Source organism: Phascolarctos cinereus, unplaced genomic scaffold (genome assembly GCF_003287225.1).
Source record: "Phascolarctos cinereus isolate Bilbo 61053 unplaced genomic scaffold, phaCin_HiC Scaffold_4;HRSCAF=312, whole genome shotgun sequence".
NCBI classification, from domain to species: Eukaryota; Metazoa; Chordata; class Mammalia; order Diprotodontia; family Phascolarctidae; genus Phascolarctos; species Phascolarctos cinereus.
This window is the reverse complement of record NW_027555847.1, coordinates 723,510,342-723,574,122: the sequence shown is the minus strand read 5'-3', so window position 1 is coordinate 723,574,122 and position 63,781 is coordinate 723,510,342. Positions and strand designations below refer to the sequence as shown.

Here is a 63,781-nt window from a genome sequence, read left to right as displayed (position 1 = left end):
AGCCTATATCAGATTGCATGCCATCTTGGAGAGGGGGAAGGGGAGGGTGGGGAAAGGGGAGGGAGGGGAAAATTTGGAACAGAAAATCTTATAAAAATGAAAACTATCTTTACATGTAATTGGAAAAAATAAAATGCTATTAAGTGGAAAAAAAAGTTCCGCCAAACTAATTCCCAGTTTTCCCAGCAGTTTTTTATTTTATCAAATGAAGCGTTTCCTCCTCTGTTTTTTGTGTTCCTGCATTTATTAAACACTAGGCTACTATATTTAATATGTTTTTAATTACTTCATTAAATATTTCCCAATTACATGTAAAAAATACTATTTAACATTCATTTTGTAAAAATTTTGAGTTTCAAATTCTCTTTACCTTTCCTCCTCCACATGTTGAGAAGGCAAGCATAATGATATCAATTATAACATATTTCCATATTAGTCATGTTGTGAAAGAAAATACAGACCAAAAAAAAAAACACAAGAAAAATAAGTTTAAAAAAAGTATGCTTAGATCTGCATTCAGACTCCATCATTTCTTCCTCTGGAGACAGAAAGCATTTTTCATCCTGAGTCCTTTGGGATTGTCTTGGATCATAGTATTACTGAAAAGAGCTGAGTCATTCCCAGTTAATCATTGCACGGTGCTGGGCAGAGTTCTGGTTCTGCTCACTGCCATTTGCATCAATTCTTGTTAATCTTCCTGGGTTTTAGTGAAACCATCTCCTTCATCATTTCTTATAGCATTAGGCTACTATGTTTAATAGCTTCTGGGTTTCGCTTACCTAGTTTGCTCCATTGTTCAAATTTTCTATTTTTTTAATCCATACTGAATAGTTTGATGAATACTGCTTTGTAAGACAGCTGGAGATTTAATGATTCTAGGATTTCCACTTTTAAAAAACTATTACCTTATGGATATTTGATATGTTGCTCCTCCAGATGAATTTGGTCATTATCCTGTTTAGTTCTATAAAATAACTCTTTGGCAGTTTGATTGGTATGGCACTGTCTATAAACTAACTTAGGTCCTTTTTTATTAAATAGGCACAAGACAACCATAAGCAATGAATATTCCTCCATTTGTTTTAAGTCTTGCTTGACTTCTGTAAAGAGTATTTTTAGGGCAGCTAGCTGGTGCAGTAGATAGAGCACCGGCCCGGATTCAGGAGAATCTGAGTTCAAATCCGGCCTCAGACACATAACACTTACTAGCTGTGTGACCCTGGGCAAGTCACTTTACCCTATTGCCTAGTCAAAAAAAAAGAGTATTTTAAATCATATTTATTTATATAAGTACAGAGCTGGTCCTGATAAGTTTACACTTAGATATTTTATGCATTTTGTAGTTATTTCAAATGGAATTTCTTTTTATATTTCCTCCTGGTTTTTGTTAATATATAGAAAGCTAGTAATCTTGGCAGATTTCTTTTATAACTCGTTGCTTTACTAAAGTTATTAATTGCTTTAATTTTTTTCATTGAATCTCTTGGATTCTCTACATAAAACATTATATCCACAAATAGAGGTTATTCTGCCTTCTCTGAGCATGACTTTTTTCTCTTTCTTTCTTTCTCTTTCTTTCTTTCTTTCTTTCTTTCTTTCTTTCTTTCTTTCTTTCTTTCTTTCTTTCTTTCTTTCTTTTTCTTTCTTTTTCTTTCCTTTCTCTTTCTCTCTCTCTCTTTCTTTCTTCTCTTTGTTATTTTGTTTTCTTTATCTTATCACTATGCCTAGTTTAGCACAGGCTCTGGGGCTAATGTCCCAAACCTCTGTTCATACTGGCAGACTGGGTCCTCAGAGGGTGTCTGGCTACTTTTCTCCTCAGGGCTCCATGGGCACCTTGGAGAGGATGAATGTGTCTTTCTAATTGCTCATGAACCTCCATTGGTGTGCTCCCTCAGTGATTATCAGTTGACATCAATTAGCCAGCCTGACCCCCACCCATTGAGAAGCCAAGCAATATGGTACCCATTAAACATGTGAAGTCATGCAAAATGTATCTATTGGATATTTTGAACTGGATGTCCTATAGTTACCTTAAACTCAAAATGTCCAACAACGAGCTCATCTTTCTCCCTAAACCCTCCTCCTTCCAAATTTCCTCACTTCTGTTGACACCACTATCCTTCCAGTTGCCCAGGCTTACTACCTAGATGTTATGCTGAACTGTGCCCTGCTTACCCCACCTATCCCCATTGAATAACTTGCCAAGTCCTGTTGATGTTGCCTTCATAATATCTTTCATGTGCAACCCTTTCCCTCATGATGCTGCCAGCACCACTGGCCTCATTACCTCACACCTGGATTATCTGCTGGTTGGCCTCTCTGCTTCAAGCGTCTTCCACTGGGCCATGGAATTGATCTTCCTGAAGCCCAGGTCTGACCATGTCACTTGCCCGCTGAAGAAATTCAGGTGGCTCATCACCTCCCAGCTCAAACAGAAAATCTCTGTCTCATAAGGCCCTTCAGTCCTGACCCCCTTCCTACCTTTCCAGTCTTTTTTTTTTAAAGGCAATTGGGGTTAAGTGACTTGCCCAGGGTCACACAGCTAGTAAGTGTCAAGTGTTTGGTCTGAGACTGGATTTGAACTCAGGTCCTCCTGACTTCAGGGCCAGTGCTCTATCCACTGCGCTACCAGCTGCCCCCTTTCCAGTCTTTTTTACACCTTACTCTCAGCTAAATTGTCATTTCTTGCAAGGAGCCTTTCCCAGTCCTTGTCAATCTTTTTTTTTTAATTAATGAAAAATCATTTACTGAATTCCTATTCCTACTAAGTTCCAAGTGCTATGCTCAATACTGGGGATGGATGACAACTACAGAAAGACAGTCTATGGTCAAGATCACACTTGGGTGGGTGAGGAGGGGAAGACAATATATTAGAGAGCTCAACTGCTGGGTAAATGAAAAGACTCTTAAAAGTTCTAAGTCCTAAAAGTCATAAGGATGCTCTAGAGGGGCAGATTACATGGCCCAGACAGGCATCTTTAGATTGTCAGGTCAAATGATATTGGGAGACTGTAAGGCATACAAGCAGGGCAAATGGTAAAGCCAGTAAGTCCTTAGAAAGCACAGATGGCAAGGTTTGTTTCCCAGTCCATTTTACCTGAAGGAAAAGTTGGTGACTCCCATTACCCCATGTCACGTGAGCAGTCAAGCCGTCTGGACTGGTTTCTAGGTGATCTGGAGCAAGAGTTGAGTAAGTCAGAGTTCAGATGGATATGACAGAGATGAGGATATCTGCCTTTCTCTTATTGTTAGTACATGTGAATAATTTCTATGGTTGTTTATAGTATAGCATATAGGGGTTTTTTTGGTTTGTTTATAGTATTGAAGATAGCACATAGAAAAATTGAGAAAGGATATGAAGAAAAAAATTACCAAGGATAGCCATGGAAGATAGCTCCAACACAAGGGAGGGGGGTGGGAGAAGGGTCAAGAGGAAATAATTTGAAGATTATATTGCAGGGTTAAAGAGAATGACACTTTAACGCCATCTCCAAGTACTGAGTTGAGTCTTCTCACTTCCTTCTAGTCGCTTCTCTGGCCAATCTTTGAGCTTCAGCACTGCCTTCAACTTTTGGCAGAGCAGGTACGTACTCCCACTCAACATCCATGTCCTGAGTCATATTATCCAGCTTAGTGAATTGGTCTCTGTGGACAACATCTTTATTTTTACTTGTTTTCCAGCCATTTTCTTTCCAGTTGTCAATCCATTCATTCATACCTGGTGATAAGTTGGTTATCTGTGCACACAGTATGTCTGCCCCTTATTTTGGGCCTTTGCTTGATCAATCCCTTTGGCAGCTGCTTCTAATGATGCTCTTTGGTTTGTCTGTCATCCAGAATGTGTACCACTTGTGTTTAGATCATGGCCTGGTCCCCAGTAGACACCAATACCTCCTTGTGCCCCTTCTCTTCCATTATTTTTGCAGGCATCCTTGACATACACAGTGTTAGGGTCTGATCCCTGGTGTGGTTGCTCATATGGACTTTCAGAGCCTCTAGTCTGCCAAGCATAGTCATAGCTCCTTGGACTGTGTTTCCAACTCATCTCCAGTCTTTCCAAAGGCTAGGTGAAAAAATAAAGTAAGTCAGACCTTCAGAGACTGTGGAGTCAAAAACTTCAAACCCAGCTGTTTCAAAAACCAAGAAAGACAGTGGGTGGGGCTCCAAACTACTGCCCAGACTCCACCCTTCTCCCCCTTTAGTCCTTGTCAATCTTAGCGTCTTCCCCTTCCATATTTTTTGCTTGTTTTAGCTATCTGGGCAAAATTTGTCTCATAGGAAGAGTTTGGTAGAGGGGTTTCTACATGTGCTTTTACAAAGAATTTATATATATGTAGAGGCTAATTGTTCTTCAAATGCTTGTTTGAATTCACTCGTAAGTCCACGCAGGCCCAGGGTTTCTCATTTGTTTTTCCCTTTTTGGAGTTCGATTATGATCAGTTTCATTTTCTGAAACCATTCCATCAATTCGGAAATTTTATACTTGGTAAATATTCCTCCACTTTACTTAAATTTTATATCTTGTTGGCATATCATTGGGTATGATATTTTGGGGGAAATTCCTTTATTTCCTCTTTAGGTGTGATTTTCATAATTTTTTATTTTGCTAAGTTTTTCTGTTGCTCTCCCTGTCACATCAAATTAGCTAATGGTTTGTTTTTACTGATCTAAAAAAATGTTTTATTTGTCATCACCTTATTTTTTTTTCCATTTAAGCTCTATCTTGATTTTTCTATTTCATGATTGTTTGTTGATTTTCTGTTCTTTATAGTTGCATGGCAAGCCATTGATCTCTTTCCTCTCTTTCATGGATGTATTTAGAAAGAGAAAATTTCCCCTAAGGACTGCACGGGCTGAATCTCATAGGTCCTGGCATCTTCTTTCAATGTCATCACTTTTTTTGGATAGAATTATTTCTCTGATTTGTTCTTTGATCTACTTATTAATGTCACTTTGTTTAGTTTCTATTTGTCTGAATCTTTTTAAAAATTCTTTTTAGACACAATTTTCATCATATTATCATCTGTCAAAACTATGTGGCTATGTCTGCCTTTCAGCCTGTTTTTGAGGTCCTTATTACCCTAACACAGGGTCAATTTTTGCAACAGTGCCATGGGAAAAATAAAAACTAGCTATGCACTTTGCATTTCCCATTCAGTAATCATGAAAAATCTACCCTAATGGTTGATTTTGTTCAGATCCTTAACTTCTTTTTTGTAAACATTTCTCTTAGATTTGCTTAGATCTGATCTTATTGTTTTAGAACTGGAAGAGGCCTCAGTCCAGCCTCATCATTTTCCAAGAAAACTGGGTCTCAAGAAAATTAAGAGACTTATCCATCAGACAGGTATTAAACTTCAAAGGTAGGATATGAAGCCAGATTCTCTGGCTCCAAAAACCAGTGTTTTGCTCTTCTCCGTGTGCTGCTTCCTGTAAGTACAATGCTTTCCAGTATATTTAACATGAAATAATATATTATTTCAGCCTTTATGGTGTTTTTACATAAAATGTACCTCAACTGCTTATCTCTCTCAACCATGTATATTTTATTTTTTTTTAGTAAATAGTATCTTTTTCAATTACATGTAAAGATAGTTTTCAACATTCATTTTTTAAATAAGATTTCAAGCTCCAAATTTTTCTTCCTCCCTCCCATTCCCCCTCCCCAAGACGGCAAGCAATCTGATATAGGTTATACATGTGCAAAAGGTTAAGCATGTCCTCATTAGTCATATTGTGAAAAAAGAAACAGAACAAAAGGGAAAACCATGAAAAACAAAAAAACAAAAGTAAGTGAAAATAATATACATCCATCTGCATTCAGACTCTATAGTTCTTTCTCTGGATGTGGACAGCATTTTCCATCACGGATCTTCTGAAGTTGTCTTTGGTCATTGTATTGCTGAGAAGATTTAAGTCATAGTCGGTCATCATACAATGTTGCTGTTACTACATACAATGTTCTCCTGGTTCTGCTCACTTCATTCAGCATCAGTTCATGTAAATCATGAATGTTTTTATATTTCAGGGGAAATTTATTTTAATAATATATATTTTAATGTTATCATGACTGCCATCTGTTTTTCTTAAAATCTAGCTGAAGTATAAGGTTCTGCCTTTATGTTAACCCTGTAGGACATAACAATATTTATATATGCTTACTATGTGCCAGGTACTGTACTAATTGCTTTATAAGGTGCAATTATTATCTCATTTGATCCTCACAACAGCCCTGGAAAGTAGGTGCTATTACTGCCCTTATTTTATCGAGGCAAAGTAGAAGTGAACTGACTTGCTTGCCTAACTAAGGTGACCCAGCTAGTAAATGTCTGAGGCTGGATTGGAACTCAGGTCTCCCTGACTCCAGGCCCAGCACTCTAACCACCATCGAAGTGCGTGTGTTTCTTCTGAACAACAAATTAAGTTTTGCTCTCTGATCTATTCTAAAACTCCCTCCATTTTATGGGCAAGTTCATCCCATTTACATTCATGGTCTGCTCACCTCCATCATTATGCATTTCTGCCCCTTAATCCCTCTTTAACAACGTGTGTGTGTGTGTGTGTGTGTGTGTGTGTGTGTAGACTGGAATGAAACAAATAAGACTCTTCCCTCTGGGTTCAGCCCACACCCAGATTACTGGGTTCTGCCCTCTCTCCCTTCTTGCCAGCTAATTTAACTCCTTTTTGTAAGGAGATCCACCTAGTTAAAATTTCCTTGTGTTTGTCTCTCCTCCCTCTCCTCTCTGTTAAGCCACCATCTTCCTCTCCCAATCTTGACCTGCTACAAATAAAAGGGAGGTTTGTGAGAATCCTCACTCCCAGTTCCCCTCCTCCATGCTTCTTTTCTCATGATGCATCCATTACTAAAACCAGAATGATTTATTTCTAGGATATCCTTTGTCCTCCTTTCCCTCTTGCTTCATTCCTCCCTACATCCTTTATCCTTCCCTCTTGGCTTCTTTCTCTCCCTTCCCTAGACCCCTAGCATGTCTTTATTCCCTCACTGACTCTTGGAGATTGTGGATTTCTAAAGGACCAGTGTTTCCATCACACTCCCAGCACCCACTCCAGCCTCCTACATTTCCTCGTGCGAAGAATGGTGAAGGATCTTGCCTAAGCTACCCATCCCATTGCACTTCTGGCACCATCTCAGACCTCTGAGAAGTCCACATCAGTTACCTGGCCCACTCCACACACTTATTAATACCAATTTCCAAGAATGACTCACCGTTATCAGCAGACGGCCACGAGCACAAAGATGGTAACGGTGACGGGCAAGCCTAATTGGACTATCTGCTACTTCTCTTTCCTAGGAGTTCCTGTCCTTGACACATCTGTCTTAGCCTTCACCTCCATGCTAGTGCGCCCTGCTCTTGCTTTCAATGATGTCAGTGGGTTCCTTCAAGCCAGCCACATTTCAATGTTGTTAACTTCTTACAAAACTACAATACTTTCCCCCCAATTTCTCAACTGATTTTTCTTGGGATTTGGAATTCATAAAACAGATAATTTCCCAAGAAATGCTACTAAGAATCCCATGGAAGGTGTGGAAGTTGGAGTGGGGAGAGCCTTGAGGCAAGGAGACCAATTACAATGTCATCCTAATAGTACTAGCTAGATTTAGTCCTGAACCAAGATGGCAGCTGTACGACTAGAGAAGGGGACATGAGAGGGTGTCAAGACTTACTGGATTGGATATGCAGAGTAAGACAGCAATCCTGGGAGACACTGAAGACCCAAACCTGGGGACACTAGTAATAAGGAAGCTTAGAAGCCCACCTCTCCCTCTCCTCCCCCTGTGGAGGTGGGGCACGAACTGGATATGCTGCATCTGAGGAAGCTGTTGAAAAACCAGTTCAGGATCAGACCAGTTAGGGTCAACCTGAGGACACCTGAAAAATGTTAGTGCGCCTGCTTAATGAACTTCATTACTATTATCTGACACACCCTGCATAAAATTAGAGCCTCATTAACAAGTCATGGGATGTATGACCAAGGGAGGGGGAACATACTTGAGTATATCAAAGGGAAACATGTAAGGAAAGGTGTAACCTGGGAAGGGTTGGACCAATCCCGGCCTGGGAGGTTTCACGCCAAATTCAACTGCATAAAAGCACACTTTCCCTTGCACTCAGGGCCCACCCCTCCTGAAGAGGGGTGGAGCCCGCTTCTGGCCAGAAACTTCTAAATCCTCTGGACTTTCTTTATAATAAATTCTCTTAAAGAAAAAAAAAAAAGAAAGAAAAACCAGTTCAGGGAGAGAGACTAAGGCTGGATATGTAACCTAGTAATCTTCTGCATAAAGATAACCACGGAGGAGACTGAAGAGATCACTGAGAGCTAGCATAGAGAACAGAAATCAAGACAATGTTACAGGCCACCAAGCTAGTATGGGGTGTGATAAAGATAAGGATTCCATAAAGGAGACTGAATGCCAGCTAGGAAGGGCAGTGTTAAGTGGCGGGTATCCGGAGGTCAGTTAGGATTGAACTTGTGTCTGAAGGCAGGAGGCAGTATGGAGCCCCTCCAGAGCCCTGAGACACTTTACAATAGCCAGCATAGAATAACAGCCGGCACTCCTAAGGCTCCTTTAGGTTTGTAAGTCTTCACAAACAGGATCTCATTGATCCTCAAAACAGCCTTGGATCATCCTCTTTTACAGATGCAGAAACTGAGGCTGGCAGCAGTGAAGTGACTTACAGTCACACAGGTTGGATTTGAACTTGGGTCTTCCTGACTATGGGCCCAGAATCCAGTGCACCAAAACCAGACAATCCGCTTCTTGTGTAAAACAAAGGCAACGTGATCCCTTCGATCCTAGGAGGCGTGTGAAGGGCTGTTGCGCTGAAGCTTGGCCCTTGAGGGCCACCTAGCATCTGCTGGTTTAACAGAAAGACAAAGACAGTTCCTTTCTGACAAGCTCCCCAAATGAGAAGTCAGGCCTCAAGCCCCGCTCTGGCACCGCACCCCGCACATAAAACACAGAAGGAAAGCGAGTCAGACTCTTTGTGCTGATGCAGGCTTCTCTGGGTTCACCCCTCTGCACAGCTCAGATCACAACTCCTCAGGCAGGGCTTTGCTAGGCTGAGGTAGGAGGCCACGACTAGATGACCTGGACAAATCCCTTAAACCTCTTGGGTGATGAGGGAGATGACCACAGCAGCCGAGCTAAGAAGGGGCCTTTATGGCAAGTCTGCAGTTGAGGGGGTCCCATCACCCCCACTTCTCTCACGTTGAGCACCACCAGCCCCTTGGTTGGTCTCTTGACTCTTCCCCCCAGAACTCCAAGCGTTCTCCAACTAGCAGCCAGAACGAACTGACTCGACCCCCACACTGGCAATGAACGCAACCTGAAACTGAGCTAACTTGTGGGGTACCTGGCATCTTCGAGTGTCTGCTGAACCTCTGAGGACCAGAGCTACAGGGGTGGATCTCTGAGAATACCCTCATTTCACAGCTGAAGGAATGAAGGCTCAGAGTCCAGCCTGAGCACTGAGCTTGTGTTTTGAGCCCAGCCGGGCACGAACGCTCCCCATCCTCCACTTGCACCCGTGCTCATCCCCGCTGGCCCGGTGTCCTCCAGCGTTCCTATTTCTTTCCTGCCCTTCGTATTAGAAAGACGTCACAGGCAGGATCTGCAGTCAGCCCCAATGCAGGCACCGGGACAGGGACTGCTTGTTTCCCCAGTGCCAACCTGTGGGCACTTGGTGTTATGTCTGCCAAACGAGTGCCGACCAAGTGCCCGATGGCTAGACCACCCTTGGTATATGGCGAGATGTGCAGCCCCGTGGCAGGTGTTCACTGCCCACAGAACCAACAAAGTTACATAAACGTGGAGGCATCTGTTCATTTTCCCAGTCATCTCAGGCCCTCCAATGACAAGATAATTGGAGTAACACTGCTCTTCCACGTCCTGTCCCTAACTGACTAAGCTCCAGGAGGACAGGAATTTGTGTTTCACCACTAAGCTGAAGAGTACAAAGGCAAATGAGCAAAGAGGATGGTCCCACTTTATTATTGACAGTACCTTGAGAAGCCCACCACCCAGAACACACACCCAACCCAGAGCAAGGACAAGGAGGGGGCAGCCACAGCTTCCTCTGGACAGTTCTGCTTGAGGCAGTGAGCCCACGGCTGGCTCCCGGCACGCATTTCCACTTCATGGCCCATGGCCAAGCATTTATCACGCAGATGGCAATGTTCACTCAAGGACCGTTTGACCGGTCCCAGCCTCGCTACAAGCCCAGCAGCCCCACTCCTGTCTAAAGGTGAGACTCCAACCCCAAGCATGAGAGGCTACATGTGGTCTGCAGAGTAGAGTCCACAGTCAAAGGATGCACACGCGGCAACGCCAAATATGGATGGAACTTTGGGTCATGGGTCTCTGCCTGTTCTTGCTGAGGGCAAAGGTCACCTTCACACGATTCAGAGCTAGGAGCTGAGGGATGGCTAAAGCAACATGCCAGCTAGAGCAACAAGGTGGTGCCTGTGGTTTTCACCTGTGTCCAAGCCAACAGCATCAGGTCTGTGTGAGATCTCTGGGGCAGGGTCTGAGTCTGCTCTGGGCCCTGGCAACAAATGGGATAGGGGTGGGCAAATCTTCTACTGGGGTGTTTGGCCCAGGTGGGCTGGGGGTGGACAGTGCTGCCTAAAGGTAAAGAAGGTCAGCCCCATCTTTCCAAGAAGATAGCAAAGATCTCTGCCAAGACCTGTGGCTGCTCGATACATCACCAAGCAAGCCACTCCCAAAGACTGCTGCCATCTCCAGCATTAAAGCTCTATTAAAATGAGAAGCCATTTTAGAGAAGGACTGAGAAACCTAATCTTCCCTTCTCTACACTGAAAATCGACTGCAAAGATCGCAGCCTGTCCACTAGTGAAGATCGAGGCAACCCCCAGAGCCTCCCCAAACAAGGACCATGTATAGCCCGGTGCTGTATGTCTGCAGGGAAGAGAGTCTGGAAACTGGAGCAAGCCAGCCTTTCTCAGAGGGAGACGACAGGCTGCTACCTTTGTCTGTCCCCAGCTCTTGAAAAGAGGGAGTCCTGCTCAGATAAGCACCACGACTGAGGACTTTTGGGGGTACAGAGGACGTGGGTAACACTTCCATTGTTTGACAAAGAAGCCAACAGACCCCCTGAAGGCAGGCGCGCGTTCAGGAGGCTGGCCACAAAGGCCCACTGCCTCAGGAGGCACAGCACCCCCGGGCTCTTGTCAAAGCAGACTGGACTACCTCTGGCTACTCTTCACCAGGCCAACACCCCCCCAAACGTCTTAATTCACTGTCATCAACACACTCCACACATCAAGGCCAAAGTTGCTTTTCAAGAATGCTACAAAAATCTCACCAAAGCGTTACAGCACAGCTCCACAGCCAGCCACACACTGAGAAAAATCAATTCCCTAAACACTTTTGCTGGGTGCCAAGAAGGAAAAGAGGGAGAGAAGGGGGAGTCTTGATATTTAAAAAAAGGTCTCTTTTTAAGGGTTTTAAGACTTGGGTAGAAAAACTAATAAAAACGCTCAAGGCAGTAAACCCATTAAAATCAGCCAATCATGGCATCAGTTTGTAACTGCTGTGCACTAGCAGAGGATTTCAGTTAAAAGAATAACTGTCATCAGTTAATGTTTATCTTCCAAAATCCAAAAAGTAGCTTTGATGCCCAAAGAGAGAAAGAGCTTCACCGCTACAATGAATTCCTCATCATATTTTTTCCCAATTGTTTTTTGTTTTTTTTAAGGAAGGGTCAGGGTGGGGGAGAATCAAACCTGTCCCCCACTCCTCCTAGGAGTCATTCTGGTTTGGGATGTAAAGAAGTGAGCTTGTCCTGCTCCCCAGGCCAGGCCTCCAGCAGGCCGAGCTCTCTAATGGGCTCAAGCCTCCACGTAGAACGTGACTCCATGCTTATTCCCAGTCCTCTTGTCTGGCACCAAAGGCTCTCTGCCAGTGCACACTGTTACAAGCTGAGATGCAACAAAACCTGCCATAAAAACAGCTTGAGGCACATACACAGAAGCCAGCGTTTCTTCATATATCTCTCATATATCTGCTCCAAACTGTACATACTCTGAATCTGATCCGGAAACACCCATCCAATGCAGACACTATGGATGACTGTCAAGGACAAAGTGCTTGCTTTTACAAGGTCTGTAGTGAAGGGTGGTTTGTTAGCATCTCTGCTTGGTGGCCCCCCAAAGAGCCTTTTTTTCCTTTTTGATCAATCATTTAAACATGACCCCTAAGAGGTAACAAGTTGGGGGTGAATGACAGGGCCCAACGGGGCAGAAACAGAAGGACGTGTCTCTGAAGAGCAGCCTGCCGTGCACACAGCACCGGGGGCCGCAGGCCGCGTGTCTCACTGCTCCCCACTTGGGCTGCTGGTTGGCTACACATCGACTGTGCACAGAGGCTCACTGCCGGGCTGAGCTGACTCAACAATGGTCATCTTGGGCTTCTTCCGGGTTTCTTCCTACAAACAGAAGGTCAAGTAGAGGAGATTTTCAACCAAAAGCTGTGTAACTCACCTGACAGTTCAAAGCTGCCTAAAACCACCTACAGACACAGAGACTCTCACAAAAGTCAGGCTGCTCCCTCCCAAGCTTAGTCTAGGAGAAGCCACATCTTCAGGGCTGATAAAGAGCCAGTCTGGCTCTGATGTGGCTAGAACGCACAGAACACCTTAAGGGAATCCAGGAGAGAAACACCAAAACCCAGAAAAAAATCAAATAAGAAAGTGTGACATGGCAGCACCATCATCACCTGGCACCTGGAATCCAGAAAGTCGGACTCTTGTGTGGCCCTGCTACTGGAAAGCCCCCTGTAACTTCCATCAGTCTGTTTCTAGACCACCCTAAACCTCAAAAAAAGTGTTAATGCCCCCCAAGAATGAGAAATGACAGGCTGGGGGAAGTAACAGGGGTCCTGGGGAGATTTTGCTGATCTCTGCACACTTTCAACTAAGGATTTAGGGTTTCTTCTTTTCTGCATACATATTACTTAAATCTGCTCTGATACAAAGCAAGAAGGAAAAGGCAAAGTCCATGTTTTGGCCAACAAATGAGTGAAGAGACTTGGAAGAAAGAAGGCAAAGAAAAGGGGTGGTGTGGGTGAGTCAAGAGGACTGCATGTGTGGGTATGGAAGCATCCCCGTGCCTTAGGGTGGCTTATGTGATCTCGTGGCTAAGGCTCTGGGGTCACCCTATAGATGGTGCCTGAACTGGAATGAATGGATCTGGGAAGAGTGGGTGGGGCTGGGCTAAGGTTAGTTCCTATGGGTGAGCCCCTTTAGCTAGCTCTGTGGGATTCACTCTCCTTCATTCAAAAGGAGCTCTTGTGATGAGGTGACTACTGTCCCTTCTCTTACGATGCTGGCTTTTGGGTAGGTCTCTGGAAGACGCCCTTTGCTACTGGGTAAGGGGGACTGGAAACAAAACATAGCCAGGAAGCAGCTCACCAGGAGGTGACCCCCACCCAAGGCGGCCTCCAGCACTTTTGTTTCCTCCCCTCTGGAGGACTAGGGAAGGTCATGCACAAAGACCGCGTGCTCCGCACCCCTCCCCCCAGCCCTGCCCCTTCGCTCACCCTCTCCTGCGCCAGCTTCTTCATCTCTTCCTGCAGTTTGTTCAGAATGTGTAGATTTGGCTTGTTCTTTTTGGCATACTGCTGAAGTTCAATCACACTTTTATCCGACATTTCCTGTTGAACAACATGACAGTGACAGGCAATGTCAAAAGCCAGCCTTCCCTTCCTGGTCAAAGAATGGCTGAGGACAGAGTCCAGAAAAACATATTTGCCCAACTGAGGCAGGGGCGGCTGTGGGTGCTCTCAGTGTGCGGGGACTGCTAAAGGGATTATCCCCTATTTGCAGATGAGGAAACTGAGCTTCAGCAAAGTTACGAGCTTTCTGCATCGAAGGACTTAAAGAAATGTGGGTCATGAGCAGCCTCTACCTTCCTGTAGCCCCAGCTGACACTTTTAGCCTAGGTTCCTTCCCTGATTGATCTGTCATCTCTTAATTCCCCACGTCAGGCCCCAAGACGGTGTTGGCCTAACAGGACCAATGCTAAGAGCATAGCTGGACAGAGGGGTCATATCGGCCATGTGCCCAGACAAACTCTTAAATGCTGCTGCCGCCTGGCACCGTGACAAATCCCAGGCACTGCAGAACGGTCTCAAACTTTCTAGTGGACTAATGGGAAGAGAAGCTCCGAATGTGGGAGGGGAAGGGAGGCAGGGTGTGAAAGGCCAAGCAGTTGAATTCGGACAAGGAAAGGAACAAAGGGGACAACAAAGGAGGCGATGGTAGAGGGAAGCAAACGGCAAAGCACTTGGTAAGAACATCACGGAATATGGAGGCGGAAGCCTACTCCTTATTAGCTGTTCCCTGAGTCCACATGGTCTCACTGGTAAATCAAGAAGACTTATGCTGTCTAAACCTCCATCAGGGGTTATGGAGAGTTCAAGGATTCTCTCTAATTAGGTTGTGTGTCAGCACACATGGACTCCACCAGAATCTCAGTATTGAAAAGGAGCTCAATAGTTGAGTCTATCCCCTTTTGGAAGGGAAGTGGGACTCCTCCCCACAACCTCCCTCCTCAACAGCTGTGAAGAGAGCGAGCTCCCCTCCCTTCCACTCCAAGGTAGCAGCCACCTTAAGATGAGAAAATACCAGCAAAGCCGAACACCTACCCAACACAGGGCAGCTCCCTTCCCAAAAGGAGGGAAGAAGGAATTCTACAACTGACAACTCGTCCCAATGGCTGTCTTCCAACACTAGAAATACGGGGACACACGACCTTGTTTTTGCCCTTGAATAGGAGCAGACAAAGTTAACTGGGGACACAGCAGAGAGAAAATGCCTAAGGAGATCAGGCACTAAAGGTTATTATACCAAAAGGCTCATTTCCTATAACAGAGCTAGAACGGATTTTAATGGATCTATCCCAAATTCTCATGTTTTTGAATGAAAATTTGTTCCAATTACATCTTCAGCAGAGATGCAGAGACTCTCTTATTTATTGGCAAACTCACATGAAAACCTCCTGCCTTTATCCCAGATTAATCAGTCTGATTACAAACAATTTAGGAAACTTTCCCTCATTGTCCGGAATGATTTTCTCTGCCTACCTTCCCTTCATATTCAGCCAGTTCTACCTGGTGCCATCCCCAGAGGACGGCAGTCAAAGAAAGACCACAAGTCCTGGAGAAAGTTCTACAGAAAGCCTTTTCTAAAACTCAACAACATCTTCTCATCTAAAGCCCCCTTTGGTGGAGCCCTACAATACTGGATCCGGCAAAGAAAGCCTGCCCGAGGCGGGCTCACAAACTCCCTCTCCCCTGAGCACCATGTACCAACACTCCCTTGCAGGGACCATCTGAATCCCTGCCCTGGTGTCTGTCAAGCATGAGAGGATCCCCCAAGGAAGCTGAGCAACATTCAAAGATTGCTCAGCTACAAAAAGTCAGGCAAGTCTCTGCTGCAGGACATCGCCAATCCCGAACGGCTTTGGTTTGGCTCATCGAACTGGGGACTGCGGGCTGGAGACAACAGCAAACCTAGACAGGCCCTTCGCGGGCCAGAGACAATGTGTGCTTGATGGGTTCCGTTTCCATGGCTACCGTGAGGCAGGTTCACTCCGTCCACAGCTGTTAGGAGATTGTAGGAAGGATTCCTGCTGCCAGAAGAGGCTGGACTGAACCACTAAGATCCTTCCTTTCAACACTGAGATTCTGATGAACCTATTTGGCCTGAGACATTCGACTAATTCCCAGTCAAGTCTCTTGACTTACTTGGCATCACAGGGGTACAGGTAACTCTCGGCCTAGGAGGAGCAGGAAAGGATTTGGACAGAAGAATGTGCTTTCACTGAGGGGAGGGGCACAGGTTTTCAGCTGGGGCCACAAAAATGAAACCTGATGACCCAGAAGTAAACAGAGAGCTCCCAATTACCTGTTTCACCATCTTGTTGCTCTCCCGGCCATACATGCGCAATAAAGAGCCCCAATTTTTGACATGCGGGTGCAGAAGTTGAAGGATTTTCTGAGAGGCTAATTGCTTCCCAACTCTCTTGTTTTTACCTATTAAAAAAGGGAAGGAGAAAATGGGAAGGAACATTAGCAGACACAAGAGTGTGGAACTCCAGCAGAGGTTAAGCTCCTTAAACAGGAAATCACTTAATGTAACAGCACAAAGAGGGAAACCATAAGACAGCCTAAGAGAAGTATGCTCTCCTTACACCAGCCCCGGACAGTGTGCTTCCCACACGTCATCACATATTCGCTCTTCTGGTTTTTCCCAGGGATTACTTCAAACTTGATGGTAGTGTCACCCATTCCATGGTTTCTTGAAGAGAAAGACAAACTTCTGTCAAGTGGGGACGGGCTCCAGAGACTAAGATGCAGCAGCCCCAGCAGCCCCGAGCACACAGCCCCCAGGATGCTCCTCTTACCTTTTAAGGCACTCGTGGAGAATCTGATATGGTGACAAAAGTCCCGCCTTACTGGTCAATTCATACACCCGAGAATCTTCAATACTGATATGGTTAAAATACTACAAAAACAATTTAAAGCCATTCTTCAATTTGGAATTCAGCGCAAATGAATAACTATACACCTGCTCCTTCTCAGGTAAAGACACGAGGCTTTAAGAAAACACTGACCAGAGGAGGAAACCACAAGCACTGCTCTTGGGTTTCCTAGAATTTCGAATCAGAACTCCCTTTGTCCATTGTGAAGCATCTGTGCTAAGAGATCCTGACACAAGGAGGCAAATTTGGTCTTACGAGTCACTGTGACTTAATGGGATGAAACTCCCAACTAGACTGCGGTTCAGGACAGAATTTACCTTATCCGAAAGAAACAGGATAAGTAAAGGGACATGGGGTGGGGGCAGGGAGGAAGCTCTGCCTCTTGAGATGACTCACCTTGGCAATACATCCTATCAGTTGCCAAATCGTTCCATTTCTACCCCTGCCACCTCTTGTATGAGATCCTCTCCCCCAGTCACAGCTGCTGACATGGTTCAGATCCTCATCCCCTCTTTCCTCTGGACTAGACTACAAGAGGCTTCTGATTGGTCTCCCTGACTCAAGTCTCTAGCCAGGACAGACCATCCTTCCCAATGCTGCAAGTGACCTTCCCACAGTGTGGGTCTGACCCCATCACTGACCCCGCCCCCCACCTTCCACCACACTCCCTCTCACTTCTCACATAAAACAAAATCCTGTGTGGCTTGAAAGCCTTTCTCAACCTGCCCCTGACCTGCTTCCAGCTTCGTCACCACCTCTGCCCCTTGTGTACTTGTGTCCAGCTAAAATGGCCTTCTCTCTTCCTCTCCATCTCCTGTCTCTGTTTGCTGCTGACCTTGGAGAATCCCCCCTTTCCTTCAAGCCCCATGTGAAGCCTGCGCCCTGATCCCCATAGCTGCCTAGAAGGTGCCTAACACCCTCACCCCAAGCTCCTGGAACCAAAGTGGAAGGTATCATAAGGATGAGAGAAGAAGGAAGATGTGTGTTTAGGCCGGCCCCAGAGAGGGACACAAGAGCTGGATCTAAGCCGTGGAAGGGCTTGGCCCCCGAACAAAGAACCAGGAGCAGTGGGTGGAAGGTCCCACAAAGCTACTTTAGTCTGGATGTCAGCAAAGAGCCCCTGACATTTAAAGCTGCCTGCAAGGGAGCTGCAGTGGGCAATGGACTGGCCCTTGCTGGAGGCCTGTAGGCAGAGCTGGATGATGGGGACTTCGTGTTCTAGTGGAGACTGAGGGTCCCACATGTGGAGTCCAAGGACCTGGGCCAAAATCTGGCCTGTCATTTTACTGTGGTCTGGACAGTGGCCTCCAGGTCACTTCCTCATCTGTAAAAGGAGGAGGCTGCACTCAAGGACTCCTTTATTCCTCTGGTTTAGGGGTTGAACTAGAGGGGCATCGAGGTCCTGTCCAACCCTCAAGTTCTGAGATTCTGAAAAAGGCCAAAAGGGCTGGGAAATCTCCATATCAGAAATCTCTAAAAGTGAGGGCTTTTCTTGTTTAATTCACCACAGTCAGTGCAGGGATCAAAGATTTTCATTAGCAAGGAAAAAACAATCTGGCAAGCTACAGTTTCTGGACCACCAAGGAATAAAAGGGACCATGAAGATGAACTAATTCAGCCCCCTCTGTTTTACAGAACAGGAAACTGAGGCCCAGGCCAAAATGGTAGGTAAAGCTATGACAAGTGAGCCCAGGTCCTCCGAATCCAAACTGTCCAAACCTCTCCTTCCTGCAGACAGCAGAGGAATAAAGATAGGGAGGAACTCTTTCTGTGCAGGAGTTTCACAAATACTTGTCCATTCAATGATTTCCCCACTGAGAAGGAAAGGGCACCTTTGAAGAAAGCATCCACAGGAGGATCACATTTGGAACCCTAAGGAGGGAGGGAGGGAGGTTTGCCAATAAAATAAGAGATTTCATTATCATCATCAAGAAGGCTAATGGGATCAAGAGGCCTAAACCCACAGCTGCAGAGGTGAAGGACAAAAGAGAAGGCTACAAAAACCACAAATTAAGCCAGACCACTAAAGATAGGTATCAAAAAACCCGAGCACAGTTTGGTAGGAACTCAATGAGAGAGGCTAAAGCAGGGCAAAATGATATGCTTTAAATCCCTTGCCAATTGTAACAAAAGTCTCCAATGAGGTAAAAGAACCACTGAAACAGAGCAAGTCCTAACAAGCTCCCAATATTTCAAATGACACACTTAAATTCAGATCTTTTCAGGAATACGTCTACTCTATGATGTGAGTTTAAACCTGGACTGATTAAAAAAAACCAACTCAACTTGATGCTTTTCATTCAAAGCACAAGAGTGGCACCTTCAGGTGGCTGAGGCCCTCACAACCACACCACTGTGAGAATCACCAACCTGGGGATGGGAAAGAGGTGTCATGTCAAGAAGCATTTCTGGAGCACCTACTCTGTGTCAGAGCCTTGCTAGGTGCTGGGAATATAACCACAAGCCAAAAGAGAGACAATGACTGTCCTCAAGAAGCTTATATTCTAACCAGGGAAGACACCACACAAAAGGGCGTTGACAAACTAGGGAGGGAAGTGCCCATGTGGGAGCATGGCCCAGTCTGGAGGATGAAGATGGCTGGTTTGATGAACTGAATTTAGCACCTGTATTTACAAACAGACCCTCGTATGGATCACAGAAATTCAAACATGATAACTAGACAATCTTCCCTACTGAAAGTCATCATCTACTTTCCCTAAGATCTGCTACAAAGCACCACAACTTGAGCTAAAGAGAGAAAAACGCAAACAAAAAGGACCCCACGAAGAGGGCTGGAAAACATGGCCTGAACATCAGAAGGTGTCACTCACAGAGTGAGGCTGCTCCAAAGGCTCCTATGAGCCTGCACTAGGGGACCACAACATCTCCAGGTGCGAAGCAGTCAACCTCAGTGTTGTCACTGATTCCTCCCTCCCCCCTCTCATCCAATCAGATGCCTAGGCATGTCAGATCTACTTTCTTAATACACCTCTTGGACAAACTCCCTCCTCTCCTCCGACACCTGGACTATGCGGTAACTTGTTGGGTGACCTAACTCAGTCCACCTTCCACTCACCTGTAAAAGTGTTCTTCATCAAACACAGCTGTGGCCACATCACTCCCCATTAAGTAAATGTCAGGGGCTCCCTATTGCCCCTAAGATCAAATTTAGGATCATAATAGCTAACATTTATGGAACACTTTAAGGTTTACAAAGTGCTCTCATTTGTCATCTTGGTCAACTGTCAATGCTATTATTTCTCCATTTTACAGGATGAGGAAACTGAAGCACAGAAAGGTTAGTTAGCTCAGAGAGACAGGGTTGGAACCCATGCCCTCCTGACTCTAAGGCCTGTACCCATGCACTGTTCCTAGCCTGGCCCCTCCCTGGCTTTCCTATCTTCTCCTTTATTCCTCTCTACATTCATACGTTGATTCCCTGAGGTTCAGGGACACTGGCCTCAGAGAACACCCCCATCTCCCAACACTGAATCCCTTTGCTCAGTCTGGCATTTGCCCCTGCCCATCTTCCTCCTGACGCTCCCCCAACATCCATCAGGGCCTCTCTTGGTTCCCTCCCCCACTCACACTTTCCTTGGAAGGCACTTCCCAGTGGCCCAGAATAGGTCTTCATGGTACTCATTGTTTTCCCACCCCTTCCCTGAAAGCAGATCCTGGTTTTTGCCTCTTCTTTTTTCTCCAAGGCTTGGCACCGTGCTTGGCACAGAAAGCGTCTAATAAATGTCGAAATAACTTCACTACCACCACCACCCAATCACTACACAATTCTCCCCCTTCTCAACCTCACTACCGTTCATGGACAGAAACCATGGGGAAATGTGACCAGATTATTTCTACAGGGGCCACAAACCTCCAACTTGGTAGCAGATACAGCCCATGCAGACCCAGAGATGATGTTTCTTGACACAATCTGCTGTGATTTTATTAGCAGAAACAACACTTGAGAAGATATACACATGACCAACTGCTTTCTCCACCTGACTTGTGGCTAGAATCTCCTCTGCTGCATGCGCCCCTGGGGGAGGGGGAGGGGGAGGGGGGAAGAATGTCCATCTCCCTGATTCTCTGTCCACCCCTAGCTCTTAGCCCAGTGTCCTGCACAGTGTAATCACCCAAGACACTACTGCTTTCTCATACATTCCCTTGGAGGAACTGGCCAAGACCACGGCCCCTCAGACTTCCCTGTCTTTGTCCAACAGCCATAATCCCCTCTCCCTCTACAAACAGGCTGCCTCACAGTTCCTGAATTCTCCATGTTGACTAAGGCCACCTTTCTCCCCAGGCAAAACTTGCATTTCTGGATGCCTTATCACTGGCCCTTTCTGCTTTCTGAGGGATTTTTAGTACCTCTAAGGCCAGAGGAAAAGAACAAAACAAAGTGCCCCTGCTAGGACCCTGCAGAAGGGGTCCACTAGAGAATTAAGGGGTGAGAGCAGAAGTCCCCCTAGATAAAGACAGAGCTAAAAAAGGGGCCTAAGAATGTTGGAACCCCCAGAACCTGCTGGAAAAGGGAGCGGGATGAATGGGGCCCAGCCCCACTTGTCCTCCACACCAAGGAGAGCACTACAATCCCAACCCTTTGTCTAAGCAGGACGAAGACTCGTGGGATCTCTCCAGGTCCCTCCTAGTAATTCATCTGAACCAGGAAGGGCTGGTCACCAAAGCCTCTGCCGTGGCCAACAACTCTAGACAATGTCAGCTGAGTGGGCTTACCTCCAGTTCTTCACTGTCTTTGGGTTTCTCGTCGGAGGTCTGCTTAACAAAGTCAGGGATGAGAATTTCCAGTGTGGCTCGGGCTAAAAGAGTAATCGTTTTAGTTTGTGCTCACTCTTAATTACCATAAGAGGAAAGAGATCTCGAAATTCACTGGCTTGCAGGACTAGGGCAGCCAACGCCTCAATGCTGGGACACGTGCTCTTCTATGGCTAACCCACCAACAAGCCAACAATGAAAAACACAAGAAAACAGGTTGTTCTTCTGTGCACGTGTCCATCGAGGGAAAAGGTCTTAATCCTGGACCTACAATTCAGTGGTCACCCATTTCCTTACAGACCCATTCCTCCTCCCCTCTGCATTTCTAGTGTTCATGCATTGTGTGGTCTGGGTCTGGGTCTTCACTGTCAGCTCAGAATTTGGGATGTGGATGGGACCTTAGAGATCATCTAGGCCACTGCTCTCCCCTTACAGAGAAGAAAGCTAAAGCCTAGAGGTGGGAAGTGAGTTGCCCAAGGTCATACACGAAGCTAGGGGAGCGGCAGATCACAGGTTCAAGCTAAGGTCCAATACTTCCACTACACCAGGCTACTCTTACTTCAACTGGTCCAAGTTTGTTTGGTGCTGAAATTTAAAAGGAACAAAAACTGCCACTCTGAGTAAAGAAGAACCAGGCTGGCCCACCACAGGCTGGCCCCACAAACCTCCTGGCCAAGAAAAACAGCTGTGACCCCGCAGAGTCACCCAATCTCTCTCCTTGCAACACTGGGGTCCCCTTCTTTGCATAACTTGAGCTCACTTCACTCCAAAGTGGGCAAACTTTTAGTCTGCCAACTGTTCTGGAACGACACCTTCTCAAGCAGGACCATACACTTTTCCTGCTTTGTAAGCAGACTATAAAGTCCTTGGGATCAGGGACTGTCTTGGTTTTCATCTTCCTGCCCCCAGTGCCTACCCAGCACAGTGCATCGTACATAGTAGGCACTTAAATGTTTGGTGAATTGGTCCTGGGCCCAATTTAGCCCTTTTATGATGACACACCAGGGTCTCGTGAACTTCAAATGATCTCTGCAAAGGTGACTGAGGCACACAAGGTTGTCGGGGCCTTCACAAAATGGTTGTCTGTTGTATTGTAAAAGCTCTCATGCCTACTCTTCTGTTTTTCTGTCTCCACCTCCCACCAGGCTGTCTGTCACCTCTCCTTCTGTCACTGCTATCAGCACAACTGTCCTGCCCCCACCTGCCCCCTCTATCAACGTGCTGCTGTTTCAGTTCTGTGGCCTGGAAATGGCTGGACTGATTCCCAAGAAAAGCCTGCAGGGCTTCCCAAAGGGTCAAGTGCACTTAGTTGGCACCAATGGGTGTGTATGTGTATTCAGGTGCCTTTTTTGCCCCCTCCTGAGTGGGGCCCAGTGAAGTAATGAGTTACGATGAGGTGGGCAGAGCTAAACATTAAGAATCAGTCCTCTTCCGACTGCGTTACAGGAGAACAGCCAAAAAGGGACTTACTCCAATTGAAGAGCTACAGAATTCTGCTCTAGAAACCAGACTTTGGCATCATCGTGAAAGGGAGGGGAGAGGGAGTCGACCTGTGATGTTACTGGTACCAGGAATTCCTGGGTAAGGAAACTCCCTCTACAAATGCAGGCCGCCACCTTTTTTTTTTTTGCAATTTAAAAAAGCTTAACAGCACTGAGAGGGAAAGTGACTTTGGCCAGGGGTTAGACAGCCAACATGTTTCAAGAGGGGCTAACAACTTGGGTCCTCAGGGGTTCAAGACCAGCTCTTTTATCCACTAGGCTGTGGCTGCCTCCATCATCAGGACAAAAGCTCAACAATGCAAAGCAAATTTCAAAGTACAATAAAACCCACTGTGAAATGTGGAAATACAGCTTGGTGACTGATTCTAATGCTTAAACAAAGTGTACTGGAATTTTACCACTTTCAAGCTATCCAATGGTGTCAGCATTCTCTCTCCATACCCAAGACTGCTGCCTTCCTCAACCCCAGACAGAGGGAGGCGGGGACAGTAAAACAGACGGGCAGTGGGAATTACAAACGCGCACGTTACCAGCTTTGTTCTTTGCAAGCTTTTTGCTGCTTGCAGTTCCAGCCCCATAGGTCACTCCATCAATAGTCACTGAGGCTCCAAAAGGCTCACTTGGGTTCTCTAAAAAATGGAAAACATTCTCTTTAAAATATTTAGCCTGAATGAAACACCACTCAAAAAATCCCCTAACACAATGCAGGGTTTAAATTCACTAAATTATAAGTCAAACATTTATGAGTGCCTACTATGTATAGCATTAAGGTACTTTTAGAAAAAAAAAGAGCACTGGGGAAAAAAAAAGCATTCTTCTTCCTGAAGGAATTTAGAATCCAGCAAAGGAGGACAGACACAAGGAGAAAATTTTTACAAAACCCACCACGTGTGAATCAGTACAAACTGGGTTTGTACTGACAAGAGGCTGACCAGAGATCATTGAGGAGGTAGCACGGCCCAGTGGAAAGAAAACCAGATTAGGAATCGAGGATCTAGGGTTCAAATATCATCTCTACTACTGACCCTACATGTGTAGTATGTGTTTGTGTGTGGGGGTGTGGGTGTGACCTTGGGCATGTCACTCCCCACCCCGCCCCCACCTTGACGGATGTCTCAGGTGTTTGGAGGAGACATCTCTAAGGTCCAGTCCAGCTTTACAGGATCTCTAACTCCTAGGATCCTACCTAGGGGCAGTGGGTACAGGACAGGTTAGAGCAGAGTCAGCACTAAGGTCAGCTCCCTTAGATCCCACATTATATGCAAACTCTGTCTACCAAGTTAACAAAGAACAGGCTGCAGATACAGCCCCTAAATGAGGGAACAAAACTTACCACATTCAAAGAAAGTGTAAACAGGGCGAACCTTGAGGACTCGCTGCATGTATTCGTGCAGTATGCAGACTTCTGACTTCCCATTGGGATTAATAACAAATTCTGTGACAAAGAAGAAATATTTGACAACATGGGACATTTAACTCCCCTCATCCCCACAAACGGACATGTGGCCACCATTTAAGAGAAATCAGCATTTAGGAAGCCAGAGGCAGAGGACAGTGAGAAAGAGCCCTTGCATCTCAGGAGACCCAGGTTTCAAACCCAGCTCTTCCACTTCTTAACCAAATGACCATTATGAGAGATGACTAGAAATCCCCAGGGCTTCACTTTCCTAGCTGTCAAACAAGAATCACAATATTTGAACTTTATAAGCCTCAAATGAAAATGTGTATAAAATCATCTCTAAACCTTAAAATGCTATGTAAATGTCAGCTAGTAGTCTTACAGAAACAAATTAGCATATGAATGTAAAGCTTCAGTAACCTAAGTATTATGTTACTTAGACTGGAAATGTTTCATGCACAAATTGTTTATTTCACATGTGGACCATTAAGAAAGGCCTCAGAGGCACATTTTACAACACAAAATTGACCAACCCCAGTCAGCCTGGTTAGATTCTGCTAATTATAAAATTTAGAAACATAAGACTAACCTTTCTTTGTAGGTGCATCATGCACAGACAAAGTAATGAGTTTCTGGTTAGCTGGCAAGATGGGCCTCTCAGATTCTGCCTGCTTACGCTTCATTTCACGGTTGAACTGGCGTCTTTCTGCCCAAGTCCTGAACTTTTTCACAGTGACTTGCTCAAAATCAAAACGCTTCTCCAGATAGTTTCTAAAGTCCTCAAGATCTATACAGGAATTGCCAAAGAAACATTGTTGTTTCTAGTTATCAAATTATGAATAACAATTTGGTGAAAACAAAAACAATTAGCACAGAAAATACACCCATTTGCTGATAATACGAAGGTTGCTTAGAAAACCCCAGAGAAACAATAAAGGGACTAGTATAGACAATTAAGAGTTTCAGCAAAGCAGCAGGATACAAAACAAACCCACAAAACTCAATAGCATTTCTATACAGAGGTAACAAAATCTAAAAGGAAAGGAAGTCCTATTAAAACAACTACCAAATGCATAAAATAACTGAGTCAATCTACTAAGGTACATTGGAGGCTTTTACAAAACACTCTATTTCTAAAGCATAAAAAGAAAAAGTGCAGTAATGGAGGGATCTTCAACTGCTAACTGGTCATACCAATACAATAAAAATGAAAATATTACCTAAACTGATTTACAGACTTAGTGCTATATTAAACTACTAAAGGGATACCTGAAGGAGCTACATAACAACAAAATTAATTCAGAAGAACAAAAGGTTTACAATTTCAAGGGGTGGAAAAGGCAGAAGGAGGAATAAGGAATAACTAGTTCTTCCAGATAACAAGTTACAACAAAACAGTTAAAATAAAAAACTATTTGATACCGATTAAAAAATAGAAAAGTAGATCGGTAGAACAGACTAGAGAAGGGCAGCTAGGTGATGAAATGGAGAGAGTGTCAAGCCTGAAGTCAGGAAGACTCATCTCCCTGAGTTCAAATCTGGCCTCAGACACATACAAGCTGTGTGATGCTGGGCAAGTCATTTAACCCTGTTTGCTTCAGTTTTCTCATCTGTAAAATGAGCTCGAGATGGAAATGGCAAGCCATTCTAGTATCTTTGCCAAGAAAACCCCAAATGGGGTCATGAAGAGTTAGACATGACTAAAACAACTGAGTAACAAGAACAGATTAGATGAGAAAGAATCAGAAGCAATCCCAGACTCAATAACCCAAATATTCAAGAAATCCAAGAACATAAAGTATTTGAAGAAAAACTACCTATTTGACAAAAACTACTGGAAAAATAAGAAATCAGTTTGGTAGAAATTAGGGTTAAATCAACATCTTAAATCAAGTTCAAAACAGACATACAAGTTGGATATTAAAGATCACACCAGGGGCAGCTAGGTGGTGCAGTGGATAGAGCACTGGCCCTGCAGTCAGGAGGACCTGAGTTCAAATCCGGCCTCAGACCAAACACTCAACACTTACTAGCTGTGTGACCCCGGGCAAGTCACTTAACCCAGTTGCCTAAAAACAAAAACAAAAATCAAAAGATCACACCACAAAAAGAATTAGAAAAGAACCAGATGAGGTATTTCTCAAAGCCACAGCTGGAGTTCTTAACTATACAAGGTACAGGAGAGAGAACTGTAGTTACATGAAATGGAAAAGTTTTATACAAACAAAACCAATGCCAGTAGGTTAAGAAAGAAAGCTATATACTGGGAAAAAATCTTGGCTTAACTCAAGATACACAAGATTTGTGAGGACTAATACATACCTTTAAGTCCAAAGGCTATAAACAACAATAGTTCTTAACAAGAACTACAGACTATTCACTAGATGAAAGACTGTTCTAAATCACAAATAATTATAAAAATGCAAATCAAAAAACAACTCAGAAAACTGATGATAACAAAAGATGGAAACAGTAAATGTCAGCTATGGAAAGACAAGTACACTCACATGTACTGTTGGAGAAACAAGTAACTTTCCATTCTAGAAAGCAATTTGGGGGGCAGCTAGGTGGCGCAGTGGATAAAACACCGGCCCTGGACTCAGGAGGACCTGAGTTCAAATTTGGCCTCAGACACAAAACACTCACTTAACCCCAATGCCCCAACAGAAAGCAATTTGGAATTATGCTAGGAAAGTAATTAAAACATCTTTGACCTCTGAGCCTGTGTTTTGTGACAGACCTCTGGCATAATTAAGGGAGTCTCCCCTGGGAGCACACAGGGCATCCCCTACTGACCCTTGTTTTCTAGGACTGGGCTCACAGAGTCCAATTTCCACACCAAAGGTACAAATGTTATTAGGCAAAGTCCTTGTCCAGGGACCCCAGTTCAAGTCTGAAGAAAGGCCCACAGGTCAGCCAGAGACACTGGGGAACACAAACCCCTAAAACTTTATTGGCATATAATAGGAAACATTGGGAAGGAGAACGAAGTGAAGGGAGATCAAGATCATATAGACAACTTAGATACATACATACAGTAAGAACAGTGCTATGTTGGGGAGCACAGAAGCCCATTCAGCTGGGAAGGCCACCTCCTGAAGGTCAAGTGTGCTCCCAAGGGACCTTTCTGAAGGTGGACCAACTAGAGCTGTGTGATTTACATGTCAAAGTTCAGGGAACACAGGTGATTTGGGGATTCACAGGTACAGGGAAAAAAGACAAATTGGCAGATAGCAAGATATTATTTGGGGCACACAAGCCATGTTAACCTTAAAACATTCCTGTCAGTATTTTCCCATGAGGAGATTCTCTCTCTTTTTTTTTTTAAAGTGAGGCAATTGGGGTTAAGTGACTTGCCCACAGTCACACAGCTAGGAAGTACTGTGTGTCTGAGGCCGGATTTGAACTCAGGTCCTCCTGACTCCAGGGCTGGTGCTCTATCCACTGCGCCACCTTGCTGCCCCATGAGTAGATTCTCTTAAGAGGAGACTGTCACAATGGCCTCAAGACCATGAGGCTCAATCTTATAACAACAGTTCTCATAGACAGATTCTATGAGCTACAGCCTCCCTTAAGGGGAGACTGGCGCGGCCCAATGTTATAACATAGAGATCACTACTAGACTATACAACCAAGGAGCGCAAAAACAGCCAGGTCTCATTTATACTACACTGTTGACTGCCTGGCAATACCTTGCTGCAGCAAAGTACTGGAGACAAAGGAGATGCCCACTGCATAGGTACGGCACCTGAACTCAGTATCACCATGCCGTAAGAAGGATGACTACAAAGCCTGCAGAGAAGCATGAGCCTTTTTGAACTGAATCAAAGGGGCCTAGGAACACTGTGTAATCGTGATGACCAAGCTTGCTGTGGAAGAGACAAGAAAACCAAAGCACTACCATCCCCTCTTCTCTGCAGGACTGGGGGCAGGGCAGGTGGGAAAATGCACTCATTGTCCAATTCTATTCGTGTGGATGTCTCACCACGTAATGGAAAGGGAGAAGAATATCTGGAAGTGAAAACTACAACAGTAGTTTCTGTGGAACAAGCGTGCTACATCCAGGATGACTCTCAAGTAAACACAACTTTTCCCTCTTTAACATTTTAAAATGGTGAATGAAAAAATTAAGTCACCCCAAAGTTCACTAAACCCAATCTGTTGGGGACCAAACCTAAAATAATGAACCTGTTATGCTGTAAAGACACAGCACACAGCCATTACTAAAGGTTATCTGACTATCTAAGTAGGCACAAACATGGGTGGCATGTGTACACACACAAACTCTATTAACATCAACATGCAGGTAGACCCATGTGTGTTAGATGGAAAATGCAGGAACGTGGACTGTGCTCCACACTCCTGGCAAACACCTTTGGCAGACAGGCATCTCCCTGTTTTATCCTTCCACTGATGTCTGTGAGCAGAGCACCAAGGCTCTCTATTTTAACACCTTCCCAAGATGCTTGTAACAATTCTGACTTATGCATGAGACATCTTTTTGGAGGGCCTTCTATGGGGCATTTTGTTCTATAGAAACAAATTCTTTTCCACAGTTAAGCAAACAAGTCCAATGGGATCCTGTATTCTGCCCCTTCTGGTCAATTGCTTTGAATATTGCTTGGGAAACCCATCTATTCCCTCCCTTCGTCTTTATCAAGGATGCATTCGATACCTGAAGAGTATCCTAAAAGACTTTGTAGGGATGAAAAAGTAGGCATATGGATTAGGAATTAATATTTTCTTGGTTACCTTTTTGGCTTATAACCTTTTCCAAGCACTGCTTATGACATTTCTTTCCCTTTTCCAGATACACTGAAAAATCAATCCCACTGTGACCCCTCCCTTCTTCCTCCATATTTGGTCAAATCAGCTGCTCTTCCCATCTTTCTTCTCTTTAATGCTGTTTCTAATTCTGCTTCATAAATAGTGGCTGCTAATGAACAATACAACTATTTGCAGATCTTTTTCATTTTGTTGTTGTTGTTGTTGTTTCCACCTCATCCTTAAATTACATGTCTTTGGCAGCAGATAGGGGAGGTGGCATGGTGGATAGAGTGCCAGCGTTAGAGTCAGGAAGAGTTCAAATCTGGTCTCTGATATAACTTACCAGCTGTGTGACCCTGGGCAAGTTACTTAACCCTGTTAGCCTCAGTTTCCTCATTTGTAAAATGAGCTGGAGAAGAAAATGGCAAACCACTCCAGGATCTTTGCCAAAACACAACAAAGAAAACAAAAACAAACACAAACCCCAAATGGGGTCTGGAAGAGCTGGACATGACTGAAGTGACTAGATAATGAACTCCACTAGGTCGTTCAACAAGCTATCCACAGGACTTGTCTTCCCCACCACTGCTTTCAGCTGAGTTATTTTATGAGGCAATCATATCTATAATCTTCCAATGAATGTCCTCTGGAAGCCTAAATAACCAAGCTCATGTTTGAAGCTTTTGTTGCCCTTGGTTGCCATCTTTCCGCTTGGAGAGAATAGCAAGTACTTACTGGCAGCTTCTACATTCTTCTGACCTTGCTTGAATTGACCCATGTTTAACTTCTTAGGAAATGAGCATTTTGTCAGTGTCTGTTCTTTTGTCCATGCTCTGTTTCATCATCAATATAGTCTATAAACAGGTCAAGCTGGCATTGTCTCAAAAGCATACCTCACTCAAATGATTGTCTCATTTCTTCCTTGTAGTCTGACACTCAGATTTTTATTTTAGCAAATCATTCATTCAATCTCCCCACCGTATCAGCCTTTCTACAGCTGACGTTGGCACACAAGTTGCAGCTGTCTTATGGAGGTGGTTTTTAGAAATATCTATCAACAGCATTACAATACAAGATTTTCAGGAGTCCCAGGAAATAATGCTTCTTGTTGCCTTCGGCTTCATGAAGAAACCAATTCTACCAACTCCTCCTACTTGTCTCCAAAGAGAGGTGACGAGCCATCTCTCTGATTTGCTGCAAGTCCCTTCTCTCTTCTGTTTTCACTGACAGTAACAATGTCAAGACTGATGGGTCGTGCCTCCAAACAAGGAGGTCACAACCAGAATATCAAAAGCTTAAACCACAGTTATAGCAATTCTTTAGATGGACTTGAGTCTCAACAACGGACTGAATAAGGGCATCCTAGCATTTTTTTTTTGTTTCACTGATGCCCACAAGCAGCAGGCTGCTGTTCCAAAAGCTCAGCCACCACCTGTTGCCAGGCCCACACTCAACACCTTTCCAGCATGGTAGAGTGCCACCTTCTGTTGGCATCACATTTGAGAATCCAGAATCACCCTTACATCACAATGAGAGTCCCTCCCTGGAGGGACAATAATCTTATTCCAGTGAATCTTCTCATACTTCCAAGTGATAGGTGACAGAGTAGATAGAGTGTACAAAGATCACTGGCCATGACATCAGAAGACCAGGGTTTAAATCCTTTTTCCTACCATTTGCTTGTAACCTTGGCCTCCGAAAAATCCTGACTCAACTTAGAGGTCTGCGAAGGAAGTTTTGTGTAAACTCCACAGCAGTAGAGAAATGTGATATACAACCACATCATCTCCTAATGCTTAACAAGCTGCCCATAAGCTTAATTCTCCTCTTGTGTGTCAAGCCTTTTCTCCATCTCCTCCGTAGGACCACTATCCATATACCATCTCCTAACTGCGGGTATGTGCACTCCAAGGCCCTCTCAGAGGGCGTCTTTCTCATGGATACTACCATGTCTGTGAGTACAATGGTCATGTCTAGCTCAAGTCTCTACTGAGCTCAGTTCTGCATCATCAGCTGTCTGTTGGGCACCACCCACCTAGAAATCCCATAGGCATCTCACCCCATGGTCCAAAACAGTACTCCTTTTTCCCGCCAAACAAATCCCTCCTCCTGTATTTCCAATTTCTGGCAAGGGTACCAACATCTTTCCAAGTCACCCACCCAGGTTAATAACCTTGAAGCTTCCAACTCCCCCAATACCATTAATTTAAAAAGCTTTTTTTAAAATTAAAATTAAAAAGTATGCCTTCCTTTTCCAAATATATCATACCCCTCTCCCTTAACCTACCAGCTATTCCTTAAATAAAAGGGTAAAAGAGGTAGGAAGAAAAGCCATCTGGCAAAACTCATCTAGTTGCCAAATCTTAGTCCCAACATCTCTTTATCTATACCCCCTACCAACAGACAGGCCTTCATCACCTCTCTTAAACTGCTAGTGCTTCCCATTCTCAATGGAAGACTGTTTCCTTGCTCTGATCTCTCTCCTTTCCACTCTGTTCTCTATAAAGTCAAAATTCTTTTCCTAAAGTATAAATCAGCCCACATCACTCCACTGCTCACTAGTATGTCTAGTCTCAAACACAAACCTCTTCAATACTTGACTCCAGCCCACCTTCCTAGGACTACTGCACATTATACGTTATTCTCCTGCTAGCCCAGCCTGCTCACTCTTCCCCATCCAGAACATTTCCTGTGCAGCCTTCATCTTGGTAGCTCCGCCCTTCCTATCTGGCCTCTCAGAAGCCTCACTTCAGTGAAGGCCACTGCCCAGTCCCCCCTTCTCCTCCCCACAATAACTTTGTATCAACATCTGCAGACATGATGTTTCCCCTTCTTTCCTCTAAGCCCAGCACTTAGTCCAGCACCTTGCAGAAAGCAGGCCCTCATTAATGCTTACAGACTGATTGGAGACTTACCCACAGATTCATCTTTACACACTTCCACTTTGGCCTTAACTTGTCCTAAGGCTCCTTGGGCTGTGTCTCCCCCTAGAGGTTCTTTCTCATCAAGGGACCCAGAGTCTACCGCTGTGGAGTCTGGCTCCTCAGTCTGGCTGTCCAGCTCAGAAGTCTTCTCCATGGACTTGATTGGGGAGGCATCCCCAATTGGGGTGATGTCATTGCTGAGTTCTCTTTCCTCATTGTCCTTCATTTTCTTATAATGTAGACAAGGAATGCTGCTCAGGGGAGGATCATGTTTCTGGACAGACAGTAAAAGAGTGATGCTTCATGAATTCCAGCACGCAATCTGCATCAGCTGAGTTCTGAAAATCTGATTTCTCTTACTGGACTCTGGTTAGCTACAAACGAAAATTTTCCAAAACATGCAATTCTAAATTTGAACATTTACAGCTCTCACTTCAAAAACTAACGAAGGTGATTTCAGTCTTTCTAAATACAATTAAAATTAAATTCTTACATTACCAATGACCAACGAACCCCCTACCCTTATGCTTCCTGTTCCTAAGAAGTATGGTCTGGACCAGGTAACAACTCTAGATTCTCTATGCAGATAGACAGGAATTCCAGAGTTATGGAATGTCATGATCCATCCATCAGGTAATGGTTCTGTGGGCGGGCGGCCACGGCCTTTATAAAAAGACAAGAAAATCCTGGAATTACTTGAAGCTTTAGCTTTTTAAAGAAAATGTTCATTTAATTAAATCTGATAAAAAAAACTTTAAAATTTTTGTAGAAACCCCCAAAAAAATCCCCTCCCTTAACCAAACCATAAACCTATACCTATTGATTTTCACAATGAGTCTTCATATTCTGAATGCTGTTCACAAAATGCTCAGCTGACAACCCAGTGAGAATAACTGACCCAAGTATCACTCTCTTCATTGATGGGGGTAAACCGAGGCCATACAGCTAGTGCCTAGTAAACAACTGGAACTCAAAATCTTCTCACTACAATCTCAGCATTCTTTTGGTTTCTCCTGTAGCCCCTAACCAGATGTGTCAGACTCATGGCCAGGCCTCCAGCTTCAGGCAAAACTCCCACCAGATTAAAATGTAATTGGGAAACTAACACCACTGCTCTTAACTGTAATATTTTTCATTCTAATGTTTCTTCTGTTGACACACACCATCTCTTTACCCTCAAAGATTAGGATGAAAAGTTATTTTACTTTACTGATACTATTTTCCCTCATTTTACAATTTTGAAAATCATCTCAAAACTAATAATTTATAAAGACCAATTTAGGACAAAAAAGTATGACTCTTTTCCTACTTTCATGGACAATCAAAAATAAAGTGCTAATCAAATCCTTCTTAACAGCTTTCTGCACAATACCTTTCTGATAGAAGAGGCTCCTGGTTAAAAGCATAAACCTGGTCAAGGTTTCCCTAAAACTACTGCTTGCAGGGGCAGGCAAGGATCTGTGATTTCCTTAGTGCAGACATTCCTTTTACTTAGTACCCAGATGGGATCCCTCCACACCTCCAGAGAGAGTCAGATGAGTTACTATAATCACTTAAAATTCATCACTTGGGTTTTCAGACAACATAAAATCTGGACCCAAAATCCAAACCTTTCCAGTTTGGCCAGACCTGATGGAATTTGAGTTCCACTGGCACAGCAAAGGATATGAACAGAAGCACAGGAAATATTTAAAAGCTCCAAAGAAAGCTTTAGTTAAAGTGCCATTCTGATGATCTTTGTAACTAGGACAATAATAACTGCACTGAATGGAGGCTCATTATAACGCAGTCCCAAGAGAATGTGTTTCACAGAAACACAAAGCAGATCTACAGTTAGCAGCACCTGCGTTGTCATTTCTGTACGCTTACATCGAATGTAGTCACATGTGCCAAGAAGATACTGATGTGCTTTCGAAACGTGGTTAGAGGAAGCCTAGGATCTGGTGGGCAAGAGAGACTTTAAGGATCGCCTGCCTTACTGTGGCTAATAAGGGAAAAGGTCTTGCTTTCAAGTACTAACCCTAATTGGTACCAAAGGACAAGATAAGAGCTGCTTTTCGCTAGCCTAATACCTCTCAGTGACTCTGGGGATCATGAGAACCGCTGTGCAGATCGGACAGCTAATGTTGAGGTCACATGCTAAATTCAGAGGCAGGTCTAGAACTCTTAAGATCCATGGACAGGATTCACCTCTCACTCCAGCTGGCCTTTCAGTCCACCCCCATAGCCACGAGCTGACAACCCATATAACTGCATCCTCCCCAGCTTTAACTTCCTTTCAGGGAATGAATGTGAGGAACCCTTTTTTCTGGACCCATTTTCCACCCTCGGGCTGCAATTCAGACTTTGGTAGTTGCTCTCCAGACCTCATAAAAGCAATGGCCAAGAGTATTTAATAAGCCTGTTTGCTATGAGTCAGCATCCCAGTTAAAGGAAACAGCGCCTGTTTCTTCAAGGACCTTTAAGGAGCCTCCAGCTCCCCAGGAGTGGACTTTATTCTCCCAGACAAGGAGGCTGGATTGCCTCAAGTCCATCTCTGCACTGTAAGGCATAATGGAAAAAAGCGCAAAGCCCCGTTCAAATCTTTCTTCTGTGATGGACCTGTTTGATGCTCTTCTTGGCCTTGGGTTTCCTCATCTGTAAAATGAGTTGGACTAGATGGACTTGGAGGCCCACCAACCCTCAATCTTGGAGCCTGTGATCCTCTTTCCAACCTAGCTGGAGCACCATTTTAGAAATAAAAGTCTTCTTGGTCTAATGGGGCTAAACACAGTAAAAACACACCATAAACACGACCCTATTAACAGGCCTAGTCACAGCTAGTTGTGTCCTCTGCTACCTTCAAAAGAGGGATTTTAAACTGAAGAAGCAGCTTACTTTTAAGAACAGTCTTTATTTTGGTCATCATTGGCTGCACAGTTGTTTCTCCATCAGACAGGTGATCACTTTCCCCTCCATATTTCTCTTCGATTTTCCTCTTTTTCGGGGCACAAAGACCCTCTTCTAGAAGCGCATCCACATCATTGTCAAAATCATCCTGCAAAACACTCTATCAATCAGACATTCTATCCCAGGGCTCCTCAAGAACAGATACTACTGACTATTCCACTGGCAGATGTAATATCATTCTTAAAAGATCACAGCAAAATAAGAGAAAAATAAATGGCAGCTTTCAAATATGGTCACTGGATCTCCATTTAATGGTTCAAGATCATCTGAAAGACAAATTGAATGAAATCTCTCACTATACACTCAAGCCACAAATCAGTTAAACACACCACAGATGCACAGTCCACAGCAGCACCTTCCGAAAGGGTTATTTGTTTAAACTGGCCCAAAAAAAGGAAAAATTATTAGTGACAACTTTTTCTAAGAGTTTTGATAAAACTTTAATCCTTCCTCTAATTTTCTCTTTACCAAAAAAAAAAACCTATCACGCAGAGCAGGGAAAATCTGATTCCCTCTGCAATGCTAGCTTCTAAAAGGTAACTACAAACCCTAAGTGATTTTTTTTCAGATTTCTCTAATAGCCAGAAAAGTAATTAGACATACCTCATAGGAGAAATTCAAGGTGTCTTCATCCACTTTATCTCGTTGAGAAATTGCTTTAGCTGTGAACCCTCCTGTTTCTTCCTCTATTTCCATATTGTCAGTAAAATCTTCTAACTCATCCAGCACTGCATACTCCACTCTCTTTTCCTGATCAATCTCATTTTCCTCATCCCTCTTGTCTACACTTTCACCCACTACTCCTACTATGTTCCCATGACTACCATCAAAAGGACACACATGAAAATCTCCTTTCACATCATTTATACTAAAAGCTGCCTCGGCTTTATCATCTGGCTCAGCTCCAGTATAGAGAACCTTTCTGTCTTTGCTTTTACAGCTCTCTGTAAAGCTTACGCTAATCTTGACATCTTTAAGCAACCTAAGATCTGGGATGAATTTTCGAACTAAAGGGGCATGGCGAGCTGTTCTTGGGCTTAAGTCGCAGTTGTCTGGGTCTATGCAGAGGCGGCTTTTGTAGGGAGCAGATCCTTTGGTGAGAAGCTGGGGTCCGAAGTGGGCGTACATGTCCCCAGCAGGGGTATCTGACTGTCCAGCACCACCAGAGCCAACGTCCATTACGTCTGCGTCACTGGACGTTTGCAGGGGAGGTGGTGGAGGCTCTTCGCTAGGAGGCAGTGGCGGGAGATAAAGGTGGTTTTCCACAATCAATTCTCTTGTCAACTCTTGCTGGAGAGGAGCTATGCTTTCCAATGTCTCCATATTTTAAATACTCTTAAAATGACCACTTTAAAAGAACAAAAACTTAAAGTTATATCAATCTACTCTCCTAACATGCAAAAATCCATCAAGTTAGTCAATAGGCAACACTGATGACTTAGCTAAGCTGACTACATTGTTCTTTTCATTAATGCAGACAGCTTTTAGAATCACTGTCTCAATTATTGGAAATCACAATGCATTCAGCTTAAACAGCTGAAGACTTAGGTGGAGGGAGCAGCTCTTCAGTCCTTGCCTTTTCTTCTTTCAACCTGCAAAGAAATCGTTAAAAAATGTCACCAAATGGCTGAATATTTAACAAAAGGAACGCCACACAGCCAACAACTGCACCAGGTACGTGCTATCTGATGATGACAGCGATTTGTATTTGAACCTCTTCCCTGCCCAAGCTGTTCTCTTATGGAGCCAACCAACAAAGCCCCATTCACAGCTTCTAACACTCTTCTAGGCACAGGGACACGATCACAGCACTTAGTGTAAGTTCAGTTTGGCATTTTTAGAAAGCCCTCCCTCTTCTTTCTCCAGAACAGATTGCAGCCAAAAGTCCAAAGTTACAATTACTTTGTTTCTTACCCACAAGGCACAGAACTGATTTACAGTAGGATGGGTCTAGGATACCTTAGAATACTTCAGAGAAGGAAAGAGAAAACAAATCATTAAAATGCTCCCAGACCTTAATGAAGATAGTAGCAGAACAGTTACAAGTCATACTGTACATTTCCCTGGGATATACACTACCAAATAATTCTGGGGGGTAAAATTCATTCTTTCTAGGTTAAGACAGATTTGGGGTTCCTATTACTGAGAAGCCAAGACCTTGATTTAAGTATGCACACTGACAGGCCTATGAACTCTTTCCTAATTCAGCAGGACAGCAGTTACTAAACGAGCAGTTACCATTTCATTCATGATTATATTGGCCCTACTGCTGTCTTAAACTACAACTCAACTAATCATGTGGGTTTTATTTGTCTGGCTAGACCTCAAGCTTCCTGAGGGCAGGGGACACATTCACCAAGTTGTTCTGAATACAGGCTACAATCTCCAAACAAGCTCTCTCTCCCACACACACAAACATTAATACTCATAGAAAAACAGCTGTAACACCAAACTTAGGTTTTATACAAGCCACAGTTTAGACTTGTACGTGGACCATTACAGAAAGCCTTCCTGCTGCCCACCAACGCCCAACAAGGAGGTGGACTGTAGCAGCCATTAAGCAAATGTGTTCAACCCAACAGAACTGTGAGAGTATCTAGGAATTATTAAGAAGTACTTTCATCAAAAGTTATGAACAGGAATACAGAATGAGGTTGTTGGCTTCCCCAACTTAAGAGGGAACTCCTCAAGAGCAGGTAGCATACCTTCTGTATTTCTCCACTAGCTGTATCACTGTATCCAACAAAGTCACGAAGCAGCCAAACAAAGAAGTGCTACTGCCCCACTGGGTAGGTGCTTTCCTCTAGAGAGCCAGCCAGAGGTTAAACGCTGCTGCCCCAAACCCATTCTCCCATCCGGCCTCCAGCAGCCTTGGTGCAGAGTCTAGGACCACAGCATTTCAAATGCCTATGACATGTCAGGCGCTGGGAATACAAAGGGGCCTCCGCCCTCAAGGAGCTTACATGAACACAGGATGTGTACAAAGTACAGGTAAGGCAACAGGGAGAGAATCAGGAAAGCGTCTCCCGCAAAACAATGGCACTTCAGTGTCATCCAAGTTCTCAAGGAAGCCAGAGGTTCCAAGAGAAGAAGTTGAAGAGGTAGACCATTCCAGGCCCAGAACAGCAAGGTGGGCTGGACCTTTGAGCATGTAGGGAAGTGATACGCCTGGAAAAGTGGGTTCAAACTAGCCTGGGAAGGGCTGCGAATGCCAAATAGGGTTTATTTTTTATTCTGGAAGCCAGGGGAAGTTACAAGCAGAGTGACACCGACTGGTACTTTAGGAAAACCCTTTGGCAGTGGGTGTGAAGGGAGGAGAGGAGAGGAAAGGATAGACTTGAGTCAGGAGGGAGAGAAGATGAAGGCAGGAACTAGGGTGCTGGGAGGCAGAATCAATAAGAATGGGCCACTGATTGGATAGATGGAGAAAAGGAAAAAGTGGAGTTCAGAATGACCCCGAGCTTAGAATGAATTCACTGACTAAGCACTGAGTGCTACCCTGGGGACTGGGGACGAAAGCAGAAAAGACAGTCCCTGCTCTCAAGGGGCTGACTAATTTAAGAAGGCCACAGACTTCAGCTGCAAGTTAGAGGGAAAGGCCTCGATGTCCTGAGGGAGCATCTCACCGAGAAAGCTGTATCCACTCCTGGTTGTCACTCCGTTCCTATGCGAGGTGCAAGAACCTTCTCTCCCGGCTCAATTGTCAATCCTGGTGGCACCCTCCAAGCTCCCTCTCCATGGGGGGGTTGCTGTTTCCTGGGGGGGTAGCTTGAGGGGCTAGCCTGGTATTCCTAGGCTCCTAGGCTATCTCCAGTGGGGTGTCCACAGAAATAAAGAAGTTCAGAAGGAGTGAGTTCGGGTAAATGAGTTTTGTTTTAGAGACGGTAAATAGGAGATGCCTTCAATCATCTGGAGGGAAATGTCTTAATAGGCACATGGCGATTTGAGGCCAGATCTCAGGAGGCCCAAGGGTAGGTCTACAAATCTGGGGCCAAGGTAAACAGATAAATGAATCCACGCAAGCCGATGAGATCACCACGCCAAAAAAAGTGCAAAAAGAGAAAAGGGCTAGGAGAGAGCTTTGGGGGACATTCACATTTAGGGGATTCGACAAGGATAAAGATGGAACAATCGGACAGGAGCAGTCTCATGAAAACCCAGCAACATCCAGAAAGAATGGGTGCTCAAAAGGATGCAGATGAAAAAAAAAACAACCAAAAAACAAAAACCATTAGATTCTAGCACTAAATCCATGATCTTCCGCAGTGGCTGTTAAGACATCACAAGTAACTTTGGAAAAAGCAGTTTCACGCGATTGATCAGATGATAAGCCACACTGACAAGAGCTGAAGAAGAGGAGAGCAAGTGGAGGTAAGGCTAGGAGTCTGGATAAGACAAGGGATATAAGAGGAGATGTCACGGTCAAGGAAGCCCGGGGAATCTGCAGCCTCACTGCCCCCATATCTAATGAGTCAAGACAAACCATGGCATGAAAGTGACCCTCGGTTCTTGAAGACTATTCCAGCCAACAGAAACTGGCAGGTCCTACCAACCTGGAGAGGCTTCAATTGAGAACAGAAAGAGACTGGGACAAAGTAAACTAACTGAGAGTACTGCCTTGTAACAAACTTTACATTTCTACATTTAACCAAAATTTAATATCAATGACCTTGTTTTGTTGTGAACTGCAACCTATGGTGATTCTACATATATCTACCTATAATCTGATAATTCTCAGATCTGCTTATTCAGTCCTAACCTCCAGACTTCCACCTCCAAATGCCTAACTAAAGTCTCAAGGTGGAGATCCTAAAAACATCTTAAATCTCAATTTAACTCCTTGAAAAGGCCATCTCCATCAGATGTCTCCACTTCCTTTCCTTTCTTCTCTAGCATCTGCACTCTAGCCTCATTCACCTGACAATGCTCTCTCCAAAAGTTCCTCTACGGTTCACTGGCAATCACCCACTCCTTGATACTCTCTCCTCTTTGAGGCTTCCATGACACCACACTCTCCTGGTTCTCCTCCCACCTAGCTGCCTACTCTTCCCAAATCTCCTTTGCTGGACCTTCACCCAGGTCTCACCCTTAAGCACTGTGGGTATCTGTCCTGGGTCCTGTTCTCTTTTCCCTCTAGATTATTATTTGGTGATGTCGTCAGCTTCCATGGACTTAATTATCTCAATGCTGGTGATTCTCAAAGTCATCTGTCCAGCCCCAATCTCCCTCCTAACATTCTGACTCCCACCTCCAACTGCCAACTGGCCATTTCAAATGAGATGTGCTATAGACCTCTTATACTTGTTATATCCCAAACTAGACTCATTTATCTTTCCTCCCAAACACTCCCCTCTTCTTAAACTCTCATTACTCCTCAGGATAATGCTTGCCAACATCTTCCCCATTACCTGTGCTTGTAATCTAGGGATTAGGCGTCATCCTGGAATCCTCACACTCTCCCATCCCCAATCTCTGATCTATTGCCAAGGCCTGTTGATTTCACCTTCCCTTCCTAACACCTCCTGCCTAGCCTAGACTACTGCAATATCTACTGGTGGGTCTGTCTACCACAAGGCTCTCAACTGTCAAATTCATCTCCAGCGGCTCCCAACACCTCCAGGATCTCCCTCTGTGGTATTCAAAGTAGCCCTCTCCCACCTTTCCAGTTTTTTGACAGTGACCCTGGCCTCCGGGCTGTGCCTGCCACAATAAGCTCACCCATCTTCAGACTCTGGCCATCCTTCTGGTCTCACCGTCTATGAGAAGCCTCTCCCAGTTCCCTTTAATACCAGGGCCTTCCCTCTGTGGATTTTCTCCAACTGATCCTGTCCAGAGCTTGTGTCCATACTTCTTTGCATGCTGCCTCTTCCACTGGACCGGAGTTCCTTGAGTGTCTGCTGCCCTTCTTTGGATCGTATCACCATGCTTAGCAGTTTCTCAATCACAGCAGGCACTTGAGCCAAAGTACATTTTTTTTTCTAACTGTTGCCTACATGTGTGCAATGGGACTTAAATTAGGTGAGTTTCCAGGCCAATGAAACACATTTGACTCTGTCTCCTGGATAAATTTCTTAAGTAAGCAGTCAGGTGGCACAGGATATAGCAACAGGCCTGGAGTCCGGAAGACCAGAGTTCAAATCCTGCCATACTACCTATGTGACCCAGGCAAGTCCCTTAACCTGTCTGCTTCAGTCTCCTCTTCTGTAAAATGGGGATCAGATGAAGTAACATTTGTACACAGTGCTGAGCACGGTTCCGGAACACAGTAAATGCTATATAAATGTAACGCATGGCTTGGTTCAGGGTCATGTTGAAATTATGCCATCTCTACTTCAGAATATCCTGGATACATCCTGCTTCTCAGGAAGTACAGTGCTATATGTATTTGAGAACATCATTCCTTCCATGAGGACAAGATCTCTAGGCTTCCTGGGATATAATACAATCTGATCTCACAGTCTCACCTGGACTTCTTTTGACAAGGGTTTCTGGTACAACCCTGAATGAAAAAGTGACTTTTATTACAGCGAAAAAAAAATCACTCTTTTTCCAGTTACTAGTCAACATTACCTTTTCCTAGTCATCAGTACTACAGCTTTTGTACTGTCTTTCCTAAGACAAAAACATTTCTTCCCTTGGTTGGCAGTTATTTATATTAGTCTCGACAAGTTCTTCCAACTTCAAGAAACCTATGCCACAGCCACACTGCAGAGGCTTCAACATATGTAGCCCAGTCCCTAGAAAAGTCCTTGGCTTGTTTTCTGAGAATTAGGTTGTTTTATAACAATGTCAGTTTTTAGCACTATTTTTTGTTTTCAACTGTGCTAAGCGAATGATTCTTGAAATGCTTGCCTTTCCCACAGCAACAGCTGCTGCAATATCTCTTACAGTCATAGAAGTGTGCTCTTTAAGAGCTATAACTGCAGCATATTTCCAGAGTAACAGCCTTTCTTAAAAACCACAGAATTAAAAACACAAGAGAGGAATGAAAAACATATGTAGTGCATGAAATACAGCACTCAACTGACAGAAAACTCAGAGTGGGAAAAAAACCAGCTCAATCCAGTTTCATCTGATCAAGAGAAGACTTTCTGAATCAGCTTAGTATCAGGAGCAGTGGCAAGCTCACTGCTGATACAAAATGAAGCCATCAACATTATTGCTTGTACTAAGTAATTCACAACCCACCTTAAGTATATGTGGGGGAGGCTTATCGCCAGGTTAGCTAACAGGCCAGAAATGATTGCTTTTTTCCCCATGGGCAACTCAGAAAGACTATTTCAGGGGCTGCAATTCTGTATTAGCACACAGATCTTTTCCAAGTAAGATCTGAATCAAGCAAAAGAGTTCTGAACTATCTGAATCCCCACACCTGGGCCAAAGGACAAATCTGTGAAACCTATACCTCATTAGCACCAAAGTGAGATTTAGATACTCCCATTTAGTAATCTGAAATTTGTTATTCTAAATGAGAAACACCCTTCCAAAGATTTTCCATAAATGAACAGATTAGACTTCCCTCCCTTATAGCCTTTCCTATTCTCTTCAATAACCACACATCATCTTCTCTAAGCCTAGCAATACAAACTAGTACAAACAATACAAACTGCAAAACTCAATAATTTAGCCAACACATAACCTTTACAAACCCATGGTTTTATGATGGCTTTTCCCCATCACTATAGCTATAAGGAAGACTACCTCATACATATCCATTACCGCCCAATACAGGGAAGCATCTATATGGGAATGGCCAAATGGGTCCTTGGTTCATTCAACCATGCAGGGCCAATCCAAACCAAGCAGCAGGTTAACACAAATGCCAAAAGGTACAAACATCAAACCTATGTGAAGGTACCCAAACCAGGAGACTTTGAGAACCTACTCTGACGACTTTAAAATTATGTTTTACTACAGTCTCATGGGGGTAAAGGGTCTTTTTATTCTGCTTAGCCTATGTCAGATCCAATGATCCTAATTCTTCTGAATGGTCTTAAACGGTCTCTGCAGTAGGCCTTTCCCAATTTAGACATTCAATTTTCATCAAAGGAGCTCAGGGAAAAAAAGGCTTTTTTCCTTGTAGAAGCTAGAATGACCAAAGATTTGGTGCTAAAATCCTGATCCCTCACCTTATGTGCTTAAAACGGAACTAAAACTGGAAATTTCATTAAACAAACCCAATGTTATCAATTAGCATTGGCACTGCAATTTTAGATACCGATGTTGAAAGAGGCCTGAAAACAAAGCATGTAAAAAGAATACTGGCTTAAACAATCAGTAGCCCTGGACTCTAGTCCCATATCTCTTCTGCCCTTCGTAGCTGAAATCCTCTAAAAGGCTGCCTACAAGAGACACCTCCACTTTCTCTCCTCTTACTCCCTTCTTAACCTCCTACAATCCAGCTTCTAAACCTTACCATTCCACTGAAGTTGCCCTCTCCAAAGTTACTAATGGACTCTTAGTTGCCAAACCATCCTCGTTCTCCTCGACTGCTCTGCAGCCTGTGACCCTGTTGACCACTCCCTGATACTCTTCTCTTTAGGTTTTTGGGACACCCTTCTCTCCTGGTTCTTTTCCTACCTGAACACAGCTTCTGTCTCTTCTACGAGATCCTTGTCCAGACTGCACCTTCTAAGCATAAATATCCCCCAGGGTTCTGTCCTGGACCTTCTTTTCTTCTACTTCAGTGGATGACCTCATCAACTCCCACGGATTTAAATATCATCTCCATACTGATGATTCTCAAATATACTTATCCTCCCCATTGCCTAGCCAAAAAAAAAAAATACCTTTAGGGAGAGCTAGGTGGCACAGTGGATAGAACACTGGCCCTGGATTCAGGAGGACCCGAGTTCAAATCCAATCTCAAGACACATAACACTTACTAGCTGTGTGACCCTAGGTAAGGCACTTAACCCCACTGTCTAACTAAAACAACAACAAAAAAATATATACCTATCCTGCTCCAACATTTCTGCTGACCTCTAACCTCACATCTCCAACTGTCAAAAATATCACCATCTTTCCACTCCCTCAGGTTCCCAAATCTAGGAGTCATCCTGCATTCCTATCTCTTACTCCCATATCCAATACGGTGTCAAGGCCTGTCGATTTCACCTCTATAACATCTCCCCTAATATGCCCCCTTCTCCTCTGACACCGCCCCCACCCTGGTACAGACTTGGACTACGCAATAGCTGCTGGTGAGTCTTCCTGCCTTAAGTTCTTCCCTACTCCAGTCCATCCTCCATTCAGCCACTTCAGTGATTTTCCTAAAGCTCAGGACTGCCAGTATCACTTTCTACTCAATCAACTCCCAAGGTCTCCCTATTGGCTCCCGGAGCAAATACAAAATGCTCTAGTTGGCAATCAAAGCCCTTATCACCTGCCCCCTCTATTTTTCCAATCTTCTTACACCTTACTCCCCACCCTGTAGTCTTTGATCCTGTGACACAGGCCTCCTGGCTGTCCCAAAGGAGACCTGCCATCTCTCAGCTCCGGGCATTCTCTCTGGCTGTCCCTCACTCTTGGAACACTGACCTCTCTGGGTTCCTTTAAGCCCCAACTAACATCTCACTTTCTACAGGAAGCCCTCCCCAACCCATCTCAATTCCAGTGCCTTCCCTCCATTTATTTCTGTTTTCTTGTTGTCTGTCCCATTAGATCTTGAGATCCTTGAGGGCAGGGACCAATGCCTCTTTCTGTATCCCCAGCGCTTAGCAAGAGGTTGGTGCCCAGCAGGCATCAAAGTGCTTATCGACTGATTGATAATCCAAGCTCTGCCACTTACTAGCTGTATAACCATGGGTGAGTCCAATTCCTTTCACATGAACCTCAAGTTTCTCCCCTTAAAATATCTCTTTTCGTTTTATAGATGAGGACACTGAGGCCTGAGGAGGGTCCCTGCTCACTCCACTGCCAAGCAGAATAATGACGGTGGAGTTAAGGCACCCAGACTCCCAGGACGGGGCTTCAGCATTTGGCCCTGGGTCTTAGGCAATATGGAAGGACAGCAAAATAAAGAAGATGACAGAGTTACAAAGTGGCCGTGCAATTTAAAGTACCGCCCCAGATGTTTCGTCAGTCAGCCCATAAGCACGGATTCAGCAACTATTGTGTGCCAGGCACGAAGCAAAGAGCTGGGGATACAAATTTTAGAAAAAGCCAAAGACGGTGTCAGAGGCGGAGGAGCAGGCTCACGACCCGATGGGGAAGACAACTCGAAAGGAACAAAAGACGTGCAAAGATAAATCGGGGAGAACCAACCTGGGCAAGGCACTAGCATTAAGCAAGGGCTGTCGTCAGAAAGTGGAACTGTAGCTGGCCCTGAAGCAAGCCAGGGGGTGGAGATTACACGTAATCTTGGGAAAATCACTTAATCTCTAGGAAGAAAAGGCCTGAGGCCCCTTCCTCCTCTAGAGCTCTAGCCTACGACGCTAGAAGGGTAGAAGGGGGCCACAGGATTACTCAGTCCGACTCATTTCAGGATGGAGAAAGTTTGATCCACAGAGAACTTCCTCATGTGAAAAAGGAGGGCGCTGGCCTAGCGTGTCTTCCAGCTCAAAATCCTGGGACGGGATGAAGTCACCGAGCTAATCAATGTCAGAGGTCTCCCGGCCGCTTCACTCTGGGGCCACGGAACCTTCCGGACCTCTTCTCGGGTCAGCTACAACTTCCTAAGGGAGGGACACGCTGGATTTCAGGGAGAGGAGCGAGAGCAACGACGCCGGTGCTCTTCTCTTCCCGGCTCCGGGACCCCCGGATCCCGGCCCGGGCGGCGGCGCTCCTGACCCCCCCCCCCCCGCCGGCTGCCCCGCTCAATCCGAGGCCCGGCCGGCCCAGGGAGCCTCCCGCCCGCTCAGGGCCAGAATCACTCGGAGGCCAGGAGAGCAACTAGGCTGGAGATATTAATTTAAATTCAAATCAATTCAACAGACACTTATGAAGCAGCTCCCGGCAAAGAAGAGGAAGGGAGGAGGGGAGAAAGGGGAATGCGGGAGGGAGGGGGAGGGGGTGGGGAAGAGCAGAGAGGGGAGGGGGACACTCCGGGGGGAGGGGGTGACGGGAGCAAGGGAGGGGCACCCTGCGGAGAGGGGGGATGGGGGCGGGGCAGAGAGGGAAAGGGACACTCCGGGGGGGCTGATGGGGGCGGGGGGCCCACAAAGGGAGCCCTAGGCGGGTCGTGCCCCCCCCCCCCGACGGAGCCACCATTCATTGGCCCCGGGCTCCCGCAGTGGGGGGGGGGGCCCGGGCCCCGGGGCGCGCGGCCGCCCCTCCCCCTCCCCGGCTCCCCCTCGCGCTCGCGCTCCCCGCCCCTCCCCGCCCCGGCCTCGGGCTCCGCTGCCGCCGCTCCCGCCGCTCACCTGAGCATAAGCCGCTCCGCTCCCGCCGACGTCCCTGCCTCGCTCCTTCCGCTCGCCAGCCAGTCCGTCCCCCGTTCCGTCCGTCCGTCGGTCCGCCCGTCAGGGAAAGCGGGGCGCGAGCGCTGCCGCCGCCATCTTTAAACCGCCAGCCAGGCTGAGGCGGAGCGCGCTCGAGCCTCCGGAGAGACGCACCGGGCCCCCAGGGCCGAGCCCGCCAATCGCAAGCCGCCGTCGCGCGCCGCCGCCCCTCATTGGTCCCTTCGGAGACGTGGCAGGCCACGTAACCAATAGGACTGTGGGGGAGCCGGGCGCGGGTTTGCTGCAGAGGGGGCGGGGCCGGTGCTGGAGGGAGGGGGGCCCGGTGAACCGTTGGGCGGGAGGAGGAGGAGTTGAGGAGAAGGGGAGAAAGGGAGGGGGAGGGAGGAGGACGCGTGGAGCAGGAGGGGGATGGGCGGAAAAGGGAAGACAAGGGAGGAAGAAAAGAGAGAAGAGTGATAAAGAAGGGAAAGGCGAGAGTAGAAGGAAGGTGAAGAAGAAGGGGGGAAAGGAAGGACAGAAGCTTTGGAGTCAAGAGGACCTGAGTTCAAATCCTGCCACTTAATACTTTCTGGGTGACCCTGGATAAGTCACTTGACCGCTCTGGGCCTCAGCTCCCTCTTCTGTAAAGCGAGGGGGTAGACTAGAGGATCTCTTCCATCTCAAAGTCAGTGACTGGTGGCTCATGCCTCTCGTACCCTGGACAAGTCATTTAACTTGTCTGCCTCAGTTGCCTAAACTGTAAAATTGGGATAATAGCACCTACTTGGCAGAGTTGTTGTGAGGATCATATCTGTAAACTCTTAGCACAGTGCCTGGCACACAGTAGGCGCCTAAATGAGCATCCCCTTCCCTTCCCCGCCATCCCGCCTCCATGGAGGCTGGCTCTTGGGCTCACAAGTTCTGAGGTGCAGGGCCCTGAGCCAATCGCTTGTGTCCCCCTCCCCCCCCCAGGTGGCCCGAGGAGGGGCAGACAGTCAGGGGTGAGGTCAGACTGTGCCGGGGAGGAAGAGAAGGGATGGCAGAGAGGGAGGAGAGGAGAGGAGAGGAGAGAGGGGGAAGGGGAGGAAGGAGAGAGGGACAGAGAGGAGAGGAGAGGAGAGGAGAGAGGGAAGGGGAGGAAGGAGAGAGGGACAGAGAGGAGAGGAGAGAGGGAAGGAGAGATGGACAGAGAAAGGAGAGGAAAGGAGAGGGGGAAGGGGGAGGAGAGAGGGACAGAGAGGAGAGGAAAGGAGAGAGGGAAAGGGAGGAAGGAGAGATGGACAGAGACAGGAGAGAGGGAAGGGGAGATGGACAGAGAGGAGAGGAGAGGAGACAGGGAAAGGGAGGAAGGAGAGAGGGACAGAGAGGAGAGGAGAGGGGGAAGGGGGAGGAGAGATGGACAGAGAAAGGAGAGGGGGAAAGGAGGGAAGGAGAGATGGATAGAGATAGGGAAAAAGGGAAGAGGGTAGAAAAAGGGGATGGCAGGGAGAGGAAAGGAAGGAAGAGGAGGCGAAAGAAGAGGAAGCAGGATCCAGGAGAAGGAAGAGGGGAGGATGGAAATAGAAGTGGGAGGAGGAATAGGTGGGAGGGAAGAGGAAGAAGGGGTTGCAAGGAAGGAGAGAGAAGGACAAGAGGGAGGATGAATGGAAGCAAGGAGGGAGACCCAGGAATTAGAGAAGCCCTGGATGGCAAGTCAGAGGCCCTGAGTTTGAATCTTCCCCATGGCCATTGGGTAGCCAAGTGACCTTGGGCAAGTCCCTTACCTTCCATGAGCATGTTTTCTCCTCTGTAAAATGAGGGGGTTGACCTCTATGGCCTCTGACCTCCCCCCAGGCTCTAGGTCTAGGTTCCTATGACCCCAGATGGTTTCTCTTGGTTCCCTCTTTAATGCTGTGGCCTTGCAGTTTCTCAAGGCCTCAAGCCTCTCTCAACTAACATCCTTGTGGTTTTCATCCCTATTTCATAGGTGGGGAAACTAAGTCTAGACATAGGCTGTGAATTCCACCTACTTCTGACTGGAGTCCTGTGTGTTTTGAGTTAGGAAAATTCCCTCTTCTCACTCCTCACTCTCCCTCCCATAGATCTCTCTTCCTCTTCTCTCCTTCCTCTCATCCCATCCCCCTGCCCTTTCTCCTCCCTCTTCCATCCCCCTTTTCTTCACTCCCTACTAAATTTCCCGTATTTCAAATGAACAAATAGACACGTAGCTACGGCTCAGGGCTCAGAGGCCTGTCTGCCACACTCACCTACTCTGGCCATAATTGTGACCCTGGGCAAGTTCTGCCCCTTCTTAAACCAAAGTTTTCTCCTCTGTAGAATGGGGTTTAATAATCCTTGGACTGCCTCCCTCAGAGGAAAAAGGAAGGTAGGGGATGCACTATGTTGAGATACTGCTACCATTTCCAAGAAATCCGAGGGGATTCAGAAACATGGCCAGCATCCAGTGTGTGTCAGAGGAGTGCTCAGGAGGACTAGAGGAAAGCCAGCCTCCGCCTCTACCCTCCATCCCTCATTGTCCATCCCAGGTGTGATGTCACTGGATGAGGTCTTACCTTTTGTGTGAATTGGATTTAAGTGAGACAGTTGCACCAAAGCAACCTCCCTCTCCCTTCCAGAGTCGTTGAAGTCCGGTGGCGATTCAAAAGCCAAGATGGTGACGATGGCCTGGGATACAGTGGATGACCCCTTTCAAGCGAGTGAAGTCTTCGTGTGCTTGAGATAGATACCCTCAATTCACTGCCGTCTAGTGAAGCCTGTGGCTGACCATTTCTCTGAATAATATTTTTAAATGAGTAAAATAAAAGATAGAGATTTACAAAGGAAACCAAAGATGACAGAAAATAAAGGTGTATTTTTTCCATCCAATTTTATGGGTTCCCTAAAATCTCTCTGTGAAGCCCAGGTTGAGAACTCCTTCCCTGGAGGATGGCATCTCCAACCCTGGGCAAACCTTCCATGTAGGGTTTATGGAAGGGCATAGGAGGTGATGGAAATAGCACTGGATTTGGGGTCAGAGAGCCTGTTATCTTACAAGGCCTGTCTCTGGGCCTCAGTTTCCTCATCTGTAGAATTGGGGTTTGGACCAGATGGTCTCTGAGGTCCCCCTCATGGGATCCTGAGGTCCTTTGAAATTAGGCTTAGAACGTTCCAGGTGTCGGTCCCAGAGCTGAGCTAGGAGCTTGGATCCATCTATTTAATGATGCTGGTAAAGGGAGTCAGTTCCTAAGGATGCTTCTCCAAGAAGTTCCTCAGTGGCCTCCCTGCCTCCAGTCTCCCCTCTCTCCCTCCCATTCTTTACGTCACTCCCTGTATGAACCTCCTCTTCCTCCTCTTAGCACCTTCTGCCATCCTGTGGCTGCCTGATCTCGTGCTCGTGAGGTTTGTAAAACACCTTCTAGACATCATCTCATTCAAGCTTCACAAACACCCTCGTGAACTGGGGGTTTCTTTTGTCACTGTTTTACAGGTGAGGAAAATAGCTGCCTTTTGGTCATGTAACTCATTAATATCTGAGCTGGGTTCTACACGAAATCTTTCTTGACCGCCCCCCCACCCCAACTACTAGTAGCTTCTTCCCCCAAATGACCTTTAATTTATTTCATTCTGTATATTCCTGTGTAATAAGTGTTATCTGGCCTCACTGTCCCAGAGCCAAGCCTGCTCCATCATCCCTCAGGGTTCTAGGGTAACCTGCATTTCTTCTCTAAAGCCATTGGTCCCAGCCCCCACTAGATAGGTTCTTCCACTGTTAGATGCCAGTGACCCAATTCTATTTATCCTCAACATAAATTAGTTTTTCAGAAGGGATATTTACTTCAAAGATGTAGCAATAACAAAAATATTCTCAACACCTCGGTGACACACTTTTCCCTATACCACCTCAGTCTTTAGGGAAAGTGTGCTCAAACTTAACTTGGCTCCCATCTGACATTAGTGCCACCGAGTTCACAGCAGGATGGAGCATCACTGGCAGGTGAATCCTCCTTCTGGGTGTTAAAAAGTCCCTTCCTGTTCCTATTCTGAGCTGGCTATGACATCCAGATTTATGTATGGTTTAGTGGCCCTTGTTTCTATTTGAGTTTGACACCATTGGACTAGATGAACTCTGAGGGCCCTTCACAATCAAATATCCTATTCCTGTAATATGAAAAAATCTAAAATCAACTCTGTGTTCTATTGGTTTGCTCTTCAGAAACTGACAGAGCAAACTCAAATGGGTCTGAGCCCATAGAAGAGACTTTGCAAAATGGTGGAAAGCTCGGGGCCTCGATCGCCTGTCACTTTTGCACGTACGAGGTCAGAGGCTCCAACCCCTTTGCCTGAAATGGAGAAGAATCAATGGACCAAGAATTAGGCCTCTTTCTCAAGGGTACCTGGCCTTGATGGAGAGAAGGCCCCGAGGCCACCTCCCTTACACTCGTCTCTCCAGATAATGATCCACAAAGGAGCCTAACCGAGAGAATCCAGCTAAAGAGATAGGATGATGCGAGAAAAGACAGGCCCTGGCTGACTGGGGCCTTTTTAAAAATGGCTCTCATGCCGGCTACCAGCCAGTTGGAAAAGGTTTCTCCAGAAGGTCTACATATGCTCAAGCCTCTCCTTATTCTGCGTCATCACAGTTCTCCGTGTGGGGAATCTGCATTAGCCAGTCACGCTGACGACACACGCTGCACATGAGCCAGTCCCCTCCCAAACCTCCTTCCCACTCCCCCTGAATGCACATGGGTTGTTCTGGACCGCAGTAGGAGCAGGCTCTACGCGTCAGTGCCAAGGCTGGTGAGTACACTCCGTGCTCCTAGGCTCCCCGGTTCTCGGCTGCCCTTTCCCCTCGACTCTCCCGTTCGACTAGAATGGCTCTCTTCAAAGTCATCAGTATCTCTTAATTGTCAGATGTGATCATCTTCTCTCCCTGTTTGTCCGTCATTAACCTTCCTGCAGCATCTGACTCAGCTGATCACTTTCTCCTCTCCGGTTTGTCCTGACTCTGCTCTCTCTCAATCCTCCTCCCAGCTCGCTGACTAGTCCTTCTGATTCTCCATTGCTTTGTCCTGGGCCCTCTTCTCTTTCTCTTTAGGCTCTTTCCCATAGTGGTTACATCAGCCCCCATGAGTTCTGTTATTATCTCTGTAATCAGTTCCCAAATCAATTCCTAGGAGCCTCAGTCTCTTTCCTGAATTCCAGTCCCAAATCACCCACTGCCTATTGGACATTTTGAAGTAGATTTAGTATCCAGAATGCAACATGCCCCAAACAGAATTAGCTTGCCCTTTCCTCCCTCCCTCCCACCCAGCCCTTCCTCAACCTTCCCTCTTACCACCATCTTCCCCTAGTCTCCCAGGCTGTCAACCCAGGTCTCGCACTCAGCTCCCCCATCCCCTGCAGCTGCTCTGCTGCCGAGCCTCTTCACTTCTGTTTCCACATCTCTCCCTCCTGCCCCTGTCCTCCTAATCACACAACCACCTCCAAGGTTGTGAACCTGGGTGTTGGAAAGGCTGGTGGTTTCCTCACCAGTCACAGGAAAGTGTAGAGGAAGGGCAGGTTTGGGGTGGGAGAGGAGAGGAGGCTGATGAGTTCTTTTGGACATGTTACGTTTGAGAAGCCAACATATCCACAAGTTGGTGATGGGGGACTAGCGCTCAGGAGAAAGGCTAGGGCTGGATCTATAGATTGAGGAGTCATCTGCATAGAGACGAGAGCTTAACCTTCCGTTTGCTGATGAGATCACCAAGTAAGAGCATAGAAAGAAAAGACAGAGCCTAGAACAGTTGGGAGAGTCACCTATGCGAGAGATCCAGGCAGGGAGACTGAGGAGCAGACAGGAGATCTAGGAGAGAGAGGTGCCCCAAAAGCTCAGAGAAAAGAAAGGCTTAGAGTGAGTGGGTGAGTGAGTTAGTGGGTGGGTGAGTGGGTGGACAACAGTGGCGAAGGCTGTAGGCAGGCTAACAATGAGGACTGAGAAAACGTCTTTAGACTTGGCTGTTAGGAGACCATTGGTGACTTTGGAGGGAACACCTTCAGGAGAGTGATGGGCTGAGAAGCCAGATTCCAAAGAGCTGACAAGGGAGAGTTGCTGAGTGTAGCCATTGAGTATAGACAGCTTTTCCATAGAAATTAGCTGAGGAGAGAAGAGATTTAGCCGGAGAGCTAACCTTCCAAGCCTGGGCCATAAAACTCCCCAGCAGAAAGAGCCATCCCTGGTCCTGAGGTCAGAAAACCTTTTTTCAAGTCTTGGCTCTGTGGTTTACTTGCTGTATAACCTTGGGGAAAGCCTCTAACCTTCTTTTGCATTCGTATCCGTAAAATGGGGCTCATACTGCCCTGCTGCCTCTGCTATTTCTATCAGGCTAGACAAACCTGCCTGTTATGCCCACCCCCAGCTGTTGCTAGAGAAGCAGGGGGCAGCTCCCCGAATTGAGGGTCAGGTGGGTTCTCTTGCCCAAGAGGACACAGCCAGAGGCACTGAGGCTACTCAGATGGGTCCCCTAGAGGGACCAGGGGCGGGGGAGCTGAGGTTCTGGACCTTACAGCTGGAAAAGGGAGTGGGGCCTGGGCGGGGGGCCTCAGAACTAGGATGGGGTCAAGAACGGGCAGGAGTGTTTGTCCTTTGTCCTCTCCCCCATGGGGCTCCTCCCTCTTTTTCTGTTCTTAAAGAGGAAGATAAGATTGTTCAGTCACAGTTCTGTCTAATGGAAGAGAAGCTAGTAATTTGAATATTTAGGACTGCCAAGGAAACCAATTACAGGAAAATACAATGATCAAAATGGTTTTAAAAAAAACAAAACAAGCCAAGGACCCCAGGTTGGGAACCCCTAGACTAGACACTTCCAGAGGTTACTTCTAGCTCAGAATCCCATGATTCTTAGAAAACCATGAGCAGGGGCGGCTAGGTGGCGCAGTGGAGAGAGCACCGGCCCTGAAGTCAGGAGGACCTGAGTTCAAATCCGGCCTCAGACCAAACACTTGACGCTTGCTAGCTGTGTGATCCTGGGCAAGTCACTTGACCCCAGTTGCCTTTAAAAAAAAAAAAGGTCAAAAAAAAACCCAACCCCAAAACCATGAACAGAGTGTTCAAGTGATTTACAAAGGATGAGCTGGCCCAGAAAATGGAAGAAAAAGGGCCAGGTTCCTTCTGGGAGCTCATGGTCCTGGAAGGCCCCTGGCTGTTCCTTCCCATTGAGGCCCACCTTTTTACTACAAGTATTCTGCTGGTGGAGAACAGCATGGCCTGGCTGCCTAATGGGCAGAAGGCTAGCCTGGGAGTCCTAGGAGACTGAGTTCCGGTTCTACCTGTGACCCCTATGGCTGAGTGACCTTGGGTAAGTCATCTATTTCTCTGCACCCCAGGCATCTCTCTTAAAAAGGTAGTTACCAAGGAGTCCTCTATCTGTATCTGCATTGGTGGAGGCAGTTCTTATACCTGGAAGTTCTCTACATTGATGAAATCATGGAACTGGGCAAAGGGTGTGTGTATGTGGGGGAAATCTGTCCCACTCAGAATCTCCAAGGTAGAAGGGCCCTCAGAAGCTTCATCTGATCTGCATGGAGGCAGGGCTCCCCCTCTTCAGCACCCGGCCTAGTCCTTTGGAGCTGCAGCCCTACAGAGCTAAGAAGGCTCAGAGGAAGGGCCCAGGCATGGACTGTCTCTTGTCCAAAGACTAGCCTAGCCAAGTTCGGAGGAGCTCACCACCAAATTGGCTGCAGGATAACAGATTTTTTAAAAAGGCTCTTTCCCCTGTACCCCCCTCCACCTCATAGCAACAGCATCCGAGACCCCTGAAGTATGACCATCCAAGCTGGGCAGACCCTTAGCTCCTCTCTTCCTACCCCCATTTGACAGATGGAGACACTGAGGCTTTGGCAAGGCCCTTCAAAAACTCACAGACTGTCAGAGCTAGACAAGACAGCCTCGGCCAACCCTGTCCTTTCACAGGCGGGAATGCTGAGGTCCTAAGTGACATGTGGGGTAGAGCCAGCTTTGCATCCCGGCCCTGGGAATCCCCATTCCAGCTGCCACCATCCTGCCATGTGATGCTGGACAAGTCACCTCCTTTGATGAGCCTGTTTCATCCTCCATTTGCAGCCTGTTTAAGCTCTGGGGAACTTTCTCTCAACTCCACCTCTCACTGGTAAATCAAGTCGCAATGAGCTGGCTCTGTAGCCCCTCCCTCAGGGCTCTAGGGGTGTCCTTGGGTGGTTGGAGCCAACATTCTGGTGTGTTCTCCCCAGCGTCAATCACCAGTTACAGTTAGAATCTGAAATGCTTAATTGATTATCCCAGTGATTGGTGCCCCAGTGTCACTTAAGCAATTAATACCTCTTAGCTTTAACAACGGATATTTACCAAAAAGATACTACAAAAGCAGAAGGACAAAACCTCTCCTCTCCCTCCCTCCCATTGCCCCACACACTCACTTTCAAGAGTCCCAGAACAGAAAGACTTGGCAAAGTCCCACACTTGCTTGCAGACACTAACCTCTCCCAGGCTGGGCCCAGTTCATTCCTCAGGGACTCTGGGTGGACGCCACTTCCTGCACCTTCTTCAGAGCTTGCAGGGTCAAAGCCTACTCTGCCAAAAGTCTGTCACCACACAGCACAGACAAAAGCGTCTGCAGGAGCCGGGGCCCAGGTGGGGAGAACAGGCAGCCGGCAGGGCTTTCTCGTCTCCCAAAGACTTGGAGCTGTCCTGCAGCGGCCAAGAAGGAAAAAAGTCAGGTGGTTGGGGTTTTGTGTGCAGGCTCCACAGCCCACTAAAAAGCTTTTCCTGGAATGGGAAAGAGTCACACAATTCCTGCGAACACTCCGAATTCCCCACTTAGGGCTCCAGGACTGGCTCATAAGGGCTAGACTCTTACCAGCCACTCCCCGATTACATATCAAATGAAAGAGCTGAACAGAGGTGATCAGTCCTATGATCCTCTCAGCAGCCTGCCAGAGGCATTACTGTGCCCATTTTACAGATGAAGATTGGATGAAACGACTTGTCCATAGTCATGGGTCTAGAAAGTGTCAGAGGTGGGATTCAAACCCGGTCTCTCCTGACTCCAAGGCTAGCTGTCTGCTGAGACCTCCATTTCCTCATCACAAAAATCCCAGAATTACATCATTTTATTTTCTTTTTCGCTTTGGCAATGGGGGGTTGAGTAAATTGCCCAAGGTCACACAGCTATGAAGTGTCAAGTGTCTGAGGCTGGATGAGCTCAGGGCTTCCTGACTCCAGGGCCGGTGCTCTATCCACGGTACCACCTCTCTGCCCCCAGCTGCCTTTAGAACATTAGAATAACGTCTGTGATTTAGCAGGACACTTGTGCGGATATGAGGGAGGCACCTCTCTGGGTCTCAGTGTCCTCATCTATCTAATAAGGCAGATGACCTCTAAGAACCACTGGGGTCCCATATGCCACACAGAGCTCATGATTCCCCTCCCCTCCCCCCACGCCAAGCATTCCTCTGTCCAACATGCCTCTTCCAGGCTCCCAAGTGCAGTCCAGTTCTTTCCCGTCCCCCAACGCCCGCATCCAAGCAGTCAGTTGGCAAAGTCTTGCTGCCTGCAGCTCCACACCGTCGGTCTCGCCCATCCCCTTCTCTCAGCTCACTGGGGTCGGGCTCCAGGCCCTCCATAGCCTCTTGCTGAGGCTATTGCACCAAGTTTCTTATTCACTTTCCTGCACCGCTCCATCCTGCCCTCTTCACGACTGCCAGAAGGATTTTCCTGAAGCACAGGTCTGACCGTGTCCTGTCTACTCAATAAACTCCAGGTGCTTAGAGCTCTGCATGACCTGGCCAGTGCTGACTCTTCAGCCCTCCTGGCCTGCCACACACTCTATGGTCCAGCTGTCCTGGCCTCCTTGCTTCTCTGGTCCTTGTCACTCATCTCCCGACTCCAGGCATTTCCTCAGGCTGGACTCTGTGCCAGATGCTTTCTTTCCTCACTTCTGCCTACTGGAATCCCTTACTTCTTTTTCTCCATAAATCTTTCCCTGATCCCCCCAGTCATTAGGACCCTCCCTCCTTCTTTCATCTACGTTTTAATTCTGCATCTACTTCCCAGGAGGAAGCAGACAGGCAGAAAAGCCAGAGCCTAGACAGAGGCCAGAGGGCAGGGCAAACGGGGGATCCCAGTGCCCCCAGAGAGATGGGAACCCAAAGGCCCCAAGTGTCAGAGGCAGGACGGGGTCAGGCTGCTGGTTAAAACACCTGGTGGTCATCCCAAGGGCCAGAAGCTTTATGGGACGGTGGAGGTTGGCCAAGAAGAGACAGAGCTGCGCTCTGTCATTATTGACCCATCTCCCCTCTGGAGGGAGGGTCTCCATCACTGCGGGACTTTAAGTCAAGGCTGAATGACCACATGGCAGGAATATCATAGTGGGGATTCCTTCTGAGGGCCACTGATGTCTCTTCCAATTCTGAAATTCTCTGACCAGATCATACTCTATTTCCAGTGTTAGAACAGGGGTTCCCAGTCTGTGGGCTATAGGGGGCATGTGGGGCAATCCCAGATCCTGAAATAAGCAAGCATTCCTCCTGCGGACTGAGTAAGTAATGATTGACACATCTCTTTATTGCTTCTGTTTTTTCAGACACGTAAGATACTGTTATCTATGTCAGTATTACAAATTCCACGAAGCCTTTATTGAATCAGGAAGAATCTTTATTAACGACCTGGGAAGGCCGTGTATCCCACAGGTGTAAGAGCACACATGTGAGAGTGCATGTATCAACCAATGCACACCTTTTTATTCCCCATGCAAATTTCCTTCCCCTGTCACGGCCTATCCGAAGCGCCTAATTTCCCCACGTGAGTCTCCACCCCTAATTATATCTCCCACTCCCCACAATTCGGGACCCCTATCTTTCCTTAGGAACCCCCCTTTTCATGTTAGCCTCAGAACTGTTTGTCGCTCAGGTTAGTCTATTCACCACTTCTTATTCTAATGTAACTCCTTTTTGTTCAACTTCCACCTCGCCCCCGGACTGCATTTCACTTGGCTTTTTAGTAGCAATAATAATAACAGCAACAACTATTTCTCTAAGTGCTATGCAGAAGCAACATCCATACATCCCACAGAGACAACGCGGCATAATAGCTAGAGATTGGTTTTGAAGCCACTGTTCTAGTCTTACCTCTGGACGGGATGGATGGCTGTGTGCCCCTGAGAAAGTCACTAGTCTGATCAGTGCTACAGACAGTACCTGAGGCTACTAGCTGCAAAGGAGGTGAGGATGGATTTGCATTAGTAGAGGGGGTTTCCTTATCTGGGACTTCACTATGCTAGTAAAATCCCAGATTCAATCTGTGTAGGTGGTACAGCATCAGATAATATATAAATCCATTTACAAACTTTACTGCATCTGTATTTTTTGTTCACATTATTCAATCAATCATTTCAGTCATGTCTGACTCATGGTTCCATTTGGGGTTTTCTTGGCAAAGATACTGGAGTAGTTTGCCATTTCCTTCTCTGACTCATTTTAGAGATGAGGAAACTGAGGCAGACAGGGTTAAGTGACTTGCCTAGTGTCACACAGCTTGTAAGTGTCTGAGGCCAGATTTGAACTCAGGTCCTCTTGACTTCAGTGCTGGCACTCTATCCACCTAGGCACTTAGCTGCCCATAGCATCTACAGTGAGGTTTTTATCAACATATATGTAAGGAAGGAGATGATGCAACTGCTCTATTTGGAGGATATTCAGGGGCTGCTTCCAGGAGGGAGATGAAGTATGGCAGAGGTGCCTCAGAGAGACGGGCGCCCACATGGGGACATTCTGGAGCTGGTTCTGGTGGGAGTCGGAATAGTCAGCATCTTCAAAGAGGCTAAGTCTGCTCTTTGCATCAGTCACTCCTTCCTTCAAGTCATCTGATAAGAAATCATGTTATTAAGGGGGTTGGCCTTAGGGTCTTCTTCCCCTCCAAGGCCATGGTCCTTGGCCACGTGGCGTGGACTTTTTCAGTTCTAGGTCCAGGGAGTGGAATACCAAGACAGGACCCTGGACGCTCAAAGCCTTGTCAAGAGGGTGCTCCCTACCAGTGTTCCAAAGGCTGAGTCTCAGGCATTGATGGACTGAGGAGCAAAGACCAATCTGTAATTATCCTACAAAAGCTAAAACTAGGATTTGTGTGGCAGCAGGGACGCTGCCTTTGGGACATGAATTTGGTGGCACTGATATTGTGCAAACTAATTGATGCTAAATAGTTAAGTGAAACTGAGAGTACTGGTTACTGACCCCTAACAATGAGGAAGAAGGCAGTCTGCTTTGGGGCCTTTAGCCAGGGGCATTAGAAGAGAGGACACCACCACTGCCACCTGGAATGGGAGATGTTGTCTCTGAGAGACTAGGCCTATGCACCCTATGCGTTTGCTCAATCTCTGGGGGTTAAGGAGTGGTCAATCACTCCGGCTAAGCATCCAGAGACAGGGACCAAGGCCCCTCTCCCATGACTGGTCACACTCATTTGCCTGGCTTACTTTCCCACATTTGTACATCAGCAGGCTTAGGTGGTAGTACTGATCTGATGACTGTTTCCAGATAGAGGGGCAGAAAGCAAATGGCATTGAGGGGAGGTCATGTGAACTGTGAAGCTTGGTCTAAGCCAGGGGTGGGGCTGGCCTGGCAGAATGGGCTTTGTGTGTTTGTGCCCGGGGGAGAAGTTCTGAGTGGGTTAAGACACCAGGGCATGGTGTCAGGAGCTCCGGGGGGAACTTTGGATCAGAAGTGGTGGGGGAACTGCAAAGAGATGGCCAAGATGGGGGGGTGGGTGTTGTTGTGGAATGTACAGCCTGAACACTAGGACGTTAACAAAGCTTTCAGTCACTAGCACAAGGAGGAAGGAAGATTGGCTGGGCCCTGAGCTGCTGGGGTGGCGGAGGGCGGTGAAAGGCAACAGCTGAGGCCCCAGATTCCAGAATCTCAGTAGGAATGTAACTTCGAGGACATCTGACCCAGACTAGACCTTGACCGGCATCACCCTCCCCCTCCTCCTCCTCCTCAAGAGCTGACTGTCCGGAGACTAGGAGCCAGGGAAAGCAGGGCTTCCACAAGCCTGGAATTCCTGCAGCGGCAGAAACTGCTCTGTGCCCCTCCCTGAGAATGTTACGTGTCTGTGGAGGATTCGCCCTGTACTGTGCGTCTTCCCTGGCAGACACTTGTGTGGGGTCGAGCTGCCTGAGCTCCGAGGCAAACGGGCCTTCTGCACCAAATCCCTCTCCCTGCCACCGATCCCTCACATGTGTTGGTAAGGCACGCTTCTGGAGGGTCAGGACAGGTTTGTGAGGTGCTTGGCACATAGTAAGAGCTTACGATATGTTTATCATTCATTCATAGCAAGATAATCTCCCTAATTCACTCTGCCCTGGTCAGTCAAATGTGGAGGAAATGGAGAAAACCTATGTGCTGTGAGGTTGGGGGAAACATGTCCCCCCAAAAGAAAAAGTAACCTTCAAAGTCAAAGACTGACCTTCAGACAGGATTTCATTCAACAACCAGATAAACCCACTGAGGTGTTCTTGATGGAGACCACTTCTGTGTGACCTGATAGTCTGATGAGATGAACTGCAGAGAAAGCATCCCAGAGCAAACCTGAGGCCCCAAGGCAATGCATTCTCTCCCAAATCATGGGACAGCCCTCCCTTATTCCTCGGTTTCCCCAATTAGGAAAGTGGCCCTCAGAGGGACTCCTTTTGTCCTCCATAAAGTCCTGGGAAGGCTGTGTAAAACTCTGTAGGTGGGTACCTCACTTTGTTCCTTGGAACTGCCCATCAGCTGACGCTAATTAAACTTTTTAATTTTTGGCCTTGCCTCTTGTTCTCTGGGCCTCCAATCTTTGATACCTAGGTAGGAAGAATTATTTTCTAGAAGGATCTTGGGACCTCTGGGTTAAGGAATTCCCCAACATAATTAATACGTGGTTACTAAACTCATACTCTGTGCTAAGCATTGAGGACACAAATCCTGACCCTGCCCTTGAGGAGCTAACCTTCTAATTGGGGGAGACCATAGTACAAAATATAGACTATAAATAAATGAATGAATGAATAATAGGCAATCCTGGAGGCAAGGTGCTAGCTAGGGGCAAGTGGGAGGGGGAGACCAGACATTCAGCCTCGTGCGGAAGTGAAGGGCTCAGACTTCTACCTGGACTGTTGTGTTCAGGTCAGGGCGCTATGAGGGGAAAACTTCCTACTAATCAGAACTGTCTGATCTAAAATGTGAGGAAGAAGTGACAGTCCCCCAAACTGGATGTCTTTAAGAAGAAACCAGATGGCAATTTGTCTGAGATGAAGAGGCCGCCATTTTGGAATGAGGTTGACAAACTCTAGCAGGTCCAGAGAAGGGCAGCCAGATCCTCATGACCGATCAAATGATGTGGAGATGGTCACCATATGATAATTGTAATACTAGCTAGCATTTATATAACACCTTACGGTTTGCAAAGTGCTTTATAAATGTTGTCTTGTTTGATCCTCATAACACCCCTGGGAGGTTATTCCTGTTTTACAGATGAGAGAATTGAAGCATAAAGGGTTACACAGCTGGTAAAGTCTGAGGCTGAATTTGAACTCAGATTTTCCTGACTTCTGGTCCAGTTTACTATACATTGTACCACCAAGCTGCCTATTATATAGATGAGTAGCTATCTTCAAGTACTGGGTGTAAGAAAGGGATTAGATCTTCCCGAAAGCTGAGCTGGGAGAAATTGGGGGAAGTTGGAGATTTTGTCTTGGTGTAAAATGTGGGGGTTTCTGCCCCTGCTTCAATTAATGTAATCGCAGAAGGGACAGATGCCACAATCTGTCAATCAGTTGAGTAAATCAGATATTAAGGTATTTTATTTTTGCCATCTCCTTAAATTGTGGGGATGAGCTGTTCATCTATCTGAAAGGACCATTGGACAATAGGCCACTGGACGGGCCATACAGGAAACGTTTTATGATTGGTCAAGAAGATCAAGTCACGTCTCTTAGATTGTGTGCAAAAATTGCAGTCAATTTAGTGGTAAGTTAGTTAATCATTAGACAAGCCCAGCAGAGAAGGATTCCAGGTTCAGGTGCTAGAGAATGAATTGCTTGGGGGACAGGGAAAAAGATAGTTACTCTTTAGTCTCCCCATCCCCAACCCCAGCCCCTCTGTTGACCACCTCACCAGAGAGAAAGTGTCCTTAGGAGAAGAAGCATCCTCAGATGATGGGGAGTCATATGGAGAGCAAAGTAACCCAAGAAAAGTGAATCCACAACTGAGAATACAGAGAGAATATATACGAAGGACGGACATGGACAAGCCGTGCTTTCCCTCTGTTGATCATCTCTAGTTTATCCCCTCTATTGTTCATGCTTCCTTCTCATTCTCCAAGAGGACTGATGACAATCAACTGGATTTGAGTGGAGCAGAGGGTGCAAAGTCATCAGCCTCACTTTCTCCTCCAGAGTCATTCTGGAGTCCAGTGGCAATGTCTCCACCATTAGACTGTGAGCTTCTTGAGAGCAGAGACCATCTTTTGCTTTTCTTTGTAACCCCGGTGCTTAGCATGCAGTAGGTGCCTAACGTTTATTTACTGAGCAACTGGCACAGATTCAAAGATAGTCACCTGATAGAGGAAGCAGTTCAAGGAGTGTGGCCCCTTTGAGAAGAATGGATTTGAGAAAGAACTCCCAGTAACCGGGTTCTGTGAGTTTATCATTTGGCCATAAGTGCTCATTACCACCCTACTCTAAATTTGAGCCCACTGTCCACAGGGGCCTTGTGGGTACAAGGAGAGAATATGCCTCAGGCATTTTCATTCTAATAAATACCCTTTCTAAAAGTCCATTAAGTCTAGTTGGCTGATTGTCACTGGGGAGTATGTTGGTAGGGGCTCTTGAGTAACAGTACCAGAAACCCAGACCTTTGGAATCCGATAGAACTTTGAGAAGAGTACAAGTTACCTGACCTTCTGAGGACTCCAACCTGCCCACGCAAGTGGAAACTGAGGAAGTAGCCCCACAGAGGGTGCTGCAAAGGGAAAACTTCCTAACCATCAGAACTGTTCAAAAGTGTAATGTCTTGCTTCAAGAAGTGAGATCCTGGTCACTGGTGACCTTTAAGAAGACAGCAGTTTATTAGAGATGAAGAGGCAATTCTTGTTGGGCCCTGTGTTGGGTTAGATGACTTATGGCTTCCCTTTAACTCTGAAATTGTGTAATTCTGTGATCTGTGATGTCAGTGGCTATCTTCCCAACCTCTTTAGTCAGCTGCCTCACTTTCCTTGCTGGGTTAATTGATCAACAGATCAATGAGCATTTATTGAGTGCTGGCTACGTGCCAGGCCTCATGATACAAATATAGAAGTGAGGTAGTCATATCCTTAAGGAGAAGGAGCCTACGTACTCATATATGTGTGTATACATATATATATATATATATATATATATATATATACACATGAATATTTGTATGTATACACACACACACATAACTCAGACAACACATAAACAAAAGAAATCCATTTCAGAATCAAATGTTAGCCTTCATCTGCTTGTCTCCCTCCTCATTCCACCATGTGGACTATGTGGTCGGGGATGCTGCTTCTGCATATCCCTCAATCAGGGGCTGAACCCTATTTGACACTGTGGGAGTCAGTTCAAACTGGAAAGGAATGTGAGAAACAGTTTGGTTTTTTATTTCCACAAAAGTCAAGTGGAACTAAGGAATGCAGTCTGAAGGGCTGGATGGAAGTTGAACACAGGGAGTTATATCAGAATAAGAAAACACTCTAGGTGGTGAATAGACTAACTGGCTGAAAACCAGTTCTGACTTGGGTATAGATGAACAATCAGCATCCCAAGTGGAAGGGGTGTGGACATACCCAAATAAGGGCAAAAGTAAATAAGGGTCGGTTACCAAATTGTGGGGGGTAGATGTAATTGGGGTGGAGACTAGCTTGGGGAAATTAGGCGCTTAGGAGAGGCTGTAACCTCTGTAGTACCCAGCGAATGGGGAGCCGGGGAAGGAAATTCAAATGGGGAATAGGGAATACAAAAGTGTGCATCTGTTGATGTGTGCTGTCACACAAGTGGGACACCCACCTTCCCAGGTCGTTCATAAAGCTTCTTCCTGATTCAACCATGGCTTCCCGGAATTCATGATGTAGATAATAACCCCACTCCTACTATGGGGCTTCTTGGGATGGCTGTTACAGGGTGCAGCCTCCACCTGGCCACCTGGTTCTGAGCCCTGATTATCATCTCCATGCAGATGACTTCTTAGCCAGCCCTAACCTCTCTGTTGACTTACAGACTTGAATCACCAACAGCTTATTGGACAACTCTAACTGGACGTCCCCACGAGCATATTAAACTGAACATTTCCCAAGCCAGACCCACCTCTCTTCTGAACATTCCCCACTATTGAGAACACCATCATGCTTCTAGTCATCCAGGTCCGCACTCCCAGAGTCGTCCTGGACTCCTCACTCATGCAGCCGCCACATTTTGACCAGTTGTCAGACTTACCACTTGTGCTTCCATGACTGCTCTTGGATATTCCCCCTTTTCTCCACTCCCAGGTTTGCTCTTCTTCTCTTATCTG

General features: G+C 46.2%; 1 protein-coding gene and 1 pseudogene across 3 annotated transcripts; both read right to left on the bottom strand.

Moving 5' to 3' along the window:
- Nucleotides 1-3,512: 3,512 nt before the first annotated feature.
- Nucleotides 3,513-4,054, bottom strand: LOC144457152 (ribonuclease H1 pseudogene; annotated as a pseudogene).
- A 5,932-nt stretch (nucleotides 4,055-9,986) lies between these two features.
- DGCR8 (DGCR8 microprocessor complex subunit) lies at nucleotides 9,987-46,368 on the bottom strand. Of its 3 annotated transcripts, XM_020996341.2 has the most exons (15): nucleotides 46,205-46,368; nucleotides 45,108-45,517; nucleotides 35,445-36,433; nucleotides 34,770-34,929; nucleotides 32,413-32,555; nucleotides 31,884-32,166; nucleotides 24,791-24,988; nucleotides 24,136-24,237; nucleotides 23,333-23,431; nucleotides 21,262-21,344; nucleotides 16,450-16,550; nucleotides 16,237-16,343; nucleotides 15,951-16,078; nucleotides 13,583-13,696; nucleotides 9,987-12,470 (listed from the first exon to the last, which is right to left on the bottom strand). In XM_020996341.2, exons 3-15 carry the CDS (start codon nucleotides 36,162-36,164, stop codon nucleotides 12,387-12,389), a joined length of 2,322 nt encoding a protein of 773 aa, XP_020852000.1. In that variant the 5' UTR covers nucleotides 36,165-36,433; nucleotides 45,108-45,517; nucleotides 46,205-46,368; the 3' UTR covers nucleotides 9,987-12,386. The 3 variants fall into 3 exon arrangements, with proteins under 3 accessions (XP_020852000.1, XP_020851999.1, XP_020852001.1); XM_020996340.2 differs by lacking the exon at nucleotides 45,108-45,517; XM_020996342.2 differs by lacking the exons at nucleotides 23,333-23,431; nucleotides 45,108-45,517.
- Nucleotides 46,369-63,781: the final 17,413 nt, after the last annotated feature.

Excerpts from the sequence above, each read along its gene's own strand:
- DGCR8 (XM_020996341.2), bottom strand. The coding sequence starts at position 36,164 with ATGGAGACATTGGAAAGCATAGCTCCTCTCCAGCAAGAGTTGACAAGA. Across the intron at positions 24,238-24,790 it reads TGATGCACCTACAAAGAAAG|AATTTGTTATTAATCCCAAT; the intron begins GTTAGTCTTATG and ends TCTTTGTCACAG. Across the intron at positions 21,345-23,332 it reads GCTTGCAAAGAACAAAGCTG|CCCGAGCCACACTGGAAATT; the intron begins GTAACGTGCGCG and ends TTACTCTTTTAG.